Source organism: Medicago sativa, chromosome 5 (genome assembly GCF_051527215.1).
Source record: "Medicago sativa cultivar Bolivia chromosome 5, Bolivia_mono, whole genome shotgun sequence".
Lineage (NCBI taxonomy): Eukaryota > Viridiplantae > Streptophyta > Magnoliopsida > Fabales > Fabaceae > Medicago > Medicago sativa.
Window position 1 is genome coordinate 44,812,900 of NC_140753.1, and position 72,089 is coordinate 44,884,988.

Below are 72,089 nucleotides of genomic sequence, written 5' to 3' on the forward strand. Positions count from 1 at the left end.
GTATGGGAAAGGTGAAAATTATTAGCATGAAAAAAAACATTGAACACCACCAAGAGTTATTGGGACGCAACATACCATGCAAAACCAAAAAGTCGTGATTTGAATTTCAAAGTGGGTATAGAATAGGAGGGAAAATTTGGAGGGTTAAGTTACTAATCACAATTAATGAAGGAATAATAGAGGGAAAAATTAGGTTAACTTGTTGCAAGACCTAATAAGCATTTAGAGTAAGGGATGACACCAACAATATAACAAAAAATATAATCTATTTTTTTTAATAACATCAACAACGATCTTTATTATAGAAAAAATTGTTTAAGGGTATAATTGAGATAATGAAAAAAGTAAGTATAAATACATTCATCTAGTTTATTACACTTTTTAAATGATAAAAGGAAAAAAAAACCAGATATATATACATAAAAATTAACTAGTAGCTACGCTAAAGCTTATCGGCAATTCTTAGACCCTTGTGTAAAACACTACAATTTATCTTAAGAAAATAAATATAGTGCTAACAATTTAAATTAATTATTAAGGCACACACATAGAAATTATCACATCAAAGAAAATGCATATAAAACAAAAAAATTATTCACACAATTATAAAGATATTCATAATTATACATATATAATTGTGGGTGTGGTTATGGTGCATAAGGAAAATCCTTATGCACCATGCATAAGTCCAGCCCATTAACTTGTAGCCCAACAGTAATTGATTCCTACACCCCCCAAACCCGAAAACAAAAGAAAATCTGGCCAAAAAGCAGAAACACAAACGCGTTAACTCCAATCTCCACCACCGTCGAAACTCAATCTCCACCACCGTCACTCAATCTCCACCACCGTCGAAACTCAATCTCCACCACCGTCGTTCACCACCACCGTCGAAACACGTTTTCTCTCCATTTCCAACTTCAACCACCACCGGTAACAAACTTTCACCACCGGAAACCGTCTTTGTGACCGTCGTTCAACTCGTCACCGTTGTTCAACTCAACAACACCGTCGTTCACCACCGCATTCACCACCGTCGTCCAACTCCAATACTACCATTCTCCACTCGTTAGTCGTGTGTTTATCTTCAATTTTCGTTGTTTCGATTCCTCTTTTCTCTCTAACTTTCCAAATCCCAAATTGCAGTGATGATAAGGTTGTTGCTTTTCGGGACATTAATCCATCTGCTTTCAGGTATTTCCAATTCATAATCATAGGTTTCGTATCAATTTCATCATTTTCAATTTTAATTAGTGTTGTAGAAATGAGTTATTCATAAGCGCTTATGCCATAAGCCGCAAAATAATTTGTTTATTCAAAATCGACTTATTGAGGTGATCAATTTGAACTTGGCAAATTTTAGGCATTACTTAGTGGTTCATGTGGAGCACATTTCTACCGTTAAGGATCTTCGAGAGGAGAACTCAAGATTATTCTTTGGGTAAATAATAAGCTTATAGCCGTAACCACTTCACGCTTAATTTTTGTGTAGATTTTCAAATCGATCAGTTCAATTTCATGTTTGCCTTCTTTATACAAGAAGTCATATGTTACGGTGGTGCATTCACCATAACCGCGTTCATGTCGAAACCGCATTCATCACCACTAAAAATCACGTCGGAAACGGTAATAATCACGTCGCAAACTTCCATCACCGCAAATCACGTCGGAAACAAACTTCCATCACCGGAAATCGCATTCACCATAACCGCATTCATCAACTTCATCATCATCGCCGCAAGCATCTTCATCATCTTCAACAAAACAGCAAAATGATGAAAACAAAACAGGTTTGAACTTAACTTGTTCTTTTAATTTCGAATTGGGGAAAATCAAGTAATTACAATGAGTTTTGAAAGTGTTTCGTTAGTTAGAAATGGTTTTTGTTTAATTTGAAAAGTAATTGCATCTCGTGTAACCCTAAATTGACATTTTAATTTCGAATTGGGGAAAATCAAGTCAAATAAATGGTTTTTGAGTGTTTAAATGTGCTTATTATAGTATGTTTTGTTTAAAATTTATGCCAAAACCAATATGTTGTGTAAATGGTTTTTGCAAGTTTTACTCCGAAACCATTTTGCCGTGTAAATGGTTTTACTTTGGTTATTTTCCAAAACATTTGTAGATCTGTTTTATATGCAAATGATAATTGTTATAGTTGAGAATACATAACAAAATTAAGGAATCGATACACAATGCATTTATATACACCAAAATGGTAGCATGATAAATCTTTGGTAAAAATTGTAGCATATTTATATGTTCTCGTTGCAGATAGATACGTATGTCTCAACTTCTTTGCTGCTCGTGCTTGAAACTCTGCCATACTTAGCTTTCAATTTTGTGTTTAAACTCTTGTTATCAAGTCTAAGATTGGTAGAATTTTAGTGTTTATGATATGACGCTTACTATATACCACTTTAAATGCATTCTAACCATTGACCGGTTAAATTTATAGCTCTTTTTACTTCGTCACTCACAAAATACAATATTTGAAAGGATCTAGCTGCAAGTTTCGATCATGTGCTTGTGATTTTGTTTTGGTCAGCACATGAATTTACCGTCTTAGATTTATTGAAAATCCAATGGCACATGATCCAACTCAACAGTTGGATATCATATAAACCGAGATCAAATGTTTTTCTTTCAATGCTTTTGCCGATGCACCGGGATCATATAAACTCGAGATCATATAAACCGAGATCAAATGGCCGATGCAATCGGTTTTCTTTCAATGCTTTTGCCACATTTCAATTATTTGCTCCATCCTTATGAAGCCGACACTAAAATGCTTGGTTTTATTGTATGTGCGTATGAATTATTTGAATATAACAAAAAATTCATTATTGTTATTTTTGTTAGGAAAAATACACAAGAGCCAGTAAATATAAGTGAAAATAAGATGTAATATGGACATAGAGATTTAGAAGCCATACACACAATGCACTTTGTTAAAACTTTGTTAAACTCTAAAAACTATGCTAAAACCATTGTCTTGTGGAAATGGTTTTGATGAGTTGTACTCCAAAACCATTAGATGTATTTAATGGTTTTCTTTGATCATGCAGGTGAAAAAAACTAAAAAGCTAGAGCCATTGCCATCATTCAGTTTTTGGACTAACACAAATGGATGAGGAGGAAAGGAATGACACAACTTCATCATCCGATGGTGGTAAAAAGAAGGAGCAGAAAACAAGAAAGTCCAAGGGTAAAGAAAAGAAGCATCAAATAAAGAAACAACATGTTGCACAAGATTCTCGATGAAGGAAGTTCAGCCGATGAAGAATTGATTCAAAAGCTAGCACGTTAATGTTTTTTTTTATTGAATTTCTGGATTTCTAGATTAGTGTTAAGTTTCTTATTAATGTTTGTATCAAGTTTATGAATTTCTGGATTTGTATAAAGTTTATGGTGAAACAAACTTAGGGGTATGGAATACCGAAACCATAAGTATGGTTTAATGGTTTTGATAGTTAGGTGTGTCTTTTTATAGTATCTATCATATTATACTATTCATCTTATTTAATTTTTGGCCCAATAATGTTCAATTTAATTTAATTTTACTAAAATTAGGGGCATGGAATACCGAAACCATAAGTACGGTTAAATGGTTTTGATAGTGTTCTATGTGAAACCAAAATAACTCGCCTAATGGTTTTAAATGAAATTATTAATTTGTTTTAAACAATTTATCTTATAGAAAAAGAAAACATACTTTTGCTTTATTTTATGTTTGTTTTTCGTGTTAAACCTCTCGAGTTTTTACGAAAAGTGACATAATCGATTGGTTGTGTCTTTTTATAGTTTCTATCATCATAGTATACCGTTCATTTTATTTAATTTTTGGCCCAAGAATGTTCAATTTTATTAAAATTAGTTTTCAATGTAACCACTTAATAGTACACATTTTGATAGTTTTCAATGTGAAACCAAAATAATTGTCTAATGGTTTTGTAATAAAAAAAATTTGATAAACATTAAAATCATTATTAAGTAACCACTTAATAGTACACACTCATAACCTATTAAATAATTGTCAAATGGTAAATAAAATAAAAGAATAGTGAAAATTATTATTGATAAATGTTTTTAAATAAAAACAATTACTGAAACCATAAGTATGGTTCAATGGTTTTGCTAGTGTTCTATGCGAAACCAAACTAATCGTCTAATGGTTTTGTAACAACCTATAATCATGAATACGTAACCACAAAGAATGTGAATGTTATAATTTCCAATAACAAGTGCTCCACAACAAGTATGATTAGTTCGGTCATACTATGGAAATTAATCCATGTTGGGACTCGAAGACATCTATCACAACAGATTTGTTGAACTTCCTATCATTTTAACTTTATCATCATCTATGATTGATCATTTAGTATTGTAACAATTTGCATCTTTGATTTCTTTTTCTCCTTGAGAATAACCTCGCCTAGGCATAACCTCTACCGTAAAGCTTGCTCCATTCCACACTGATGCGTAAAACCTTCAGTATTTGGAAAACCACGGACAATTTATAGGACAAGAATATCGGAACGATCAGCGCCATCGTTGGCACCGTAAACATTCCTTGAAGAAGAATGAACATTAACAAGCGGTTTTGATCCCCGAGCAAGCCACTTAAGCGCCACCACATGTTATTTGCTTTCCGAGCTTTTTTAGACAGTTCCCTAAAAATGTAAGATTAATAAAATGTTTAGCGTCAAAGAATGCTCTACCACTCTAAAACACATATTGTACAAAAACATCTGAAGGAAGGTTTTAAATAATAGTCGAGTGTCCATGAGTTCAGCTCGGTTGTAAGAGCTTGATCTTATAACCTCAAGGGACGACGCTTGCAAAACGATCGCTAGTGCCACTTGAAGCAATGATAAATAATAGTCAAGTACATTGTGACCCTTGATGTTGTAGAGAAAAGCGGCCAACTACAGCTAGTGTGGTTCCAATCATGATTGTGGACCACCTTTTGATACTCTATTGGTCTAAAGCAAACATAATCGGCTAAACCGAATGAGAAGAGATGATTACCTATAAGAAGTCATGACTTCAGATCTCTTAATAAATGTTGCTCGGCGTAAGACATTGACAATGAGGTAGTATAGAACCTGCCACAAGGTGTAAACTACTAAGGGAACCAGACACATCCATGTACATAGATAGGATTTATCTTCGATATAAGGCCATGTAACTCTTGGTGGCAGCTCCCTCTCGGTCGCATAGCTTCTAAGGTCTCGTGATTCCACCATCGAATAGTAAAGAAAACCAATCCGGAGAAAAAAAATCCATTAAGGTATGATGAATATTATAAATGGATGCATAAAGTAACGTAAAGGTGACAATGACATGTCTATCACAAATCCATTCCAATGGTAACATCTATCAAATATTGTCATGCTTAGGTAGAAGTTACGGTTCGTCATATAAACAAATACAAAAATCACTTTTATACTATTTGTACAACATGAAACATGGGAGTTAATACAATATTGTTAAGACCCCTAAATGGTTTTACATCCGACGGATAAGTAGTAATGCAAGGGTGTAGAGATGAAGAAAAGAAAACATCCAAAATCAAGCGGGCGTGTCAACAAACAATAAGATTTGGTTCAACAACTAGTAGTAGGCCAAACCAGATACCAAATATATTGCAACACGTAAATAACTAAACCAGATACTGAATAACATTGATCAAAATTTTCCATTTTAAGGCCAAACCAATGAAAAATTGTAAATTTGCTAGTAAAATCGAGAATTTACCATGTTATCGTAGTTTACTCGAGCTCGTAATTTTGTATCAAAAAGAGAGTTTACATGTGTGTTTACTCATTTTCGTGACCACCGCAAACTCAAGAGTTTGACAATGACAACCATGACTACTACCATGGTTGAAATCAACATCAAAGAAATGAAAACTACCGGTGTATTGGTGGTGTTTTTTGTGGGGCAGCAAAATTGCGGCTCTATTGACCAAAGATAAATAGAAGAAAATAACAGTATAATGTTACACATAAACACACGAAGGTCCTTATAAACTTTTAAGTGCGAATTGTGATCTACACAAATAGAATAAAGCACACATCTACAAAATTTTCCGGCTTCAAAACTTGTGATCAAGAAAGCTTATTTTTGTTATCACCGAACAATTTTCAAAGTTGATCACGTATACGTACTTTTACTACTAAACTTAAGATCTCCTTATCTAGCATGAATCTCTTGAATAGGAATGTTACTTTTGTTTATGTAGAAAAATGTTAGTTGATTAGTAGTTATATGTTAGTTTCCGTGGTTTGGACCCCGGACCTCCTTCTTAAAAATTATTTGGTGTCGCTTAACTCACCAACCAAGCTACCTACGTGGGATAACAAATATCTATATCTATGTGAACAAAAATTAATGGACTAAGCTAAGGCCAATGCTAGATACCACGAAAATCATGATAGTAGAACTTGAACACGGCAAGTAAAATACATTCCATCGTAGATATTATATGCTTTTGTTTCACAGATATGTCCAATATTGAATCAAATGCATATTCTACAAAGACCATAGTAGAAGCCAATGATTTTGCACAAGTTTATTATCTTGTTGAAAAAATGAATATTAAAAATTATAGGTAGAACATACTCGGTAAAAGATGGATAAGAACACTAACGATTTTGTCAAGCGAATCGAACACCAAACCGCAACGCCAAACAATCAATGCCCATGCTAACGGACCCTAAAACCGCACTTAAATAAATCACACATTCGACCAATGAACCATTCTTGTGCTAGGATGTCAAATTACTAAGGATAAAATGCTCACCTCGGCAAATGAAAAGCGAGACAGAAAAAGCTTCTCATTCTTTGGATAAAAAAGAAGGTAAACCAAAAAGATTGTATTTGCATAGTAGCAAAAAATCCCGAAACACATGAACAATAGTTCAATCAACTTATTCTCATTACTTATGTTTGTACAACAATGAACAGGGGGTAACCTTGGCGCAACCGGTAAAGTTGCCGTCATGTGACCGTAAGGTCACGGGTTCAAGCGTAAGCGTGAGCAAGAGAGAAACGTTGGAGCAATTGAGTCGGAGGAACGTCGGAGCGGTTGAGTCATGCCGTGACCTAGCCGGAAAACCACGTCGGAGCAAGTTCTAGCGCGAGCAAGAGAGCAACGTCGGAGGAATCAAGTTGGAGCAGTTGAGTCGCCGTGACCTAGCCGTAAAACTATGTCGGAGCAAGGGTCGTGGCAAGCAAGGTAACGTCGTAGCGGTTGATTGCGAAAATGCGTGCGAGCAAGAATGATTTTCTACAATCAAAGTGTGGGTGTGAGATGTGAGCCGTGAACCGTTAGATTAAGCATGATCCGATGGTTGACAAGTACTTATGCATGATGCATAAGTTATGGCTTATGCACCATAACTTTTGCCATATAACCGTATTATGTGTCTATAGAACTTTTCAAACGTTGAATCACTCTCGACATCAATGGAATTGTGTTTTCATACATATAATAGAAAGGAAACATAATTAAAAACTAATATCACATGTATTCCAAAGATGAAATTCAGAAGATACATGAAACATATAGTCCCGAGATCGAGTCAAGAAGGTTTGACATATGTGTTGTCCTCTGGAAACTTTGCAATTTGACTTCGAATTATTTGCTCGACATGGGGTTGAACAAACATGTGAGTACTATCCAATATATGTATTATGAATTTGTCGGATGCGAGTGTGACGCATTCATATTGATGATGTGTTGAGCCATAGGTATATCACCGCACAACCAACAAAAGGACTACAAAGTTCAAAGAACAAAAAAAATTATAGCATGATGTCTACTACCACTGATTTTTTATGTGGAAAGAAACCGTGACAATTGTTTACATATTCAATTGTCAATATAAAAAATTAAGAAATTCTGAACCAAAAAGGAAGAAACCATTACTCTTGTCTTTCCAATAAAGAATGAAAAGGTTAATCGCTCCTTCAATTATTTGTTTATTTTATAAAACAACTCCAAGATGTTTTGAAATTCACTATTCAACAAAGCACTAGCCATTTATTCCTTTAAAATCATAAAAGAAAAATGGGAATAAGAATGCAACAATAATGGAAGGTATATTGAAGACCAAATTAACCGTAAAAAATAACCGAGCGCATCTTCTCGTTAGTAATTTGATGGACCAAACCGACTAATGAAGGCTATATTTTAGACCAAACTAACCGTAAAAAATAACATTGAAGATCATACCAACTAATGAGAGACAAATAAGAATATTGTTGTAATTTAGGTTAACTAAGTGATAACGGTTTGGACCTTGGGGTGTGCATCTCTCAAGGTCCCGTGTTCGATTCCCCGGTTGCCAATTTCGATGGCTGGTACGTAACACCCATACTAAACGTATCTAGAAAGTTTAGCACGTGCGTTAATTTTAGTACCGGATACATTAAAAATATACAACATAAAAATTTCCGAATGAATAATATTTACAACAAGTTACGTTCGTATAAACATAAATACTATACATCTCGTCCATACATAAAAATACATCATTGATGACCATAACATCCTGCAGCGGTACGAACGAACCCTTGATGTATCATCCATCCGGCTACGAACATGCATAATCATCCCGCTTATCCGAAACAAATAAGGATTGGGATGAGACATAATGTCTCAGTGAGTTCCCCTAAAACCTAGGCTATGGGTAACCTCAAGGGACACCTACGGTCACCACGTGCCCGACGGTTGATTATACGTGTGTGGGGACTTGCATACTAGACGGTCGTGCATACTAGGGCCGTCATCGTCTCATCTTAACTTGTTATAGGCTTCATTCCCTATACATGTCATGGCGGCCGAGGGGGAATCTAGGACCGCATTGCCAAGAATATGCTCTACATATCGAGGCCTAAACATAACATAATCTTTACTTGTCCTATACATGACTTGTACTTGTCTTATAGCATCTCATGCTCTTGTATATAAACATAATCTTACATGATAACATTCTTGAATAATCATAAGCATATTCATAACATGCATGGTCGTACATAAGTTCATTCATTAGGTTAGCATTGAACAAACAATTACTATCTTGATTCATTTTACGGATAGCCTCGGGTGGAGTAACCCCGAGAACAATCCCATACATGACCGATGTACGTACATCGGACTCCCTCGGTGTCGTGCGGGTCCCTTACGGCTTGAATCGTTCCCCTTAGATCGAGAACCTCTCGTATCCCCCTAACGTGGATAACAAGAGACACGAACACCTACGTCTTGTTTACTCATGACATGCGGGTCCCTTGCGGCTTGAACCATTCCCATCTTGAGAACCTCTTGTATCCCCCCGGAGTGGATAACAAGAGACATGCCACCTACATTATATTAGTTATGGTCTTGTCGTTCACATAAGTTAAACATATACATACTTGCTAAGTCATTCTTAATCATATACGAAGAGAATAATCTTCGCGTCTTACTTACATCCGCATTCATACCTATACTTGACATACTTAGGGATTCATGCTATCTTGCTAGTTCTTAACAACTATGTCAAGGTTCTACATTCATTCCCTTTCTTAATTCATTGCTACCCGAGTAATATCGGCTTAAACTCTCTTGAGTCACTCTTGCCATTCTTGTTAAGTATGCCATGATTTTCATTTCAAGAATCGTTTGATGTTATGTGCATTGCCTAGATGTTGTTTTGGGGTTATAGAGTTGTAAAACGTTGAAAGAAAAGCTTCGGAATGCACCACCAACCCTATGTTGTGCCAACAAGCCAAAAGCAAGTTGGCAACTATAGAGAAAGTCGCTATTAGCGACCCCGGGGCGTAGCCCCGTTCGAAGAATTTCGCTATTAGCGATTTTTTTGCTAATAACGAGTTTCTTCGGGTCTGTGGTACCAAATTTGCCATTTTGACCCAAAACTCGTCCAAATCGATCCCGCAATGCACCATAATCATCCAGGAACATATATTGACTTTAAATAACATATTTCATGGCAAACTAACATGTAATCAACAAGAATTGATCAAAGGGACATTAGGGTTTAAAACCCCTCATTAACATAAATCAATACTTTCTAACATGAATTTACACAACCAAAGGAAGGTAAACTATTTATGGAACTCACCTAAACATGTTTCTTGCACTTCTCAAGCATCAACATCAAACCCTAGCTTCCTCTTCATTCTTGATCCTTAACTTTTCCCACCAACCATGTTTTAATCTCTTCCTCCACTTGTTCCTTGCTTGCTAATCCACCCAAAACCATGCTTCGATCACATTGGGAAGAAGTTTGGATGATTTAGAGAGGAGAGAGAGAGCGTGGGTTAGAGAGAAGGAAGAGAACAATTCTTTCTCTCAAACCTAGAGAGAGAAAGTGAAAGGGAAAATGAATATTTTGGGTCCAAACATGATTAAATACTCCTTCCGTGCGAATACCCAAAATACCCTTCGTCTTAATTGCGTCGACTCGGCACCGATATATAAGTCCATACCCGACTGATATCACATAATTATATCTTCCGTCGTACTTAACATTTTCCATCATGCTCGCTTTCCATGAACATTAGTCCTCCGAAACATTGATGATAAAGTTTCCTTTTGCCGACGAGCGGGATATTACATTCTACCGCCCTTAAAAAATTTCGTCCTCGAAATTTAGAGTTCACTTAACATTTACCGAGTTCAAAGCATAACATCTTGAAGTAATCCTCATATTGTGGAAATTAACTCTTTCATAAACTTGGCTTAACTTGAATCATCTTGATCATATCTTATTCTTGCGACATCTTGGTCTAGTTATCTCGCATCCATATCATATCCGCCTAACGTAAACCATTCATATAAGTAACTCATCATTACCGGAACTATCAGATTTTCCTTTTAACTGGGGTCCTACCGGGATCCAGGTTTGCTCTCGCAATGCTCAATAACATCTAAATCATCTCATCACGTATATACATAGTTCATACATAATCTTCCTTATTACACCTTGAGACATGTGTCTCTTCCTTACATTACCTATCTTGACGATTCTACGAATCTCTTGTCTCTTTAGAGTCTTATTAAATCTTTTGATTTCATTACCATTCTTATTGCACCCAAATTCATGGATGACTCGTATAACTTGCCATGGAGAAGCAAAATTTATATGCACCGATACTTCCGACATTCATCAACTAGTCTTACAACTCATAAGCTCTTAAAACTTCCGACTTAGGCCACTTGCATTCGAATACTCCCAGCATAATCTTGTGCACCTCATGAAACCTATCGAAAAACTTTGTTGTTTACTTCAACACATCTTACTTTCTATAGCACTCGCATACCTTCAAGTGTCGCTTCTTGTTAAATAATAACGATACTCATTCTAACATATTGCTTTAAGAAGTTTTCTAAACATGAGTATTCGGATCCTTGGAACGAATAGAGACATAATCTTTTAAAAGAATTTTGTGAAAAATGTCATGTTAAAAATAATTTCGTTTCCAAGTCCCTCAATACCCATTCTAAATTTTAAGAGTTTTTAAATCATAGTTCGGAATCTTCATAACAAGTATCGTGATCATTTAACAAGTTTGACATAAGAGGGTATGCACTTCATCGTAACTTCTTTCTTATTCTTTCTTGACTTACATACATATCTTGGAGACTCACATTATTGCATAACATAAATCATATAGGATCCTTGACCCTCATAACAAAATCTCATTTCCTCATTCTAAGAACAATAAACTTGAATCTTCAAAACATCATATCCGGTTACAATCACATATTGTTACCTTCTCCTGCATGACACTTCTTCTTTTAATACCAGTTCCACACTTGATAATTCAATCATTACTTTGAGTCACAAAAGGGAACCTTTCGACTCTTACATGTATTTCTCTTATCATAGCACATACTCTTCATTTGTTGTGACTCTAACATTTCCTATCTTACTTTGGTTCCGACGCATCCATTATACCTATACCATATGCTTCACCGTCCGTATTAATCTCTTCGCTTACTTAACATTTTGTGATCTTCTTGCTTGTCCCATATTGTTTCTCAAGAAGACTCTTACTATCAAGTTTCCCGTTCCATGGTTATTGTCGAAAACTTTATCTATTAACATTCCATTGCGCCACTCGATTCCCACCGCCTGACTTTAACCAATATTCTAATCCGTTGAGACGACCGAAACTTCACATTCTTTTTCCCATATAATCATCGTCTTCTTGAACCTTTCTCAAAACATTTCATGTGGCAACTATTTCCATAAACATGCACCTCACAATACCTTGCAAGATTGAATCTCACAAGAGACTTATCGCATTACCATATTATTTTACTTGGGGATGGACCTCACATTCCCACCTTTGGTTGGGTTTACCTCATGACATATACTTATCATACTTAAACTTGTTTCCGAGCAAAACTCGAATTCTCATGGTAGATTCATCATAAATTATACATGCCTTTCCTTGATCTTGCTTCATTGCATCCTTGTATTCTCGCATACTATGTTTTGCGTAATCAACTAACGCTTACTCGTTAATTTCCTTCTTTAAGAAAACATTATGATATAACACACGGATTATTGACGTTGATGATTTTCCACTATAAATAAACATATACCGAACATAGGTCCCAAATGTTACTCTAAAATCACAGTAACGAATTGATAACACATACGTGCCATCAAATCTTGGTTCTAGTGAGTTTAGCCCACTCTACGCGAATCGTAACAAACCGTACGTATAAAATTTTTCATTTGAATTTCAAAAATATCAATTTCAATCACCCATATGCATATATCTTTCTAAACTCGATTAAACTTTATGATTCATCATCATAACGAGCTTTAGCAATTCAATTAAGCAAAACATAGGTCCGGGGAATACTCATAACTTCATTAAATCTGAAAATCTTGTGACTTCACTTAACTCTTTACCAATTTATCTTCCATCTCATGACTTTGCATCCACTTTATCCATTCATATACCGGAACCTTAAAAATCTTGATCCAAGTTCTTTGTCACTCTTGCCACGTTATCTTCTAATGTTACCTTAATCCGGATTGATTCCGTTAATACTTGTCCATGCATTTTCTTCCTTAGAAATCATAGGGTGTGATGTGCATTCGATACTTGATGTTATAAAGAGTGTTTGTTGCATAAAAGATTGTGAAAACAACCCCCAATAGCTACTAAGGCCCAAGAGACGAAATGACGGTTTCGAAAACCGAAAATTTCGCCCCAGTTCGCTATCGCCGAAATCCTCTCGGAGTAATTTCGCTAATGGCAAAAATATCGCTATTGGCGAGTTTCTTGAGATCAGTTTCCCAGTAAATCATATTTTACATAAAAATCTTACTTCCTCAAGTAATCTAGTGCACATCATTCATTCCCGTCATCATAAAAAAATAATTTTATAACCGTTGCATGGCAAGCATTAACATCATTCGATTTAATTCACGGCACATTAGAAACTAATATCTTGTTCATCATGTCACTTGACATAAAACTTCCACATAAAACCTTAATTTCGTCCGCTAAGAACGGCTTAACTTATTTCTCTGTCAACTTGTAACACCCATACTAGACGTATCTAGAAAGTCCAAGAAGAGCGTTAATTTAGTATTGGATACATTAAAAATTTACAACAAATAAAACTTCGAATGAATATTATACATCAATACACGTTCGTATAAAATGATACAACAATTTTAGACTAAAACAATAAATGTATCCTTGCAATCCATATCCATTCCTCGCCGTGTACGAACGAGCACTTGAAGAGATATCCATCCGGAAACTAACTTGACATCCGATCCGTTAATCCTGAAACAAAAATAGGATTGGGATGAGACATAATGTCTCGGTGAGTTCCACCTAATCCTAGGCTATAGGCAACCACGGGGGAAAACCTACGGTCACCACGTGTCTATTTTACAACCCGACGGTTGATTATACGTGTGTGTGGACTTGCATTCTTAGAAGGTTGTGCATACTAGGGCCGTCATAATTCATCTTACTTGTTATAGGCTTACTATCATACGTGTCATGGCGGTCGAGTGGAACCTAAGACCACTATGCCAAGATACGGTAAACGCATCGAGGACTTCATATAACATATTCATGACACCATCCTAAGCCGGACGATTAGGGAAACCTAAGGTCGTCATCGCATCACATTCTTTACTTAACTTGTACTTGTACCTAACATAATCGTACATGAATTCATTCTTGATCATATTCATAGTCATATCATACATATACTCGCATCTACGTTCATTATTCATTATGTTAGCCTTGAACAAACATTATTATCTTGGTTCATTTTACGGAGAGTCCCGGGTGGAGTAACCCCGAGTACAATCCCATACATGACCGATGTACGTACATCGTACTCCCTCGGTGTCGTGCGGGTCCCTTGCGGCTTGAACCGTTCCCCTTAGGTCGAGAACCTCCCCGTATCCCCCCGACGTGGATAACAAGAGACACGAACACCGTCATGTGGTTATAATCTTAGTCTTAACATCGTGAAAGATTAAACCTATTCATGCTTGCTTACTAACATGCTTACTAACTTATTCTTGTTTCATGTGTGAAGATAATATACTTCGCGTCTTAACATTCTAGGGATAATTGCTAAACATACTAGTTCTCGACTAACTATGTCGAGGCTCTAGCTCTTGCCCTTGCTTATAAATAACATGCTACCCGATGCAACTCATATTATAAATCTCATAAGCCATGTTCGTCTACATGTTGCAAATACTTGTTAAATGCTCAAGAAACATTTATAAAAAACCCATGCCTTGGAGTCATGTATTGAGGGGTTTGTTACCGTAGAAGATTGCTTGAAGAAACTGGACCGAAGCATGTTAAAAAGGGGCTGAAACGAGCAAACCGGGTGACATGACCCTTAGCTCGCCATTGCGAGCTCCATCACTCGCCGTTGCGAGTTCACTTACTCGCCGTGGCGAGTATGGTGGCGAGTAACACTCCGTGGAGGGTGTTTTGCTCGCCTAGACAAGCTGTTTGCTCGCCGTGGCGAGTTATGACAGATCCGTACCTGCATAATTGGTGTTTTTGACCCAAAAACCTCAATACAAAACATCCCAAGACATATCATGGCACTAGAAATCATATGGAACTTGTAAAACAGCCATTGAACAAATATTCACAAGTATAAAGGTTGCATGGCATACAAAGGGGTAATTTTCTACACATAAACCCTAGCAAAATTATATGGTTTTCTTGCAAGCTTAAACACATAATCCCAAGGGTGGGAACTATCTAAGGAACTCACCTATCAATTTCTTGAAGCATCAACAAGTCCCCAAGCTCCAACAAGTCCAAATCCTAGCTTTTGTCCCACTTGCTTCCTTTACTCCATCCATTTCTATCTTCATAATTCTTCTTTGATCAAGATGAAACCATACCCTATTCAAACTCTAGCTTCCACTTTACCATTAACAAACCCTAGTTCTTGATCTTTCCTTCAAGTTCACTTCAAAGCTTCAATACAAACCCAAGGCCTTAACTTCTTGATTCACAACCCCATGATACATGCTTCAACATAAGCTTCCATGTTCAAGCACTAAAACCCTAGCCTCTTAATCAACCACCAAACCTAGCTTCCATATCACATATCTTAAGAACCAAAGATAAAAGAGAGTTTAATCCAAACCCTAGTACAAACAACTCCTTTCAAAAGTATCCAATCTTTGTAGAGATTGGAGCTACTCCATTCTTAAAGAAACTTCATGCATAAACCTTCAATAATAACCACTACCAATCAAAAACCCTAATCCTTGTTTCTTTTCTTGAGAGAAGATGTAGTGAAACCAACAAAATCCCACTTCTAAAAATAGAAGAGATCAAAAGGAAACAAGATGAATTCTTATGCCAAGAAAAGAAGAAGATTTGGAAGATTTTGGTGGAGAGAAAGAGAGAAGGGCGTGGGAAAGGAGAGAGAAGGGAGAGAAGTTCCCAACTTCAAACCCTAGAGAGAGAAAGAGAAAACATTATGAAGATATTTGGCCCCAAAAACATTTAAATACTCCCTTGACGTGAATTTACCAAAATACCCTTTGCATTAAGCGTGTTAAATACGACTGCGAGACTTAGCTCGTATTTAACTGTCATCACTTAAAATATTCTCCATAAACTTACTTTCCTTTTTTATTAATCTTATGGCGCGATCGACGGTAATATTCCGACACCGACAAAGCGGGATATTACATTCTACCCCTTAGAAAAATTTCGTCCTCGAAATTTAGAGATCACTTAACATGTAACGAGTTCAACCATAACATCTTAAAATAATCCTTGTATCGTCGGAAACATTCTTCTCATAGTCTTAACTTAACTTGAAATATCATGAGCCAAAACTCATTCTTACGGCATATTGTACCGTATATCTCGGATCCATATCTCATCTACTTAGGGTAAATCATGTATCTTGACATGGAGAAGCAATTTTAAATTTTACCATTAAACTTGTCGTCTATAAACCAATCTTTGGTTCACATGCTCTTAAATTTTCCTACTTAATATGCTTGCACTTGAACATTCTTATCATAAACTTGTATGCCTCATATAATCTTTTGAAGAACACGGTTGTCCGCTTCGTCAAACTTTACCTTCCATGGTCTTCTACATACTCTCAGGTGTCACATAATGTTAGATAATAATGATACTTGTTTTATCTCTTTATTTTAAGAAACCTTATAAAGATTGGTATACGGATCCTTGGAATGAATATATGTATATCCTTTTTAAAGAAAACATTTTTAAATCACACCGCTAACGGTATCGCCAAACCACAGACGAGTTTCTTTATTTTGAAAAGGATTTGAATCTCGCCCAAACTCGTCACCGACGAGTTGATTCGGATGTCCGCACGTCTTAAGTGAACTTACTCACTTACGACGTGTGTCATTGGTTTCAAAAATGAAAATATCATGTTGTTTAGAATAATTCATTTCCAAGTCCCTTAATACCCGTCTTAACTTTTAAAAGTTATGAAATCTTGGTTTAACATTGTTCTAGCAAGTATCGTTATCATTTAACCTTTATGGCATCGGTGAGTATGAATCTCATCTTGCTTAGCTCATAATTCATTTCTCCTTATCTTATCCATCACCGACGGTATAAGTCTTATTACTTAACATTTCGAGAACTTTTCGCTTGTCTCATAATACCTCTCATGAAGCTTCTTTACTGTTAACAACTTAATCAATTTACTTTTGTTGCGCTACTTCCGATTCCCACCGGTTGTCTTTAACCAATACTCAAAATCATAGAGACGAGTGAAACTTCTCATTCCTTCCTTACGCATTATCATCTTACCGAACTCTTCTAATGACCATTCATGTGACATCCATGCTGCAACTTGCTCTTCATAAGGCCTTGTTAGATAAAATCTCATGATAAACCTACCGTATTTTCAATTCCCATAGCACGTTCATATTGCACATCGTGCATACTTTTCTTGAACATCCTACTTGGCATCTTCGTTTCTCGCATGCTATGCTTTGTTTAATCTTACCAATGATAGCTCGTTAATTTTCATATTGAAGAAAACTTCATAATTTTGCACACGGATCATTGGTGTTGATGTTTCTTTATTATATTTATAAAATATTGAATTTTGGGTCTCGATCGTTACCATAAAATTCGTGGAACGAGTTGATAACACATAGTGTCATCAAATCTTGCTCCAAATGTTCAAATTATTTTTCATGTATTGTAACCGACCGATACCTACGGAATTCCATTTAAAATTTATGAATACCAATTCCAATCATCCATATGCGTATATCTTTTCTAAAATCTTATCAACTTTGCAAGAATTTAAATTCGTCCTAGTAACGAGCCTTAGTAAGTTAATTAAGCAAATCATAGATTCGAGGGGTAATTAATACTCCACAAAACCCGAGAATCCCGTGATCAAACATAACTCTTAACCACCTTAACTTCTTATTTCATGTCTTCACGTCCAATCATATACCGGAACCTCTATATTCTTTGATCCGAACTCTTCTTTGACCCTTGACATATTAACTTCCAAAGTTGCCTTAACCGTATTGATTTTCGTTAATAGTTGCTCATGCCTTTTCCTTTGAAAATCTTAGGATGTAATATGCATTCATTACTTGATGTCATAAAAAGGTTTTTGTTGCATAATAAGATTGTGAAGACAACTCCCCATTAGCCACTATAAATCCTAGGAACGAATTGACAATTTTTGAAAAACTCAAATTTCGCTCCAGGTTCACTATTGGCGAGTTCCTTCACTCAATTTTCCTAAAACGTTCTTCACATAAAAATTCTTATTTCTCAAGTAATCCAATGCATATCATTCATTCCTATCATCGTAAAATATTCTACAAAATATACACGGCAACCATCAACCTATTTCAATACCATTCTCGACTCGTCGAAAAATCAACGCCTTAATCCGGACGGCATAAGCTTTCACTTAAACCTTTAACTTCTTCTACTATGAGTAACTTGCCTCGCTACATTAGAACTTATCGCACTTTCAAACACTGTAACCTTGTCCACTCGAGCTTACAAATCCATAACCTCATTCACATAACTCTACTTCGAGAGTCTACTAACTCCGTCCACATATGTCGACTTCTCCCTATCTTGTAGCCTTGTACTTACATTCAAGAAATATATTTCCTTTCTATAACACAGTCTTGTTCCAACAACGACTCTTACCGAAACTTCCGGCCATACTCGATATTTCCAAAGTCTTCACTTACGTTATACGAAGTATCTTTAACAACTTATTCAACATCGTTGAAACATTCCATCTTATTATTACTCGCATTCCCGAAGGATTCAAACTTGAATAACTTAGCTCACCGGCCACCATTTGGCACGATTATATTCTTACTTTACTTACTCGAGTTCTATCTCCGCAGATCATCTTCTTCATATACTTCGTTCCTCCCGGGTCCTATTCAGGCTCTCAAGCATCCGTTCTAACCGTCAAATGTTAAATTGAGTTGATCAGGCTCAACTAACATCAACAATTGAAACATTTACCTGGAACCCAATGGTCCCACTTCCTTAGTTGTAACTTAATGACTCCAAGGCACGGTACGAATCGACTGCTTCCGATACCAAATGTAACACCCATACTAGACATATCTAGAAAGTCCAAGTAAGAGCGTTAATTTAGTATTGGATACATTAAAAATTTACAACAAATAAAACTTCGAATGAATATTATACATCAATACACGTTCGTATAAAATGATACAACACTTTTAGACTAAAACAATAAATGTATCCTTGCAATCCATATCCATTCCTCGGCGTGTACGAACGAGCACTTGAAGAGATATCCATCCGGAAACTAACTTGACATCCGATCCGTTAATCCGAAACAAAAATAGGATTGGGATGAGACATAATGTCTCAGTGAGTTCCACCTAATCCTAGGCTATAGGCAACCACGGGGGAAAACCTACGGTCACCACGTGTCTATTTTACAACCCGACGGTTGATTATACGTGTGTGTGGACTTGCATTCTTAGACGGTTGTGCATACTAGGGCCGTCATAATTCATCTTACTTGTTATAGGCTTACTATCATACATGTCATGGCGGTCGAGGGAACCTAAGACCACTATGCCAAGATACGGTAAACGCATCGAGGACTTCATATAACATATTCATGACACCATCCTAAGCCGGACGATTAGGGAAACCTAAGGTCGTCATCGGCATCACATTCTTTACTTAACTTGTACTTGTACCTAACATAATCGTACATGAATTCATTCTCGATCATAGTCATAGTCATATCATACATATACTCGCATCTACGTTCATTATTCATTATGTTAGCGTTGAACATAAATTATTATCTTGGTTCATTTTACGGAGAGTCCCGGTGGAGTGACCCCGAGTACAATCCCATACATGACCGATGTACGTACATCGGACTCCCTCGGTGTCGTGCTGGTCCCTTGCGCCTTGAACCGTTCCCCTTAGGTCGAGAACCTCCCATATCCCCCCGACGTGGATAACAAGAGACACGAACACCGTCATGTTGTTATAATCTTAGTCTTAACATCGTGAAAGATTAAACCTATTCATGCTTGCTTACTACTTCGGACCCTTGAGTCGATCCGAGTAGCGGTAATCTTATACTTGTTCATCATAAACATGGTGGAGAGATATCTAATCAAACCACAACTAACATGCTTACTAACTTATTCTTGTTTCATGTGCGAAGATAATATACTTCGCGTCTTAACATTCTAGGGATAATTGCTAAACATACTAGTTCTCGACTAACTATGTCGAGGCTCTAGCTCTTGCCCTTGCTTATAAATAACATGCTACCCGATGCAACTCATATTATAAATCTCATAAGCCATGTTCGTCTACATGTTGCAAATACTTGTTAAATGCTCAAGAAACATTTATAAAAAAACCCATGCCTTGGAGTCATGTATTGAGGGGTTTGTTACTGTAGAAGATTGCTTGAAGAAACCGGACCGAAGCATGTTAAAAAGGGGCTGAAACGAGCAAACCGGGTGACATGACCCTTAGCTCGCCATTGCGAGCTCCATCACTCGCCGTTGCGAGTTCACTTACTCACCGTGGCGAGTATGGTGGCGAGTAACACTCCAGGAGGGTGTTTTGCTCGCCTAGACAAGCCGTTTGCTCGCCGTGGCGAGTTATGACAGTCCGAGACCTGCATAATTGGTGTTTTTGACCCAAAAACCTCAATACAAAACATCCCAAGACATATCATAGCACTAGAAATCATATGGAACTTGTAAAACAGTACCATTGAACAAGTATTCACAAGTATAAAGGTTGCATGGCATACAAAGGGGTAATTTTCTACACATAAACCCTAGCAAAATTATATGGTTTTCTTGCAAGCTTAAACACATAATCCCAAGGGTGGGAACTATCTAAGGAACTCACCTATCAATTTCTTGAAGCATCAACAAGTCCCCAAGCTCCAACAAGTCCAAATCCTAGCTTTTGTCCCACTTGCTTCCTTTACTCCATCCATTTCTATCTTCATAATTCTTCTTTGATCAAGATGAAACCATACCCTATTCAAACTCTAGCTTCCACTTTACCATTAACAAACCCTAGTTCTTGATCTTGCCTTCAAGTTCACTTCAAAGCTTCAATACAAACCCAAGGCCTTAACTTCTTGATTCACAACCCCATGATACATGCTTCAACATAAGCTTCCATGTTCAAGCACTAAAACCTTAGCCTCTTAATCAACAACCAAACCTAGCTTCCATATCACACACTACAAAAAACACGCTGGATTGCGGAGGTTTTTTTGCGGGTTTTTTGCGGAGGTTTTCAAAACCCCCGCAAATTAGTTGAAATAGTGACGCGCCCCCTTTCTGCTGTAACAAATGCTTTTCAATCTTGGACGGTTTCAAACCCCCACAAATTAAGGCAATTTTTCTAATTTTTAACCTATCCCGCTACCCTTTCACGTGTGGCGCACTTTTATTTTCGTTTCCCTCTCCTTTGATTCACTTCATTGAAAACAAATCAAAATCTCTTTCTCTCATTATCTCTTTCTCCATCTCCAGAACCTTCTCACTCTCTCTCCCTCACAGCTCCAGGAACCTCTCTTTCTCACTCTCACGGCCGTCTCACTCGCCGCCGTCACTCTCCAGAACTTCTGTTCCAACACTCACTCTCTCCCTCTGTCACTCTCTTCGTTGTCAAACCCTCTGTTACTGTAGCCGTTGCAAACCGCTCCACTCTCACTCTCTCCCTCCGTCACTCTCATCGTTCCATTCCATCACTGTCTCCCTCATAGAGGTATTTTTATTCTATTTTTCATAAATCAATTTTTTATTTGGGAATTAAGGTTTGATGAAATTGTTTTGTCTTTGAATTGTTTCAATGAAATTGATAGTTATAGGGTTTGATGCTTTTGATTTTGATGAAAAATCAATATTTAGGGTTCACCAATATTTTCTGCAATATTACAATTTAAGACAATTTAAGGTTCACCAATAGCTATCACCAGCCATAAACAAACTTCATATACATAGTTTCAACTCTTGAAATTCTTTGTAATGAACTTTGTTGTCTTAGGGTTCACCAATAATCATGAATGTTTTGATGGTTGAAATATAACTTTTGGAGTCTAGATGTAAGTAATTGAATCTGATGATGACAGTGGAATGAATGTCAATATACCATCCTTTATTGTGTTGGATTATTTTTCGCTTCTATGTTGGAAAGCTATGTTTGAACCAATATTATCATGTCTATTGTTCTAATTAAACTGTTTGGCATTTTTGCAATTGTGTTAGAAATTTTCTAGATAATGGTTCTATTTTTCTAGAAAATGCATTATATTATATATATTATAGATAATGCTACTATTGTTGCTAATAATAGTTTAATTCTTGGTTTAGGCAGATGGATAAGTTTATTCACTATGTCAATTAGGAGCCCTGGTTTGAAGTTTGTTGTCTAAAATATTTTTCTAGAGAACTTGTTTCGCATCTTTAACGTTTTGAGTAGAAATTCGTACTCACTGTTCATGCCATACTGGTATTCTCTCAGGATGGTCCAGTCAATGCATTGTATCAACACCATATACCAGGGGAGTTAGTTATTTTTACAATGACGAAGTGACTCCTCGCATCTCTCACTTCCTATTCCTGTCCCTTCCCTTCACTTCAAAGCTGCCACACATAATTTAGAGAGCTCAAATTTGAATTTTAAGACACAATTTGTCAGGTATGTTGCTCATCCAAATGCATATTGGACTGGTTATTTTACAAGTAGGCCAAGCTTTATAGGGTTACATGAGAATAAAGAGTGGTTGCTATCAGATATAATGTTTCTGAGCTCTCATATATCATTCTTACTTGGATGTGCATTATTCATTCCTTTCTTCTTGATATTTAGGCAGCAAGGCAATTGGAATTTTTTAAAGGGAGGAATGAATCAGGACCAAATAATGTTACTGCTGATTATGAAAATCAGATTTCAATAGGCTATGATGAGGTGCACGTTAATAATTTTATTTTTAGCTAATGATTTCATAATTGTAAACTGAAGTGATCCACGATTTCTTAATTTGCAGGCAGAAGGCTTGGTTGCATCTCCACTTGCTTTATTGGTAAACCAAATATCAAGTTCGCATGTGATAAACACAGTAACAGGCTTCCAACAGGTGCACTCTAGTCATAGAATTCATTTATCTCCTTTTTTGTTTTTCTTTTTGCAAGAAATCCATTAATGACTTGTTTTTACTACATTAACCTTTTTCATCCTATATGATTTCTTATTTTTTTTTATCAATAATAAGTTATATAATTTGATAGATATTATTGGAACTTACTGACCATGTTAACTTATATGCTTTGTTCTTCCTTCTTATCTCATAAATGGATGCACTAATGGACCCTTCCTCCAATGAGTGCGCTAATGGAGACAAAACACATACACATTAGTTATGGTATTCAAACACATTTATTTGGTTAAGTTTTGAAGTCTTTAGACATTGATTTATACTTTTACATGACTGACTTCAGAACATACTTGCCACAGGTTTCCACTGCAAAGGTTTTTGTCTAGAACTCTTCTGGGATGGAAATTGAGTCTCAGCTTCTGCCTATATCTAATATTACTTTGAGCATACGAAAAAATATGTCAAAACATATATAGGATTCCTGGTGAAGTGGCTAACTTCTTTGGTTCATCAAATGTAAGTTCTTTTATGATCCCATATATCTTTGTTCCTTTCTTTGACGAAATAATACATCAGGTGACTTATTGGATTGTATATGTCAGTAGCTTTAGATTTAAGTTTTTTTCTGTCAAGCCTGATGAAGTTTGTTATTTTATTTTTTAATTTAGGATGATTCTAGAGAAGAGAGTTAAGCACCCGTCCAAAATGATAGATGAAAATTGCATTTCAAGTTTAAATGAATATGTTTTGCTTGTTGTGAACTTCTGATGCAATTGTAGGCCAATAATGACCGTTATGTTAGTTTCACGCTTTTCTTAGTTTGGTTTAGATCACGATCAATCTAGTGTGGTATTTGTTTTACTTTTTCCATAATTTTGTGGAAGCTTCATCAAATATTTTAGCTAATGAAGTGTTTTTTTCTTTATAATTTCAGCAGAAATATGTTGCAAATGAGCCTAATTCGCCTTTGAACGGAAGAGGATCATGTGGTGGAAGAAACATCTGATGTTTTTTAGATTAAATATAAAGGTTTTATATCAAATATCAAACAACACTTGGTTGGTTGTAGAACTATCTGAGTTTTCATTTGGAATAGAAGGTTGAAAAGAGATATTGACTATATGTTTTGTTATGATATCTCTTTTAGGGGAAGACATATTTTATGCTATTATTATGAATTTGTGTTATGTATTGTCACATTTAAATTAGATTATATATGATATTATATATGGATATTTTGGACACGTTATTAAGTTTAAATATTTATTTTGGAATTGAGTGTATTGATAAATTTAAATTTTACAATACCAATAAATTGCTATTAAAAACAAGAATGGATTAAATAAAGAAAAAAATTATGTAACAAAAATCAATTATATCATTTTTGTATTAAAGGAGGTTAAAAACTCCCACAAAACAAACAAAAAAGGAATTTAAAAAAAATATATCCATGTATCTATGGAGGTTAAAAACTCCCGCAAATTAAACACTCTTATTGCGGAGGTTTTGGATCTGAATACCGGCGGTTACAAAAAACCCCCGCAAATTAAACACTCTTATGTCACTTTTGTAGTGACATATCTTAAGAACCAAAGATAAAAGAGAGTTTAATCCAAACCTTAGTACAAACAACTCCTTTCAAAAGTATCCAATATTTGTAGAGATTGGAGCTACTCCATTCTTAAAGAAACTTCATGCATAAACCTTCAATAATAACCACTACCAATCAAAAACCCTAATCCTTGTTTCTTTTCTTGAGAGAAGATGTAGTGAAACCAACAAAATACCACTTCTAAAAATAGAAGAGATCAAAAGGAAACAAGATGAATTCTTATGCCAAGAAAGGAAGAAGATTTGGAAGATTTTGGTGGAGAGAAAGAGAGAAGGGCGTGGGAAAGGAGAGAGAAGGGAGAGAAGTTCCCAACTTCAAACCCTAGAGAGAGAAAGAGAAAACATTATGAAGATATTTGGCCCCAAAAAACATTTAAATACTACCTTGACGTGAATTTACCAAAATACCCTTTGCATTAAGCATGTTAAATATGACTACGAGACTTAGCTCGTATTTAACCGTCATCACTTAAAATATTCTCCATAAACTTACTTTCCTTTTTTATTAATCTTATGGCGCGATCGACGGTAATATTTCGACACCGACGAGGCGGGATATTACACAACTCATTCATCATTCATTGTTAGAACCTTATTCACACCGAACATATAGATCTTTATTTTCGTTCTCATATCTCAATCCCCGAGAGCTTACTAATTCCATCAACACATGTCGACTTCTCCTATTCTTGTAGCCTTGCACTCCCGGGAGAACTCACACTTATACTTGCTTAGTTCACCGGCCACCCATTGGCACATTCAAACTCTTACTATAACTTGCTCCGAGTTCTTACTTCTCGGTACCTCTTCATCACATACTTCGTTCCTCCTGGGTCCTATTCAGCTCTCGTGCATCCGTTCTAACTGTCGAATGCTAAATTGAGTTGATCGAGGCTCAACTAACAATGACAATTAAAACATTTACCCGGAACCTAATGGTCCCACTACTTTAGTTGTAATTTAATGACTCATGGCACGATCTGAATCGACTGCTCGATACCAAATGTAACACCCATACTAAACGTATCTAGAAAGTTTAGCACGTGCGTTAATTTTAGTACCGGATACATTAAAAATATACGGCATAAAAATTTCCGAATGAATAATATTTACAACAAGTTACGTTCGTATAAACATAAATACTATACATCTCGTCCATACATAAAAATACATCCTTGATGACCATAACATCATGCGGCGCTACTAACGAACCCTTGATGTATCATCCACCCGGCTATGAACATGCATAATCATCCCGCTTATCCGAAACAAATAAGGATTGGGATGAGACATAATGTCTCAGTGAGTTCCCCTAAAACTTAGGCTATAGGTAACCCTCGGGGAAACCTACGGTCACCACGTGTCTATAATACAACCCGACGGTTGATTATACGTGTGTGGGGACTTGCATACTAGACGGTCGTGCATACTAGGGCCGTCATCGTCTCATCTTAACTTGTTATAGGCTTCATTCCCTATACGTGTCATGGCGGCCGAGGGGGAATCTAGGACCGCATTACCAAGAATACGCTCTACGTATCGAGGCCTAAACATAACATAATCATGACACGAACCTAAATCGGACGATTAGGGGGAACCTAAGATCGTCATCGGTTTCATAATCTTTACTTGTCCTATACATGACTTGTACTTGTCTTATAACATCTCATGCTCTTGTACATAAACATAATCTTACATTTTAACATTCTTGAATAATCATAAGCATATTCATAACATGCATGGTCGTACATAAGTTCATTCATTAGGTTAGTGTTGAACAAACAATTACTATCTTGATTCATTTTACGGATAACCTCGGTGGAGTAACCCCGAGAACAATCCCATACATGACCGATGTACGTACATCGGACTCCCTCGGTGTCGTGCGGGTCCCTTGCGGCTTGAACCATTCCCATCATGAGAACCCCTTTGTATCCCTCTCGGAGTGGATAGCAAGAGACATGCCACCTACATTATATTAGTTATGGTCTTGTCATTCACATAAGTTAAACATATACATACTTGCTAAGTCATTCTTAATCATATGCGAAGAGAATAATCTTCGCGTCTTACTTACATATGCATTCATACTTATACTTGACATACTTAGGGATCCTTGCTATCTTGCTTGTTCTCAACAACTATGTCGAGGTTCTACATTCATTCCCTTTATTAATTCATTGCTACCCGAGTAATATCGGCTTAAACTCTCTTGAGTCACTCTTGCCTTTCTTGTTAAGTTTGCCATGATTTTCGTTTCAAGAATCGTTTGATGTTATGTGCATTTCCTAGATGTTGTTTTGGGGTTATAGAGTTGTAAAACGTTGAAAGAAAAGCTTCGGAGTGCACCACCGACCCTATGTTGTGCCAACAAGCCAAAAGCAAGTTGGCAACTACAGAGAAAGTCGCTATTAGCGACCTTGGGGCGTAGCCCTGTTCGAAGAATTTCGCTATTAGCGAAATTTTTGCGAATAGCGAGTTTCTTCGGGTACGTGGTACCAAATTTGCCATTTTGACCCAAAACTCGTCCAAATCGATCCCGCAATGCACCATAATCATCCAACAACATATATTGACTTTAAATAACATATTTCATGGCAAACTAACATGTAATCAACAAGAATTGATCAAAGGGACATTAGGGATTAAAACCCCTCATTAACATAAATCAATACTTTCTAACATAAATTTACACAACCAAAGGAAGGTAAACTATCTATGGAACTCACCTAAACATGTTTCTTGCACTTCTCAAGCATCAACATCAAACCCTAGCTTCCTTTTCATTCTTGATCCTTAACTTTTCCCACCAACCATGTTTTAATCTCTTCCTTCACTTGTTCCTTGCTTGCTAATCCACCCAAAACCATGCTTGATCACATTGGGAAGAAGTTTGGATGATTTAGAGAGGAGAGAGAGGGCGTGGGTTAGAGAGAAGGAAGAGAACAATTCTTTCTCTCAAACCTAGAGAGAGAAAGTGAAAGGGAAAATGAATATTTTGGGTCCAAACATGCTTAAATACTCCTTGCATGCGAATACCCAAAATACCCTTCGTCTTAATTGCGTCGACTCGGCACCGATACATATGTCCATACCCGATCGATATCACATAATTATATCTTCCATCGTACTTAACATTTTCCATCATGCTCGCTTTCCATGAACATTAGTCCTCTCGATACATTGACAGATAAAGTTTCCTTTAGCCGACGAGCGGGATATTACATGGTCCATAGCTCTAACTTTAAATGGGCACCGCAAGTGGACGTAAGGAGATTGGACCCCTCGGATTAGTAGGTCCTTAGTATTTGATGAGTCATTATTTAGTCTATTTTTATGCATTATTTAGTTTCGTTTTAATTAGATTTAGTTTTATTTTATTTAAATATTATTTCCTTTTTGAACTATTTTACTTCAATTGCATATTTTATATTTCAGGAACGAATATATGATGGAAGGTGTCTTGGAGCAAAAGAAATGAGTCTGGAGCTGATTTGGAGCAAAAATACGAAAGATTCGGAGACAAAAATACTCTCCCCCAAGTCGAAGCTTGGCTCGGCCGTGCCACCTCCCAGATCTGCTTTTGCTTGAAGGCCAAGTTACCCCGTTTTAGTTTTACCGGAATGCCCTTATAGTTGCTTAAATTTTAAGTCAATTGTAAAGTTATAAATAGAGTAGCTCTCCATCACAAATATTCATCTTTTGTTCTTGGAAATAATATGTGACAATTGTTTCTTTGAATAAAAGTTCATCTTTATTTTCTTGTTATTTATTTTATGTTCTTCTTCCTCTTCTTCTCCATATCTACAATGAACGTTAGTGAGTAGATTTCTTTGTCTTGGGATTGTTGGATAAGTCTAATGACGTAATCCGGATCAAGCCAAGGCTTAAACCTTAATTTTATGTAACCCTAATTTCTAATCTAAATTCACCGCCTTAACATGAATAAACCATTATCAAACTGTGGAAGCGAATGATAAGTACCCAAAAGTACTATAATTCATGTGTTAAAATAAGCATTTTAGTAACTTGTTATGCAAGTTATCTATGGAAAACCTTCATTTATGTGCACTAATGCCATTTATGCTTTAAATGCTTTACTTTACCCTTTGATCCAGGAAATTATAAGCAAGGAAAAAGAATTGCCAAAAAGATCACAAGAACGGCGCTATTAGCCTAAATTAGGCTAATAGCGAAATTATGAAGAACGTGGCTATTAGCCTAAATTAGGCTATTAGCGAAATCATGAAAAAGCACAACAATGTGAAGAACATCGCTATTAGCGTATATTACGCTAATAGCATATTAGTTAGGCCAAGACATTGACATCCACTCCGGGAAATCTCGGCACTAGAAGACATTGATTGTGACGGGCACGTAACCTAATAATTTCGCTAATAGCGAAAATTAGTCTATTAGCGAAATTTCCTGCCCTATAAAAGCAAGGCTCTCCTCTCTTCCAATTCATCCCATACCATATGCATACCATCTTCACTCTATTCTGTAATTTATATTTTCTTAGATAGTTTATGTTTTGTAAGAGAGGAGTTAGTTCCATAGAGAAACACAAAGCAAGGTAGTTAGGAGTAGATTCAATAATGGATTCATTGAGACATCGTGGATCTTTTCATGGAATCTTCATCTTTCTTTTATCCTTTGTAAAAGCTATCATAGACATATGTAGCTGCATCTAACTTGTGGTTTTGAGGTATTCAACCTAGCTATTATGTAATTTTTTTATCTTTTTAATTATGGTTCTAGCTTATTTATTCAATATTGTTGTTATTCTCGTTCTTAATACTTTCATCGAGATTCAAGATGATTTGGACATGAACTCTTGAATCTAGGAACTAGAATAACAATCTATCTTAAATTATCACTCTTGACGCGTTTGACTAATCTTTGATAATCACTTTTAATCAAGAACTTAATGCTTTCGTACATTTAATCGGTTGGGAAATCGTCGGTTAAGTTATCCGATCGACTTTGTTATCTTTTAAATGATTTAGTCACGAATGTTTAAAAGATACGTTAGAAATAACTATATCGTTTTATGACACGATCAATTATGTTATCTTTTAAATGTTTTGGGGCACGAATGTTTAAACGATAACTTGGAAATAACAATATCACTTTTGGACACGAAGGATGTTGTAGAAATAATTGTGATAATATTGTTGAATATGCTAGAACTGTTAATTGATCGAGAGAATTGCAGTTGTTACGCTTGGTTGATGTCTGGACCTCAAGCGGAATTACTCTATATCTTCTCATTTTATTTTTATGTCAAGTAGTTAAAATAGTTTTGTAAAAATAAACAAATTATATTCAGATCCTTAACGTGACAAATATTGTGGAAATATTTAAAGATATACACCATCCCCGTGGAGACGATATAAACGAAAATACTTACTTTTGATCGTATGAAAATACTACCTTCAAATGGCGCCGGTGCCGGGGATGGCGTAATTATCTTAAGTATCAAAACAATTTTGTCATTTTAAGCAATTTTGCACAAAATTCTTTCTTGTATATATTTTTGTTTAACTTGTTGTTATAAAGCTTGGACATCGTACCGATGCAATGAAAAGATATTAACTTGGTGCTCAATGGTAAGAAATATCACTTCAAGGTTACCAAAGATTTTGTCTTTGGTCATAAAACTTCTTCAAAGGTATCAAGGTAAACCAAGCTAAGATAGATGTTATAGAGAAATTTCCACACCTTTTAAGGAGTGAGGAGTTTCTTGTGGGTATACCGGTTTCGATCGGCGTTTTATACAATTTTTGAAAAATATTCAAGCCCCTTTATAACATCTTGATCAAAGAAAATAAGTTTTAATTTTAATTCAGAATATTTAAATACTTTTTCTTTGATTAAAGTTGGTAACTACACAAATAATCCTTGTACCTAATTAAAATCCATCTTTTGAACTTATATGAGATGCAAGTGATTATCTTGTTTGTGCAATCCTTAACCAACACAAAAACAAATTTTTCCAATGCAAAATTTTGCATTAGAAAAATTTTGTTCTTAATCTAATAAGGTTCCAAAGTTATTGTTTCTATAGATCATCATATATGAAATATGTCTTGACGAAAGGAAATTTAAAGCCTCGAGCTGTTGAGGTGGATCTTTTTGTTGCAAGAATTTGATCTCAAAGATTCATGACTTGAAAAGAGAAGGTTAAACGTTATTATGGTAAGCAAGATTGCGAAACAAAAATTTAAGTTTAATTCCGGATGAACTTAAGTTGAGGTGGACCAGTCCGTTTATGATTAAAGAAGAACCTTTTGAACCTTAATTTGATGGTGAAGTTGTTCGACATACATCGACAAATTCATTAAGTGATCCATGATTTCTTCAAGAAAAAGGCGTCGAGTTTATGACGTGAAACAAACGCTTGCTGGGAGGCAACCCAGTTTTGTAAGTCAATTATTTTCTGTTAATTGCATGTAGGACCAAGTCATAAGCATAAAAACATCAAAATAAAAAATTTTGTTCAGAAAATTTCGCTAATAGCGAAATTCGAGCTATTAGCGAAATGCCGGCGAAAAAAAAATTTCATTGACTTGGCTCATTCTATTTTTAGTTATGCTGCATTTTTGCTTTTATTTTCATTTTACTTTATGTATTTTATGACTTTATGCATTTTATGATTATTAGTTTTTATTTTGGATTTGGTTAAATTTTATTGTTTTTTTTTAGTATTTTAGTAGTATGGTTTTGATTTCTTAGTTTGTTAATTTAATTTCTTAGTACGTTAATTTAATTACTTTTGCTAATATTTATTTTTGTTTAAATAAATTAGCTTGTTGTGAATAAAAATCTTGCTTGTGTTTCCAAGAAGAAAATGGCTCATAAATGTTTTTGATCAAGTGCTCAAAAGAACCAAAGAAATGAGCAACAATTACGGGTAGTGATAAGTTTTGAGAAAGCGCAAAGCCAAGGTATTAGTTCCTAGTTTTCCAAAGCATGTAAAAATTTTCGAACAAGTACTTTGCACAAATTTTTCTCTTTTAGTTCTTCTCATAAACATATTTACTCTTGAACCACTTAGAACTTAGCTTAAATGTGAGGTAGCCTCAATCTATATACTATATCTTGGAGACCAATATTCATTGACTAACTTGTTTTTGTTATGTTAAATCTAATAATTATTTTAAATTGTATGAAAGCATGGAAAGGATCAAGGCATTTTTTTTCAAACTTGAGTTGAAACACTTGACAATAAAAAGCTTTCCCGCGAGACGAGTGAGTATCCTGATATCCCAATACGATACGAGCCAAATTAAGTCCTCAAACATGAACTAGCAATACTCATAAGCACAATGCTTATTATCCAAAATTTTGAAAAATTCAGTTCATGTTTGAATCACTTTAGGACTTTGATGTTTTACATTGTTGAACCCTAAAAACCTTCTTGTATTACATCCCTTATCTAAGGATAGGGAAACTTTCAAACAGGGTGATATTGGTTTAAGTTTGCAGGGAGAAAGGGAGGTAATCTTTGGCAAGTATCATGGTGATTTTTAGAGTTAACTTGACAACATTGAAGTACATATATATTAGTAGTAGCAACATTTATTTGAAAACAAAATAAAAAGAAGAAAAAAAAATCAAAAATAGAATAAGTTGTCAAGGTTATAGTTTAGATTGTAATCACCAAAGGTTGAAAAAGTTTGTAGGGAAGATTATCGGTTTCAATTGTTATTACAAAGAATTTGTCAAACTTTTTGATTTCAATTTTCCCACATATGACATTTCTTTTGTAGCCCAACCAAGTTATAACCTTATAAAGACCTTTTGATCCATGCTTTGTACTTTTTGAGATGATATTTGGATAGACACATAACTTAATCGGAATGTTAGCTTGATTATTGGATGTGTGTACACTAACCCTTTTTCATTTTTTTACTTTCAAAGTGTGTTAGGTGTGGTTCATAGATAATTATGTTTGTGACTTGAACTTTATTAGAAGATTTTGTGCTTAGAACTTGTTTAACACTCAATATTTATGCTTGGATTAATTAGAGAACTTCATGCTTGCCGGTGCAATCACAGATGAATCACCACCTGATAATTTTATTTTTGAACTATTTGGCACCATACTAAAAATATTTCCAAAGCCTTGTAAATTTCCTTTTTAAATGGTTTGTTTGAGGACAAACAAACATTCAAGTTGGGGAGAGTTTGATAAGTACCCAAAAGTACTATAAGCATTTTAGTAACTTGTTATGCAAGTTATCTATGGAAAAGCTTCATTTATGTGCACTAATGCCATTTATGCTTTAAATGCTTTACTTTACCCTTTGATGCAGGAAATTATAAGCAAGGAAAAAGAATTGCCAAAAAGATCACAAGAACGGCGCTATTAGCCTAAATTAGGCTAATAGCAAAATTATGAAGAACGTGGCTATTAGCCTAAATTAGGCTATTAGCGAAATCATGAAAAAGCACAACAATGTGAAGAACATCGCTATTAGCGTATATTACGCTAATAGCGTATTAGTTAGGCCAAGACATTGACATCCACTCCGGGAAATCTGGCACTAGAAGACATTGATTGTGACAGGCACGTAACCTAATAATTTCGCTAATAGCGAAAATTAGGCTATTAGCAAAATTTCTGCCCTATAAAAGCAAGGCTCTCCTCTCTTCCAATTCATCCCATACCATATGTATACCATCTTCACTCTATTCTGTAATATATATTTTCTTAGATAGTTTATGTTTTGTAAGAGAGGAGTTAGTTCCATAAAGAAACACAAAGCAAGGTAGTTAGGAGTAGATTCAATAATGGATTCATTGAGACATCGTGGATCTTTTCATGGAATCTTCATCTTTCTTTTATCCTTTGCAAAGCTATCATAGACATATGTAGCTGCATCTAACTTGTGGTTTTGAGGTATTCAACCTAGCTATTATGTAATTTATTTATCTTTTAATTATGGTTCTAGCTTATTTATTCAATATTGTTGTTATTCTCGTTCTTAATACTTTTCATCGAGATTCAAGATTATTTGGACAAGAACTCTTGAATCTAGAAATAGAATAACAATCTATCTTAAATTATCACTCTTGACGCGTTTGACTAATCTTTGATAATCACTTTTAATCAAGAACTTAATGCTTTCGGACATTTAATCGGTTGGGAAATCGTCGGTTAAGTTATCCGATCGACTTTGTTATCTTTTAAATGATTTAGTCACGAATGTTTAAAAGATACGTTAGAAATAACTATATCGTTTTATGACACGATCGATTATGTTATCTTTTAAATGTTTTGGGCACGAATGTTTAAACGATAACTTGGAAATAACAATATCACTTTGGACACGAAGGATGTTGTAGAAATGATTGTGATAATATTGTTGAATATGCTAGAACCTGTTAATTGATCGAGAGAATTGCGGTTGTTACGCTTGGTTGATGTCTCTGACCTCAAGCGGAATTACTCTATATCTTCTCATTTTATTTTTATGTCAAGTAGTTAAAATAGTTTTGTAAAAATAAACAAATTATATTCAGATCCTTAACGTGACAAATATTGTGGAAATATTTAAAGATATACACCATCCCTGTGGAGACGATATAAACGAAAATACTTACTTTTGATCGTATGAAAGTACTACCTTCAGCGAACACAGAGGGTTTGATAATTGTTAATTCATTATCTCAAATATCAATTCATAAAGCGAACGCGGAGCTTTGATATTCGAACAAGTGAATTTAGACAAGGATTGCGAAACATGAGAATAGTCTAGCAAACCTTGAGACATATAAAGTTTCAATTTTCAAGGGTCCCAAAGGCAATCACCCATGAGAATAGGTGTGGTTGTTGGAGGGATACACTCACCGACTTCGAGAGAAGCTTTGATACGCTTAAGAGAAACTTGTCTTTAGAAATTGGGACTAACGTAAAGTTATAAGTTTAAGGGTTTTCTTGCGAAGGACTTGTCATTAGGATGAACCAATAATCCCAAGGCTCCTTTTATTTTATTATTGTTATTTTCTCTTATTTAAAAAACCCCTATTTTATAATCTTTTCTTCTCTTCTAATCATTTTCTAAAAAGTTAATTGAATTCATAACTCCCTAGCGGAACGATACTCTTTTTACTACTACTTCGATAGACCGTGCACTTGCGGTTTGGCCTATCAAGTTTTTGGCGCCGTTGCCGGGGAGTTATTGCAATTTGATTAATTTTTTTTAACGATTAGACCAAAAAAAATATTATATATATATATAATATATTATTTCCTTTTCTTTTCCTTTTTATTATTATTATTATTATTATTATTTATTTAACTAAAAAAAAATCTTTTTATTTTATTTTTTTCTTTTCTTTTCTTCTTTTTCTCTTTCTTTCTTTTTTTTTCTATTTCTTCTTTTGCCTTTAACTTCTTGGGAAGCATAAAATAATAAAGATATGGCTGAGGAACACACTCTCAAAAAGTATACAATCCCATCTCCAAATGAGTCATACGATGCTATTGTGTACCCAACGGTTGAGGACAATTTTGAAATAGAACTGCACTTATTCGGTTAGTGCAGCAAAGAAATCAATTTTTGGATCGCCCACCGAGGATCCGAATTTTCATATTTTAACTTTTTTAAGACTCGGTGGAACCGTGAATGCAAACCAAGAGGTCGTAAGGCTACACTACTTTCCTTTTTCCTTAGGGGGTAGAGCTAGTTCTTGGTTTCATTCATTGGAATTTGGTTCTATCACTTCATGGCATCAAATGAAGCAAGCTTTTCTTGCCCGATTCTTTTCCTCATTCTAAAACTTGTTCACTTAAGGAAACAAATCATACAATTCACTCAAAAAGATGGAGAATCTCTTTACAATGCATGGGAGCGTTTCAAAGAAATGCTTAGACTTTGTCCCCATCATGGTTTAGAGAATTGACTTATTATTCACATTTTTTATAATGGCCTTTTGTGTACCACAAAAATTTATGTTGATGTAGCTGCAGGTGGAGCTCTAATGAACAAGAACTATACGGAGGCATACGCCTTGATTGAAGACATGGCTCAAAATCATTACAAGTGGACCGACGAGAGAGCCATCACTAGTTCTTCATCCCCCAAAAGGAGGGCGGTATGTACGAAGTCTCTAACTATGATCACCTTGTTGCTAAGCTTGATGCACTAACCCAAAAATTTGAAAAACTAAATGTTAGTGCCATCACTTCTACTTTCGCATCTCCTTCTTGTGAAATCTCGTGGTATATGGTCATATTGGTGTTGATTGCCAACTAGGTAGTGCTATTAATTGTGTTGAGCAAATGAACTATGCTCAATACAACCAAGGGATGAGGCAAAACCAAAACTTTTATACAAATCCCTATGGACAAGTAGCACCACTTGGCTATGCAATCAATCGCAGGAGTCACTCGTAAATCAAATTTGGAAATTTTAATAGAGAATACTATTGCAAATCAATCTAAACGGCTTCAAGAACTCAAAAACCAAACTGGATTTCGAGTGAATCTCTTTCCAAACTCAATACTAAAGTTGATTCTATTGCTACTCATTCTAAAATGCTTGAAACCCAAATCTCCCAAGTGGCCCAACAAGTAGCAACCCTTTCTCAAACACCGGGAGTCTTTCCATGTCAAACCTCAAAACCAACCCCAAAGGCCAATTAAGTACTCTTAGGGATGATAAACAATTAGAAGACTCCGTTATCCAACACTAAGAACAATGAAGGAGAGATAGGGAATGATGAGCTTCAAGGTGAGAAAGCCATATGAGAGAATGATAAGTCACTTGTTTCACCATCTCATGAGCCTGAAATTCCTTTAACACAAGGTTTTGTTAATTCCAAAGTTAGATGAACAATTTAGGAATTTTATTGAAATACCTCCAAACAAATTGCCACCTAAACTTAAGAATCTAGGAGTTTTTCCATACCTTGTGTCATAGGATCTAAAACATTTGGGAAAGCCATGTGTGATTTGGGAGAGAATGTTAGTTTGATGCCATTATCCCTTTACGAAAGATTGGGTATAGGATAGTTAAACCACTCTCTAACCGTCAAGCTAATGACTCTAAACAAGCGCTTCATGGGAGGCAACCCATGCATTTATTTGCTTCATTTTGTTTGTTTTCTGTGTTTTAAGTGTTTTGTAGGTAATTGTCCGAGTATGATTCGAGAAAAGTTGAAAATTTTGAAGCCCCCTAGACCGGAAAGGTTGGTACGGCCCGTGCTAAGGCTGGCACGGCCGTGCCGCATTTTTAAAGCCAAACACCAACAAAATTCCGGAATGTTGGCACGGCCGTGCCCGATCCCTTATTGCCTATAACCATAATTTTTCTCTTCTCTCTTCATTCATTCTCACACACAAACATCTCTCTCGCCTTCACTCACTTCTCTCTAAAAACTCAATTAACCCCCAACCTTCAAACCTCCATAACTCCACTAAATCCAACAAATTCTTAACCAAATCATCCTCATTCATCATTCCAAACATAAGCCACCAATCAAAACCAACCTTCACCCATCCAAACACCAAAATCATATTCCATTAAACCCTAACCCAATTTCTTCACCAATCTTCATCATTAAACTCAAAAACCTTCCTTAAACCCCAACCACATCACTATGTTAATTTATAGGTATAATTCTCTAATCTCTAGAACTTTCTCTGCTTGCAGGTACCTTTATGTTAATGGATAGACTAGAAATAGAGGAACATTTGATTAGGCGGTTGAATAACACAACCATGTGCTTAGGTACCTTTAGAGGGTTATGGCTTGCACCATTTGGGGTAGAACCGAGTTAGGGAACACTAGGACATATGAGCTCTTCATGCTATGGGCTATGCTATATAACCACCCTTTATGAATATTTGTTTCTACTTGCTTGATTATCTTTCCTATGTAGGTAATAGGTACGACGGTAAGGGAGAGATAGTAGTAGGTGGTATCATTACATACACGGCTAGGCAATTTGGAGTGGGTGAATATGAGGGAATAAAACCAATTGAGGGAAACAATAGGCTTAACATAGACACCCTCATTGCTATGAACTTCATAAAACAGCAACCGCCTATGCAATATTCACTCAAGCTTAATGTGCCTATTTTGATACTACTTCCTAACCCATCTCGGACTAACACCGAGGTGGAAGAAAATTTGTTGTATGCTGATGATGTCCAGGTACATGAGGAGAAAAATCTAGATGTGGGAGAAGGTGCTAACTTGCACCATGAGGGAGAGCACCATGACCAAGAAACCGGTGAGCTAAATGACAATGAAAGATGGGCATGGATGTAAGCTGAAATTGAGAGGATAAGCACCGAGCAACAAAGGCAAGGTGTTGAATTATCGGGGCTAAAAAACGATGTCCAAAGGAGCAACCGCATAAATGAAAAAAACGATGAAATGCTCGACGAATGATGCAACACCTTCATCTCGAAGGTCCTCCTTATGGACCTCAATGAACAATTGTGAACTTTCCTCTTCCTCTCTTCCCTTCTCTCTTCTCTCTTTCTCCTACCTTCTCTACTTCTTTCTTTTACTCCTTCTTCTTCTCTTTTAATTTTGTTTTTCTTTGAATCATTGAGGACAATGCTTCTCTTAAGTGTGGGGGATCCTAATAAAGTGTCTTGAGTCGTAGTGTTTCCAAACTCCCTTGAACTTTATTCTTTTGTTTTGTTTTCATTGCGAAAGGCATGATTAAGTAGCTTCTTTTTAATGGAAATTATGGCATAAATTTTTTGTTGTCTTCTCTTGAAAAAGGTTGTTTCTTGTGCATGAAAGTAATTTCTTGTGTTTTTAGTGTTCTTGCTATACCCACATCATGTTTTATTGTGAAAAAAAATTCTCCAACGAGAAAAGCACCCGGTTGCAATCCTTGAGCAAATGTATAAGTAGGTATTTTAAGGAACTCGTTCTATCTTTAGTGGTAACTCAGACCCTTAAAAGTCCTTAGAGTAAAAGTAGTATAAGTTTGTGTGCGAAATAATTAATTGTGTTTTATTGTTATATTCTCTTAATTGTTAAAGTTAAAATGGGGTGGGAGAATGGCACCAACATGTGGGGGAAAGGACAATCCCTAACTTCCTAATTGTGGTGGTGACTCCCTAATTGAACTTAAGTTCTGAATCCCTCAAATGAGGAAAATAAAATTCATCAAAGCTAGGGGGAAAGGACAACTCATCCAAAAAGACTTCCTACGCGGAGATGAATAAAAATTTTGCAGCACTTGCTTAGGGTGATTTTGAATCTAGGGGGAAAGGACAACTCATCCATAAAGACTTCCTACGAGGATAGATAGCCCCTAAGCATCTGCAAACCCTTGTGCTTAATTTGTTAATCTAAATTTTAACTAAATTCCCATCACTCTTATACGATATGAAGAAAGGACTTTCTCTCTGTTACTTTAGTATTAGGGATTTGTTCCTCATAATATATGTCTTATACAAGAGCAAGAAAAGGGTTGGACTGCACACACACACTCACTTAAGACTTGTTGTTGGGTTGAATAGGTTCACAAGGAATACTTGAAGTCATGAATAGTGTACTTGAAACAAAACCTCAGGAGAGGCTTGAGTTTTGCAATTGTTTTGCCATGTTTAATCTTTCTTGTTGTTTCTATGTCTATTGCCTTTTGCTTGAGGACAAGCAAAGATTCAAGTGTGGGGGAGTTTGATGAGACTTTATTTAGTCTATTTTTATGCATTATTTAGTTTCGTTTTAATTAGATTTAGATTTATTTTATTTAAAGCAAAAATACTCTCCCAAAGTCGAAGCTTGGCACGGCCCGTGCCACCTCCCAGATCGCTTTTGCTGCTTTTGCTTGAAGGTCGAAGTAACCTGTTTTAGTTTTATCGGAATGCCCTTATAGTTTCTTACATTTTAATTCAATTGTAAAGCTATAAATAGAGTAGCTCTCCATCACAAATATTCATCTTTTGTTCTTGGAAATAATATGTGACAATTGTTTCTTTGAATAAAAGTTCATCTTTATTTTCTTGTTATTTATTTTATGTTCTTCTTCCTCTTCTTCTCCATATCTACAATGAACGTTAGTGAGTAGATTTCTTTGTCTTGGGATTGTTGGATAAGTCTAATGACGTAATCCGGATCAAGCCAAGCCTTAAACCTTAATTTTATGTAACCCTAATTTCTAATCTAAATTCACCGCTTTAACATGAATTAACCATTATCAAACTCGTGGAAGCGAACACGAAGGGTTTGATAATTGTTCATCCATTATCTCAAATATCAATTCATAAAGCGAACGCGGAGCTTTGATATTCGAACAAGTGAATTTAGACAAGGATTGCGAAACATGAGAATAGTCAAGCAAACCTTGAGACATATAAAGTTTCGATCTTCAAGGGTCCCAAAGGCAATCAACCATGAGAATAGGTGTGGTTGTTGGAGGGATACACTCAACGACTTCGAGAGAAGCTTTGATACGCTTAAGCGAAACTTGTCTTTAGAAATTGGGACTAACGTAAAGTTATAAGTTTAAGGGTTTGCTTGCGAAGGACTTGTCATTAGGATGAACCAATAATCCCAAGGCTCCTATTATTTTATTATTGTTATTTTCACTTATTTAAAAAACCCCTATTTTATAATATTTCTTCTCTTTTAATCATTTTCTAAAAGTTAATTGAATTCATAACTCCCTAGCGGAACGATACTCTTTTTACTACTACTTCGATAGACCGTGCACTTGCGGTTTGGCCTATCAGTATTGTCCTTTACACATTTGAGGAATTTTTTTTATTTTAATTGAAAACTTAGTACCCGATCCAAGGATTGGAGACCAATCCAGTTCATGTATGAACCGACCAAACACAAGAATGGTTAACACCAAGAGTATTTGAACATAAGACTTATAGAGGAGCACATTCCGAGGTGACAAGCCTACACCACATTCATGGTTATTTGAGGACTAAAATTACTAATTAATTTTTGAAATGAATTGGACTAAAAATGCATATGAAGAAATGAAAGGAAAAGAGAGAGTGTTTACGATTACGAACCGGGAAATGAAGACGCCTTTAGTTGCATTGACCATGATGAATGATGTGTGGAAAGAAAGACAAGTTTGTGGATGGAGTCGGTGAGAAGCTCTGCTGCGACACAATTCCTTTTGAAGCGGCGGTTATCGCGATTATTCCGACTAGTTAGAGATCAGATCGGTGCCACTCTTACTTGTTTCGAATCACAATCTTCGGAATATTATTCTTTGGAACATAATAATTATCAGGAGTTTTATTTTTAAAAGCAATGATTATCTAGACAATTGATATTGATGTGGCTCTATGAAGCATGGATATGACACGGACACTAACACTAACATGCCGACACGGCTAATAATTTAAGAAAATCACATAATTCGGTGTAATTATAGGTGTTGATGACGTATCGGACATGACATGTGTCCGTGTCCGACACATGGACACGCCTAATCCGAGGAGTGTCCGGTGCTTCATCTGTGGCTAAAATTTCAAATAAACTATGAACGAAATTATATATTTACAATGAAAACCATTAACCATGTTGCTGATTAAAAATTCACTATGCCAAAAGTTCAAGCTTTAATTGAACATGAAATCCGACAATAGTTGAAAGGGGGACCTTGCAACGTAGCTATATCCAATTATTACATAAAATTGTCAAACTTCGGTTTCTAAAATACCCGAATTCCATTTCTAATTACCGGTTTTGAAACCTTAAAACAAACTTACCTTAGAGTGAGTGACAGCGTGAGAGAGAGTTGAGTCGATTTCAACTGTGAGAGAGAGACTTGAGACGTGAGAGAACCGGTGAGAGATTGAAATGGAGCGGAGGGCGAGGAAGAGGGAGACGTGTACGTTGTCTCGTTTCATTAAAAGGGCAATAATCTGGTGTGACTATAGCACACAATGCCCTACGGTAGGCCCGCCACCGCTAATCCTACACTACTTTCGACGAAAATTTTCATTGAGTAATAAAGTTTTCAATCATCATTTTTTGTCATTGCTTTTAAACCAACTTATGATTAACTTTTTATTCATGCTTTTAAATCAACTTATGTGTAACTTTCATATTTTTGAATGAAGATGTTTAAGAATTTTTTCTCAAAAGAGCGGCTCACTAATAGACAATTTAATTTTTTAAACCAATTTAATTTTTTTTTCAAAAAAATTTCGTTTTTTGTTGGCCTATTAGGGGGTAAATAAAAAAAAATATATTTTACAGGGGGTAAATAAAAAAAAATTACAGGGTGTAAAACCGGAAATGACCTATATTACGGGGGGTAAAGACTTATTAACCCTATAATCTTAATAGCTGAAAATAACGGCACGCATAACAAAAGTGAGTGTGTGTGTGAATATACAAGCTAAGTACAATGAAATGGCCAATCAAATAGAGGAATCCTATATCAACTAATTCACAATATTTTTAAGACATCTACTTAATCAAAGGGTCAACAATCGGGCCTAATTACTATTCTCATTATAATTAAATGACATGCAAGCTTGCTTTAATCTTTGGTGTAGATAATTAAAATAGGAAAGACAAAATGTATGTGAAATTTTTCTATAAAGTGAGTTATATCAATAGAAGATACAAATCAGATTTAATATAGACTTTTTTATCGGGCGATACTACACATTCTTTTCTTATTCTATCCATCTTTTGGTTTCATGTGAAGGAATCTATTTTTCTTATTCTATCCGGCTTTTGGTTTCATGTGAAGGATGTTAGAATGGTAAACTTCTCATTGTTATTTCACTAAGAGTTCAGCCTATATATATAGGCAAGGGTATAAGACTTGTGTTGCAAGTAACTACACATAACAAACACTCCCCTAATACCGAACTTCTACAAACATATTCAGATTAAAAACAACAAACAAAAACACATAGAAATAAAAGAAACGAAGTCAACTAGAAATCTATCATCTTCATCTCACGAGACTCCAAGTCGACTCTCAATCTGCAAAAACTTTCCGGCATCGAGAGGCTTAGTGAATATGTCGGCAATTTGATCCTACGAGTTGCGGTGTATCGGTTCAATTGTTCCATCTTTTGTGAGATCCCTCAAGAAATGATATCTAACATCTATATGTTTGCATCTTGCATGCATAATAGGATTCTTTGACAACTTGATAGATGATACATTTGTCACAATAAATCTTGGTGCGGCTTCTCTGTGTTTGACACGGATGATTACGTATTCTTCTCAGCCATATCCCTTGGCAAGCACATGATGAGGCAGCTACAAACTCTGCTTCGGTAGTTGATAGTGTGACAATAGCTTGTTTTTTAGATGACCAAGAGATTGCTCGAGAACCCATCTTGTACACATATCCAGATGTGCTCTTCTGTCATCCGGATCTCACATAATCGAATCGAGACCAACCCTCTAATTCACAGTTCAATTCACCTTTCTTATACAATATTCCATATTGTAATGAACCTTTGAGGTATCTCGGAATACATTTTGCTGCAGTAAAGTGAAGCTCTGTTGGTTTCTCCATGTATCTGCTACGAGACGGACAACATAAGTCGGATCGGAGTCTTGTAGGAAGTCGATACATTAAGCATCCTACCATTTGCTTGAAATTAGTAGCATCAACCTTTTTACCATTTTCATCTCTAGTCAACTTTTTTACCTAGGACAATAGGGTTGCATACCATGTTACATTGCTCCATGCCAAATACTGCTCAATATTTCTCTTGCATACTTCGCCGAGTGATAAAGATTCCTTTATCATTTTGAGTTACTTCCACACCAAGGAAGTACCTCATCTTTCCCAAATCAGTCATAGCAAAGTTTTCCTTCATTGAATGCTTGAAGCTTTCAAACATTGTCTTACAATTTCCGGTATATATGAGATCATCAACATATAAACCGACAATTAGGAACTTATTTTCAACATGCTTCACAAAAAGAGTGTGTTCATGAGGGCACTTTTCAAATCCTTCTCTGAAGTAAGATTCTATCTTACTATACCAGGCTCTTGGTGCCCGTTTCAAACCATACAATGCCTTCTTCGGTTTATAGACATTACTACTATCTCCCTTTTGATATCCCATAGGTTGCTCAACATATACATCCTCTGCTAATTCTCCATGCAAGAAAGCACTCTTTACATCTAGCGATAAACGGTCCAGTCATTACATGCTGCAAGAGATAATATAGTTCTTATGGTGTCCCACCTTGCAACTGGTGCAAAGACTTCATTATAGTCAATACCATACTGCTGAGTGTATCCTTTAGCTACCGGTCTAACTTTATACTTCTCTATCTCTCCTTTTTCATTGAGTTTGGTTTTATAAATCCACTTAACACCTATCTTCTTAGCATCTGAAGGTGAAGTGGTAAGCTCCCAGTGTTGTTCTTCTCAATAGCATCAATCTCTAGGCCCGTAGCATTTCTCCATTCTTCATGCTTGACGGCTTCCTCATAAGTATTTGGATCACTAATGGAACCGAATCTTGCTAAACTACGTAACTCGGCTTCTTCTTCGATTCACGACCGGCTACATAGTCATTCAAGTAGGTTTGGTTTCCTCCTTAATCTTGCGAGAAGATGCGGGAGGTGTCTCAACATTATCATCCGCACTCATCATCAATTTCCTTATCATTGTGTTCACTATCCGAAGATTCACTAGTGCTATTTTCGGCTACTTCGTGTGTTGCTTCATTGTCTCCACTATTTTCCTCATCACCTTCAATAGCCACAACTTCGTATTGGATTTTTCATTCCACATCCAACCTTTGGATTCTTCAAAGACAACATCTTTGCTCACAATGATTTTTCTTATTAACGGGATCATAGAGCTTATAAGCTTTAGATTCCTCACTTATACCCGGATGCACACACTTGATGCTTTTATTATCCGGCTTTTTCCTCTGAACATACGGAATATGAACATAAGCTATGCATCCAAACACTCTAAAGTGTTTTACTGAAGGCTTCTTATCAATTCATGCTTCCTCGGGAGTGACATCTTTAGCGACGGGGTGGGACTTCTATTCAACACATAAGTTGCCCATTTGGTTGCCTCGGTCCAAAACAGGTTTGGGTACACCCCTTCCTACAAGTAAACATCTAACCATATTCATAATGGTTCTATTCTTCCTCTCGACACACCATTTTGTTGAGGTGTGTATGCGGTTGTTAGTTGCCTCTTTATCCCTTCAATACTGCAGTATTCATTGAATGAATTTGATGTAAATTCTCCTCCCCTATCGGTTCTCAAACACTGAATTTTACATCTGACTCTCTTTCCACTTGCAAATGGGCTTTGAATCTTTTGAAAGTTTCAAACACACTTGCCTTGTCCTGCAAGATACCCAGGTCTTCTGCTAAAATCATCTTGTGAAAGTTATGAAGTACATGTTGCCACCATTGGATTGTGGATTTATTGGGCCACACACATCACTATGAATCGAGTTCAAGCTTCATAGTGGCCCTCCATTTTGCAACCTTTGAGATAGGTTCCCTGTGTTGCTTTCCCTCCATACACTTTGAGCATATATCAGGATACTTCCTTCAATTCAGGCATACCTTTCACATTTCTTTCTTTACCAGAGTATTTAAACCTTTGTAACTCAAATTTCCATATCTATCATGCCATAGTTGAGTTTCACTTTCACTGAGGCTTTCGGACGGTTTGGAATGATAACGGGTGCATAGATAATGTACATTCTATTAGCGGACATTTGTGTTGACATGATTAACCCTCTTTCTTCATGAAACACTTTACACATATCTTTACGAAACATAATTGTGAGATTTTTACGTTGAAACGGCCCTATACTCAACAAATTATTACCAAGTCCGGGCAAATAATGAACATCGGTAATAACTTGTGTAATTCCTCCAATGAACAACCTTAGATTCCCTTTTCCCATAACTTGCATCTTTGAATCATTTCCTAATTTCTTGATGATCAAAAACTATCATCAAAGTCAAACAACCATTCTTTTGTTCCTACGATATGATTGGTACGGCCCGAGAATCAAGGAACCATACCTCATCAATGACTTGATTTGTGAATTCTTGCTTTGCCATTAGCAACATCTCTTCACTATCATCAAACTCGGCATAGTTAGCATCAGGTTTCCTCCCAAGTGGGACACTCACTACGATAGTGCCCAAGTTTGTGGCATTTGAAGCATTCAATGAGATCTTTATTCACTCTTCCTCTACCACGCCCTCCACGTCCTCTACGACCAATTCTTCCTCCTTTGCCTGCCATAGCCTCTTGCGGATTGAGAAATCTTCAAAGCTTGTTCCTCTTCTTTTGCTGTTGTCCTTGCATTCTTTGTTCATGAACAAGAAGACTGCTTTGCAATTCATCTACACTCGAAGTAGTTACATCATTGGATTCCTCAATTGAGCATACTACGTAGTTGAATTTTGGCGTCATAGAACGCGAGAACCTTTTCCACAATAACAATCTGTTCCAATCTTTCACCATGTGAAGTCATGCGGTTTGCAATTGCAAGAGTTCTTCCAATGTAATCATTCACGAGATTCACCTTCTTTCATGGAAAGAACTTCAAATTCACGACGAAGCGTTTGCAACCGAGCTCCACTTCACCTTTGTAGAGCCTTGATATTTTCTACGCATAGAATCCCAAATATCTTTAGCGATTATCACGAACAAGAATCATTTCCATGATTGAACGATCAATGGATTGAAACGAGATAATTCTTTGCCTTCAAATCACGAAGTTTGCTTTAATGCAAGTCTTCTCTATTACGGTGTTGCATTTGGAGGAGCAACGGTAACACCGTGTTCGATCGAATTCCAATACTCTTTCGAACGAAGAAGATTCTCCATCAACATGGACCAATGGTCGTAGAAACCATCAAACTTGGGAATTGCGAGGTTGAAGAAACGAGGATGATTCCGTCATTGTTGAAGCTAGGGGAAGAAACTGCATGAAAAATGAGGAAGAAGATGATCGAGCCGCCGTAACTAAGCGAAAAACCACCGTAACTAACTATCACCACCGTAACAAACTTTCTCTCTCTTGTTTCTATCTTTCTCTCTCTCTCTCTCTCTCTCTCTCTCTCTCTCTCTCTCTCTCTCTCTCTCTCCAAATGAAACTGCGTTTCTTAATGAATTTGGAGGAGAATACGAGACCCGGTTTAGGCTCTGATACCACTTGCTAGAATGGTAAACTTCTCATTGTTATTTCACTAAGAGTTCAGCCTATATATATAGGCAAGGGTACAAGACTTGTGTTGCAAGAAACTACACATAACAAAGGAATCTATTTTTCTTATTCTATCCGGCTTTTGGTTTCATGTGAAGGAATCTATAGATAGGAACTAACTCTTGCCGACAATTTGTTAAGGGGTGTTGTCAACTTTCTAGACATGAACAACGACACGGTACGCCACATTGACATGCTAATAATTTGAAGGAAAAAAATCATATAATTTAGTGTAATTATATATGTGGTTGTCGTGTCGGTGTCCGAACCTTTGGGAAACCTAATTAGAGGAGCGTCTTCTACGAATGAATACTATAGTTTACAATCAAGTCGAGTACGAAACATTAATCATAATTATGGCTTGCAAAAATTGGCAAAATGGCGAATCACTCTCAACGTAAAAGGAAGAGTGTTTTCATACATATAATAGAACGAAACATAATTAAAAACTAATAAAACATATAGTACCGAGATAGTCGGCAAGAAGGTTTTTTGACACATGTCTTGTCCTCTGGAAACTTTGCAATTTGACTTCGAATCATTTGCTCGACATGTGGTTGAACAAACATGTGAGTACTATCCAATATATGTATTATGAATTTGTCGGATGTAGGGAGTGAAGCATTCATTTTAATGATAAATTGAGCCATTGGTATGTCAACGCACAATCAACAAAAAGAATACAAAACTCAATGAATGAATGGAATTAAAAAAGTATTGTAGAGAATCGATTCCAACAATTGAAGGTTCAAATTGAAAAGAAAAGAAACGAACAAACCGGGAAATAAAGACGCCTTTGGTTGCATTCACCATGATGAATCGCGATTTGGAATAGAGATCTGCAATGCTTGTATATATATAACAACCGCTGATTATTTATTTATAGAATTAACAAAGTAAAAGACGTGTCTTGTTTTTTATTTTAAGCAAAAATAAAAAACCGTTATTTATGGATTGCACTCGTGTGGGTCGATGTGATGACCATGACTAATTCAACTCAACTTTGTGATACAACTAAAAAGAATATTTAAACACAAAAAGATGCGGAAGAGAGAATAAAAATAGTAATTTTTTTAAGGTTAAAAAAAAATAGTTGAATTGACATATATGTCACACTTGTATCGATCAATGTGACATTCATGCCTTTAGGGTACACAAATGGAGTCTCTTAGTTATAGAGTAAACTAGACTCTCGACCCGTGCTATCGCACGGGTTTGTTAGAGTTGAAGACTTAAATATTTTTTCAACAATTGAATTTTAATATGATATTAACATTCTTATATGATATGTACATTTAAATTGGGAACAAATTATTGAGCTCCAAAAAGTTACATTGAGCCTAGTATTTTCAATCCTCAGGTTGTACAACAAATGAACAAAGTATTGATTAGGAACCATACAAAATAGTGCAGCTGAAATATCATTATTGTTCTGCTATATTTTTGTTTCAACCGATCATAAAATGAGGTTTTAAAAAACTGTAGTTAATCGATATCCATTATTGCACCTATCATTTTCATTTACGATGCACAACACCTAACAAAACAAAAGTTTTTCTTCTTTTTCCTTGTTGGGTTGGATAGTTTGTTCCTCCATTGTTGTACCTTTCTCTTTTATCTCATTTAATTCTTTTTATTTGATTTAATATATACAAAGATAATAGTAATAGTACATTTATCATGGGTAAATATTGTCTCATTGTTTTAGTGATCTTCGAGTGTAACAGAGAATACCACTCATCAACCAATATGTCGGAAAAAAAATTATCAAAATGCATCCCCATGCCAAAATGCCATAAAAAAAAAGTAGCATACTTTGCACAACACGTAATCAAAATAAAATGCATCCCCATCCCAAAATGCCATAAAAAAACACAGTCATCTCTCCTAAATAAAATATTGTTCAGTCTGCAAAAGAGGTTTGCATGCTCCATTGCCAATATGTGTGACTAATCCAGGTCGAAGCTCCAAACTGTGGAACGATCCTCTCATGTATGGTGTTGCTATTGGATGCTTCGGTTACTCCAAGTTTGATAGACAATTCTTTAAAGAACCTTCAATAAGGCACTATATCATGAAGAGGGAAAAATTAAAATTACATCTAAATGGAATTAGAATCACTTTTGTTGTTCAAAAAGTGAAATGCAAATTAAAATGCAAGGCAAAGAAACATGTGAGATATATAAAAGCAAGAAAAAACAACCAACCTTTTAAACTCAACAAAGCAGCTGCAACTTCTTCTTTGTTGTATACTAGTATAAATTAAATGTTTGAGTTTTAAATGTTGTAGAGATGGAATGTTTGAGTTTTAAAGGTTGTATACCAGTATAAATTAAATGTTTGAGTTTTAAAGATTGTAGAGATGGAAACGTGAAAAATTCTCACACTCACACCATATTTATATACATGAGCGTTCATGTTAGAATAAGTTAGTGGAGGCAGTTATAGTATTAATTAATGGAGGTAGTGATAAGGTTTCAGCTGTCACCATGCAGCCTTAGAAATACACTTCTTGAGTCACAAAAAAAAAAAAAACTACCAACAGGAGGTTATGGGAAAAAGAAACCACTTGCATTAAAAGCATGTAATTTACAAAGCATGTCATTAATTGATTAGTTAGGAAGGCTAACCGTGTTTTTCAGTAAGTCATTAGCGCCAAAGATAATAGGATTAGGGTTTTGTAATCTTGCTTGCATTGAACCTTAGGATTAGATATAAAGTAGATAAACAAATACCTTTGAAATTCGAAAAAAAAAGGCAAACAATCTTTCTTGAAATCATTAAATGTTAAGCAACTTGTCTTCTCTAAGTTTTATGTATGTTTTTTTCCATACGTACGTGACAGTTGATTGTCTACGTGACCTTTGCTACGTGATATGACATGTCATATAAGTTACATGGGGATTTTGCTTAGTTTATCATTTTATTTTTAAATTTGAATTTTTTAAAGTTTACGAGCAAATTCCCTCTTGAAATTGTATACTTGTATGCAAAATGACCCTTGACATTAATCAAGTAAATTTGCCCATGTAACAAACAATTTTCTCATTTTAAAGAGAGTGCTAGCAACACTCTCTTTTTCAACACTCTCTCAAACACTCATTTTCTCATTGGTTTAAACCAAGGTGGGTCTCACACATTGGAAATGGGTTTCACTTAAAGTGGTGGGACATACATTAATTTCACCCAATAAGAGAGTGAGTGTTAGAGAGAGTGTTTAAAAGAGAATGTCCCTAGCATTCCTCTTTTATTATATATACTAGCGAAAAGTCTTTCTGCTCTTTTTTATTGCGTTAACCTTTGGAAATTATTAACGGTTTTTTTTATTTTTATGAAATTTTTATTTTGATTTAAACTAAAAATATAAATGTTTGTTGTTTTCAATTTATAACAAACCAAACTAATACGATTATATATTTCAATAACACCAACAATATAAAAAATATATATAATCTATTTTTTTTAATAACATCAACAACGATCTTTATTATAGAAAAAATTGGTTAAGGGTATAATTGAAATAATGAAAAAAGTAAGTATAAATATAATCATCTAGTTTGTTACACTTTTTAAATGATAAAGCAAAAAAAAAAACCATATATATATATATATATATATATATATATATATATATATATATATATATATATATATATATATATATATATACACACACACACACACACACACACACACACTAACTTACACCCACCTAAAAACACTAAGGTGCAAGTTAGCAAGCTACACCCACTTATATTTTACTAAAATACCATTTTGTTTATATTCTAATTAATTTTAAATAGAAGCGGACTTTTGTAACTAGCTTAAGGAAATATATATTCTCCTATTTTTACGGCAGATTTTCAGGGACTTTTGATTACTTGTTTTTAAGGATTCCGATTACTTTTTTTTTAGTAGACATTTGCATGCATAAACAAACCATCAGTGCATTAACTAGAGAAAAAAAAAAGTAGTTTATGATTAATGTCCAAAACAAAAACTCTAGTTGATAATTATTAAGTAACATTTTTGTTTTGGAACATTTTGTTAATTAAGACACAAGTGAAAAACCTTACCCACTAGTTTGAAAGAAAAGAACCTTCAGTAATTAATGGATAACGTTGAAAAAGAGAAAAAAACTTCAGTAATAAGTGGGTAACTTTTTTGTTTTTGTTTATAGTCATATGGCTTTAGAACATATACAAAACATCCTTAAAAAAAATGTACTGTGAGGTAGCAATATTTTGTTTGTTTAAGAAATAAAATAAAAGCAAATTTACAAGTTTGTCCTTTACTTAAAATATATTTTAAAAGGATAGTAGTGGGTTTTTGGTAAAGAACTAGTGGGTGTAGCTTGCTAACTTGCACCTTAGTGTTTTTAGGTGGGTGTAAGTTAGCAGCCCCCATATATATATATATATATATATATATATATATATATATATATATATATATATATATATATATATATATATATATATATATATATGGGTTAATACCCCTTTTAGTCCCACTGCAATATGAGCGAAATCCGGTTTTAGTCCCTGTAAAAAAAAAAGTTTAGATTGTCCCTATTATTTGAGATTCTTCCACTTTTGGTCCCTCATTAAAACATGTCGGCAGAACTTGCCGAGTTGGCAAGCCGGCGGGAAATTATTTTTGTTTTCATTTTTTTTAATTAAACACGAGATGCCACTTGGATTATTATTATTTCAAAATTACAACAATAATTATTATTTCAAAATTAAATTAAAAATTGAAATTATAAATTGGATGTCAAAACCACTAGATTCATTTTTAGTCCCTCCAAATTCCATCTTCTTCTCATTCTTTCTTGTTCTTCCCGAAACGTGAATCAAACAAGAAACGGCAATCACTAATCACTTCGAAAGGGAACGATTGAAGAAAGAAAACAAAGTTTCATACTTTCGGACTTTGGAAATCAACGGTCAAGATTTGTTTCGATCCTTAAATCGACGGTCACGAATAACTTCAAAAGGGAAAACGAGCGGTGAAGATTGAAGGTACGTTTCTTCCCAAGCTTTTGATTTTTGAAAAAACGGTCATGATTCATGCATCTTTCTTAGTTTGTTAGCTTTTATTACGGTTTTTTTAGGGTTTTTGAACAAACATTAATACACACATATACTCGTCTCATTTACGGGTATGGGACTATTCATTGTTGTTTTTCACCATGGTGGTGAGTTTGTAAAAGAAGACACAATGTTTTACGGGGGTGGGATGGAAAGCTGTGATTCTTGGGCAAGACTCGGACACATGGTCGTATTTTGAAGCTTTGTGGATTTGGTGAAGGAATGGAAGTATGATAAATCGACCTTTAGGTTGTGGAGGAAGATAGAGGGAGTTGATGAGGGTTTCAAGCATGTCTTACTTGATGGTGATATTAAAGCTGTTGGGATACAAGCAATGATCACGGGAATGGATGGACACATGTATGTTGAGCACAATGTGAGTAGTAGCTGTGAGTAAGTATACGAACCTAAGTGCATTGAGTTGATGAGGTACGAAGATGATGGTGATGATAACGGCGGTGAGGATGAAGCAAGAAGGGTAAGGTTGGATGACGGTGAAGAGGAAAGAGCATTGGGGTTGGATGATGGTTTTGGTGTTTTTAAAGTAGAGCAACCTGCAAATGGGAGCAATAGGGTGGTGATAGGAGGCCAATCTTTTAGGTTAAAGATTGTTGCTAACAAGTCTCCAGGGCAAGAAAGGTGGTGCTTGATAACTTGAAAGGGAAGTTTGAAAGTGAAAGTTCCGATTTCTATGGCACGTGGTTCTACAAGTGTGCTTGATCCGAGAAGATGAATATGTGTACGATGAATTGGGCAGCTACGACCACGATGCTTGAGAAGATGGAAAGGGTCCAAAGTATGTGAAATATAGGAAGGAGCGATTGAGCAAGAGTTATGAGTTCGGGTTGGGTATGGAGTTTAGTTTTACGGATGATTTTAAGGATGCCATTAGGGAATGGAATGTATTGAATGGGCACCACATCAAGTTTCTTAAAAATGATAACATAAGGGTGAGGGCGGTATGTAGGGAAGAATGTGGGTATTTGGCTTTTGCGGTAAAATGGGTGCCACCCACACATACCAAATTAAAACATACAACAAAGACCACACGTGTGCAAGAGTAACTAAAAACAAGTTTGCCTCATCCAAATGGGTTGCCAAAGATGTCATTAAAAAACTACGATCGATAAAGAGATAAGCATCCCTACCATTATGAAAGATATGAGGAGAGATCATGCAATGGGCATAACTAAAGGCGGGGCATGGAAGGCAAAGAAAATTACAAAAGCGAGTGGTTGAAGGTGATGCATCAAGACAATACTCTATGTTGTGGAGGTATGCTTTGCGAGTTGAAAAGAGTTTGTGCGGGAAACAATTGCAAAATTAACATGGAGAGGCCAGCCCCTACAACTGCAACCAAGGTTTAGTCGTTTCTACTGCTTTGATGGGTGTAAACAGGGGATTCACTACTTGCATGTAGACCATTTATTGGTGTTGATGGGTGTCATACGAAGATAAAATATGGAGGTCAGCTGTTGGTGGCTGTAGGGAGAGATCCAAATGATCAATACTTTCCTTTAGCCTTTGGTGTTGTTGAGATAGAAACAAAGGATTCATGGAGTTGGTTTCTTCGATTCTTGCTAGAGGATGTAGGACAAGACAAAAGATATGTCTTTATCTCGGACCAACAAAAGGTATTAATTTCTATAGCTTTCATTATAGTTCTATGCTTCAATAGGGTATATCTGTGAGTATGCTTCTATTCTAGTATGCTTTATGTAGTAATAGAGTAGATCTGTGAGTATAGTAGATCTTTTCTTGTAGATCTGTGATATAGTATATACGTGTATTACGGGGACTCATTCAAGTGCTTGAAGAAAAAGCTCGGACATTGACCATAGGTTGTGCTTAAGGCATTTGTATGCCAATTTTAAGAAGAAGTTTGGAGGAGGAGCATTGATTAGAGACTTGATGATGGGTGCTGCCAAGGCTACATATTACCAAGGCTGGGAACGAGAAAATGAATGAGCTTAAGAAGGTAGACAAAGATGCACAGGAATGGTTGATGCAACATCTAACTAAAGGTTGGTGTAAACATGCTTTCGGTTTTTATCCAAAATGTGATGTGATAATGAATAACATTAGTGAGTCTTTTAATAGCACAATCCTAGTTGCTAGGGACCAACTGTTCGACTATGTGTGAATGGATAAGAAACTATCTAATGAATAGGATGGTAATTGCTTGTAGTAAACTTGATAGGTGGCAACATAATGTAATGCCAAATCCTAGAAGAAGGCTAGATAAGGAAATAGAATTTAGTGCTCATTGGGTACCAACCTGGAGTATAGATGAGAAATATCAAGTCAATCATACCTTTAATGGTCAAGGTTTCATTGTTGATGTTGCTAAGAGACAATGTTCATGTAACTTTTGGGAGCTAGTAGGAATTCCTTGCGGGCATGTTGTGGCTGCACTTGGGTATAAACAATTGAATCCTATAAACTATGTTGATAACTATTACACAAGAAAGACATATGCACTCTGCTATAGTTTTAATGTTTCTCCTATCAATGGGGAAGAAATGTGGCCACATGTGGAAGTTGAAGACATGCTCCCTCACGAGTTTAAAAGGGTCCAGGGTAGACCTAAAAAACTAAGGTTCGGGGAACTTGGTGAAGGTGGTGGGAGATTTAGGAGACCAGGAGTAGCTTATAGATGCACTACTTGTGACAAATTTGGGCACAATGCTAGGAAATGTAAAGAAAACCGAACCCGGCTGCGGCGAAAAGAAAGGTATATGCATATGTTTAGAATTTCACTTAAATTGACTATATACATGTTCGATTTGGTCGATTTTGTATTCATGATTTGTATTCATGATTTGTTCGAGAAAACCTGCTAAAAGGGGCAGAAAGTGAAATTTGATGTTTACGAAGCGAAGTAGCTGGTGTTGTAGAAGAAAATGTCATTGGTGCTACGGATGCTACGGATACTACATTTGATGTTGATGATGAAGCATTTTTTGATCAAGTTATTATCAACAATCTTGATCAACTAGATGTTGTCAACAATGTTGTGTCCCGGGCAAGTAATGCTTCTCGGTCAAGCGAGTGTGTCTCGGCCAAGCAATGTTTATCGGTCAAGCAATGTGTCAAACCGGACAAAGCGACCAAAGAAAAAGCAAACCAAGCGGCCAAAGGCTATGTCGGCTCCAAAGGTGCCAAGCCTCTTGCTATGTTAAAAAGTATGTCACTTCCTAACCTCGAAGCCAAAGCCTACTACCACAGTGAATTCTCCCACCTTGAAGAAAAGATGTAGTGAGAGATTGAAGAAAGTGAAGAGGCTTAAGAATATTGATGGACTGGATGTTCGCTGATCAACCTATGACAATTGATAATGATGAAGAAGGCTGGTGTTATGACCCAAGAGAGTGTTCTTCTTGTTCTTTGCTAAAGTACTTGTTGTTGCCGGACTTGGTGCTGCCTTAACTATATGAAGCCTTGGGGAGAACTATCTACAAGATCTACAAGATCTACAAGATCTACAAGATGCTACATGATGTAACTTTTTGGTACGACTTATGCGGTAGATGTGCTACTATGTAGTTGTTTTTGGTTGTCATATACACTTGTTGTGCACTATGTTTTGGAACTAGTTGCTTTCATTTTAATTTATGTTTTATGCTACATTACATGCACTTGATGTGCTTTAATTTGTAATGAGACATATGCACATAATGTGCTTTATTATGTTATAACTATCTTTGTTATGTTTATTTGAAACAAGTTTGAATTAGCAATGACATTTTTCTTCCAATTCATATATAAAGCACCATACAAATGAAGAAATTTAAGGCATTATGTAGACAAAATACATAATCAATTCATTCATAATCAGTGAAGCATCATACAAAGTTAAGGCATTACATAGACATCTAATTTGTTCCAACAATTGAACCAAAATACAACCTACGAACAATAAAACACTAGAACCAACATATGCTTATTAAGCTAGGTTGAAAGCAAGCAAAGAAAACCCGAGACATTAACAATGCCATGAACAACCAGTTGTTCTTCTTCTTCTCGGCCTCGTATTTCTTCTTCAACTTCGTTACCTTCTTCGACTCAAGCACCTGCCCTATTTCTTGTACGCATTCTTTGCCAAAATCCTTCCCAAATTTCTTCAAAAATTCTGTCGTCATCTCACACCCATTGCAGCCACTTTCAATCTTCTTCGGGGAACCATTGTCAATCTTCTTACGGGGATATCCGTTTCGGCAAAAAACATTTCCAATTCATCATCCCATATTAAAAGTTCACAACTTTGCACATTCGTCCTCGAATACGAGCATTTCAATTTTCTCTTAGGGTTCTCATCGGTGTTTGATAACCACAACTTCATGCTTGCATTACACCCACAAGCCGGAAGTGGAAGATTTCCTCCACTTGAGTTGCCAACGCTCGAGATCTCGCTCCCACCCATTTGAATCGATGCTAACCCTACCAAATACGAAATAGTAATTAGATACCAAGTTTGTGCAAACGAAATCGATTGAAATGGTGAAGGAAAGGCAAATCGAGTTTGTGTTTGAAGGATACAGGTTGAAGGTGGATGAAGAACAACAATGTTGATGGGGAGAAGAAGAAGAAGGATGAGAAGAGGATGGAACTTGAATTCCATTATTCATTTATAAATAATTAAGTTTTAATTTAATTTTGAAATAATAATTATTTTTGTAATCTTGAAATAATAATAATCCAAGTGGCATCTGTGTTTAATTAAAAAAAATGAAAACAAAAATAAATTCCCGGTCAGGCTTGCCAACTCGGCAAATTCGCCGACATGTTTTAATGAGGGACCAAAAGTGGAAGAATCTCAAATGATAGGGACAGAATCTAAACTTTTTTTACGGGGACTGAAATCGGAATTTGCTCAATAATGCGAGGGACTAAAAGGGGTCTTAACCCTATATATATATATATATATATATATATATATATATATATATATATATATATATATATATATATATATATGAGTTTTGCTAGAAGCCACCAATGAAGGTGTCTTTTAGCAATCCACACCTCAAGGTGTGATTTCCACTTTTTAGTTATAATTTTGCTAAAAGACACCTTCATAAAAATTTGTTGGTGTCTTTTAGCAAATGCTCAATAGAATAACTTGCTTGTAAAACCCTATATATATATATATATATATATATATATATATATATATATATATATATATATATATATATATATATATATATATATATATATATCATATCATGTTTGTTACATTTGTTTTAATATTTAAATTTATTCTTATCTATTTCTTACATGTGTTATTTGTATTGAAAATTGAGGGTATTTTTAGAAAGGGAAAAAACCAACCCAAAAGTGCTAAAAGAGGTTGTTTTCTTTATATACTAGTTTAGAGCCCCGACGTTGCACAGGGTTAGATATTTTTTGAAAGATTTGCCGGATTAGACATTAAATAAGATTGTGTGCACAATTACACGTGTAAGTATAGTAAATTAAATTTATTTAAATTTACAATTATAATAATATCTTAAAAAGAAATATAAATGGTGTGATAAATGTCCAATGCAAGAAAAAAATATAACAAAATTAATAATGAATTAGTCTAAGTGGTAAGAGTTTTGGGTCCCTTTAAACATGTGGTCATGTGTTTGTTTAGTGGCTCATGCGTATGAGAGAAAAAAATAGATTGAAAGGGAATAACCCACCATTTGTGCCCCATGTAATGACGATTTTCGCTAGTTTTATTTTATTATTTATTTATGTGTGTTATATGTGCTCTTATGTGATTATTTGCCTCTGTGTGTATTTTTGGTTGGGAATTGTAGAATTTGGTGTAGAAGGGTATTTTAGTCATTTTGGGCTTAGGGGCATTTTGGTCATTTTGAGGGTAGGGGTAATTTTGTAATTTTTGTTGAGGATTATTTTTAGTGCTTAGTGAGAGTATTTATTTTACTAAGTGTTAAGGAGTTGTAGTAATTATTTTATTTACCGGTAAGTGACCGTTAGTGTTGTGTTTTACCGTTAATTGAGTAATAACATTTTTGGAGGTTAGAATAGAAATGGAGTTAGGCCCATTAAGGTTTGTGAGATAAGCCCAACTAAGTGGAGCCTATATAAACTAATGTTAGTGGAGAGATAGGGTTACAAACATTTTCATTTCATTTTCCAATTGAGAAGAGAAGAGATAGAGGCTAGAGAGAAGAACAAGAGCAAGGGTTAGAGCTAGAAGAGGGGATTCATCATCTAGGAGCTAAATTGAAGCTTGGGTTAGAGAATCTTGGTGCTAGAGGTAAGAGGGTTAGATTTCAACCATAATTCATAACTTTTTCTCTTTACCCATTTTTGTAAAATTGATGAATTGAATCTAATTGTGGTAAATTAGTGCATGATTGTTGTTGTTATGTTTGAGAACATGATTTATATGATAATTGCATGTTAGTATGTGAATTAACATGGTTAAATGCATAGTTGTTGGTGCTTTGTGTTCTTGAGCAAGTTTGATGAGAATTGATGTTGTGGTGTTGACTTAAGCATGAATTTGTGTTCATTAGTTGTTGTTATTGATTTGGAACATGTTGTTGTTGAATTGGTGCTTTGGGTATTAAGATTGATGAATTGATGAAGAGATTTTGTATTATTGTTGAAAGTTGAAGAAGTGATGATAATTTGGTGAATTTTGTTATGTTGATGATTTAATTCCAAAACTTGTATGTGTTTAAGTGTATTGAACCTATTTTAACCTATAAACACTTTACGGAACTTGTTTTGGTGAATTGGGGGATTGAAAATTGGATTTTGGGGTGAAAATGGGTTAGAACCCGTAAGCGGGATTCTGGGAATTTGGTGTAGGACGCTTAAGCGTGCTTAGGACGCTTAAGCATCCCACCGGCATCCCGAAGCGTGCCATTAGCGTGCTGTTCTAGAGTTCTTGGAACTAGGACGCTTAAGCGTGCGAGAGGACGCTTAAGCGTGCGAAGGACGCTTAAGCTGCTAGCCCTGAGTTCGGCAACTTTTAATTTTTGTTTTCGAGCACTTTGGGACCAATCCGATACTTCTAAAATGTTTCTTTGGACTTAATTAACCTCTGTTTATACCTTTAATCCTCTTGGAACATGATTTGAATTGGTTTGGACTTGAAATTGTGAAAATCGTCTAACTTTTATAAAAACGGTCCAAACGTTGATATTTCCGAAAACTTGTTTTTCTCACGGAGTTTGAGGTGGGATTAATGTTGTATATTGTTTATATGATTTCTAAAAATGGTTGTGATTGGTTTTACCGAGGTTTGAACTTGTTTTGCTTTGAAAATGAGAATTTTTGTGAAAAGTGATAAAGTGAGACGAATTTTGAGTTTTTCATGAATTCGTCGTATTTGGCGATGAAATGCTTATGTAACCTCTACTGCATATATATGTGACTTGTGGGAGTACATGTCATAGGCAATTGAGCTTGTTTACTTGGTTTTGACTTAAATGCTCAATTACTTGTAATATTTTGACTATGAGAGACGAACTTGATTAAAGATGATTTTTGAGAGCCTATTGCTTATCAACCTTTTATGAATAGATTAATATGACTATGAAATGGTGTATGAATGGTTGTTGAGTGATGAACATGATGTTTGTGATCATATGTTGTAGTTGTTCCTTATTTTGGATTGTAAAGAATTATGTGGAATTGTGGCAACTATATGTTGATTTATGTGGAGATGATTGATGATGCATATGTGTGTTACAACTATATGTTGCTTGTATTGTGAATGTTGTTGGTGATTGTATATATGTTATGTGGTGGTGAATTGTTGATGATTGCATATATACAAATATTGGTGATGTTGAGGTGAATTGTTTTTGTGGACATATGCATTGTAGTTGAGTCATATGTTCATGCATACATGACTGATGGTGGTGGATTTTATATCCAATTGAGGTGATTACGATGTTTTTGTTGCATCGAAGGTGATGACCTATGAGGTGTTTTGGTACCACATGCATCTAGATGAGTCTAGAACCATTGCATAAATTGTTGGTGAACTTGAGATTGCATTGAGATGTGTTTGGTAATTGATTTGCTAATTGTAATTGTGGATTGAATTGTTAATTGTTAATTGTTGATTGACAAGGTGAAGTTGTGATATGTGTATGATACACTTGTTGAGATGAATTTGGAATGATGGTAATGAATGATATGAATGTTGTGAATACTTGTGAATACATGTATGAATTGTTATTCTTGAATATATTCTTTCATCTCCAATGTTCTTATTTAAATCTTATATTTATTATGATGATGTAATGCTAACCCTCGGTGGTTTACCACCCACCTTTCTGTATGGACGGGTAGATGGAGTGCGGGATGCTTAGTTTGTTTGCTTGATGATGCCGAGGAGTGGAGTTCCTCTTTTATATGCAAGTGTCTAGATTAGGGCTACGATCTAGGGTAGTACTTGCATGTTGGTTTTATTTTTGGACTATGTATTTTGGAGTTGATATGTTATTTGTTATTTGAGATTTGGAGGATACAATTGTATTTTGTTGAGATCTGGAGATGTTTTATGATTTATAAGTATGTTCCGTTTGCTATGTTATGTAACATGATCTTTATGCATGTATTTTTGTGGTTTGATTCGAAGACGTAGCATCTATTTCTAGAATATGTTTGTATATTCGCGCGTTTTACCGCTTATTAGAAATAGGTTGTTACAAGTTGGTATCGAGCACGGTAAGTCTTGTCCCGAGACTAGTAGACTAGTGTTTGTTGATTTACCCTGTTAGTATGCGAATGGTAATGAGCTACCTTCGATACTTGTCGGTTGTTACATTTGTTCTTATCTTGTTGGTGGTTTTTCCCGTTGTATGCGACATGTAGGGAAGTACTGTCGGTACTTACTTCGGTGTTGTTCCTTTAGGCGGGTACGAGTTGAGTGGGGGAGAAGCCGCATACTCCGAGTGTTGCGAGATCAGGGTCGGGTAGAGTTGGTTGTGGTTGCGGCAAAGTTTGAAGAGCTTTCGAGGTTTTGTCCGTACATCAATGCGGAGGATTCTATGGTTTCCAAGTGTGTGAAGTTTGAAAGCGGTTTGAGGCCCGACATTTATCGGTACATGTGTATTCGGGAGATCGTGATTTTGATACTTTGGTGCATAAGTGTCGCATGTTTGATGATGCTAGAAGGGCTAAGGTTAATCACTACAAGGCTCAGAATGAGAAGAAAGGAAAGGGTCATGGATTTTGGGAAGCCGTACAACAAGGATAAAGGAAAGAAGCAAGAATGCGGTGGAGGCTCTAAGGTGAATGTTCTGAGGTGAGGTGCTACAAGTGTGGCATATTGGGTCATTTTGCTAATGATTGCAAGAGTGGTGAGAAATTCTACATGTGTGGGGAAGCGAGGTCACAAGGCTTTTGAGTGCAAGAAGGAGATCACTTGCTACAATTGTGGTGAGAAAGGGCACATCGGCACTAAGTGTACCAAGCCGAAGAAGGCGGCGGGGAAGGTGTTTGCATTGAATGTGGAAGAGGTGGAGCATCCGGATAATCTCATCCGAGCTATGTGTTTTATCAATAGTACTCCTTTGATTGCAATTATTGATACTGGTGCTACTCATTCTTTTATTGCGGTTAGTTGTGTTGAGTGTTTGGGTTTGGTTGTGACTCCGTTGTCTCGAGGGATGGTTATCGACACCCGGTTAGTGGTTCGGTGACTACTTTGTTAGTGTGTGCTAAGTGTCCTGTTAGTTTTGGCAATGTAGATTTTGAGTTGGATCTTGTGTGTCTTCCGTTGAAGCATATGGACGTGATTTTCGGTATGGATTGGATGTTGACTTTTGGTGTTAACATTAATTGTTTGACCAAGAGTGTAACGTTTTCTAAGCCCGATGGGCGAGAAAGGTGGTAAGTTCTTGACCGCGGAGCAAGTGAAGAAGTCTTTGGACGGTGATGCTAGTGTGTTCATGATGTTTGCTTCCTTGAAGGAAAGTAGTGAGAAAGGTGTTGGTGATTTGCCGGTAGTGCAAGAGTTTCCGAAGTTTTCGGACGACATTACCAAGTTACCGCCGGAGAGGGAAGTTGAGTTTACAATTGATTTGGTGCTAGGAACGAGTCCTATTTCGATTGCGCCGTATCGGATGTTTGCATCAGAGTTGGGTGAATTGAAGAAGCGAGTTGGAAGAGTTGCTCGAGAAGCGGTTTATCGGGCCGAATGTTTCTCCGCGGGGTGCTCCGGTGTTGTTAGTTAAGAAGAAGGATGGAAGCATGAGGTTGTGTGCGGATTATCGGCGGTTGAACAAGGTGACAATCAAGAATCGCTATCCGCTTCCGAGGGATTGATGATTTGATGGATCGGTTGGTTGGTGCGGAAGTGTTCGGCAAGATTGATTTGAGATCGGGATATCATCGAGATTAGAGTAAAGGCGAGAAGATATATCTAAAGCTGCGTTCGAACAAGGTATAGACACTATGAGTATTTTTGTGATGCCATTTGGAGTGTCTAATGCGCCGAGGTGTTTTCATGGAATATATGAATAGAATATTTCATCCTTTTACGGATCGTTTTGTGGTGGTGTTCATAGATGATATTTTGGTGTATTCAAAGTACGAGGAGGAACATGCCGAACATTTGAGGATTGTGTTGGGAGTGTTGAAGGATAAGAGGTTGTTTGCTAAGTTGTCGAAGTGTGAGTTACGGTTGCGGGAAGTGAGTTTCCTTGGTCATGTGATTTCTAAAGGTGGTATTGCCGTGGATCGAAGTCGAAGGTTGATGCCGTGTTGCGGTGTGAATCACCTAAGTACGTTTTTGAAGTTAGAAGCTTTCTTGGTTTGGCGAGGTTATTATCGGAGGTTCATTGAGGGATTCTCTAAGTTGGCGTTGCCATCGACGCGATTGACTCGGAAAGGACAAGCTTATGTTTGGGATGCTAAGTGTGAGAAGAGTTTCCAAAAGTTGAAGAAGAGGTTGACTTCAGCTCCGGTGTTGATTTTACCGAATCCGAATGAATCTTTTGTTGTGTATTGTGATGCTTCTATGATGGGTCTTGGTGGTGTGCTTATGCGAAATTGTCGGGTTGTGGCTTATGCTTCGAGGCGAGTTGAAAGTGCATGAGAAGAATTATCCGACTCATGACTTGGAATTAGCGGTCGTTGTGTATGTGTTGAAGATTTGGAGGCATTATACGTATGGTTCTAAGTTTGAAATGTTCGGTGATCACAAGAGTTTGAAGTATTTGTTTGACCGAAGGAGTTGAATATGAGGCGAGAGAAGATGGTTGGAGTATCTTAAGGATTTTGACTTTCGGTTGAGTTATCACCACAGGAAGGCTAACGTTGTTCTTGATGCCTTGAGTAGGAAGTCGTTGCATATGTACGCTTTGATGGTGAAAGGGTTGGAGTTGATCGAACGGTTTTGAGACCCGAGTTTGGTTAGCGAGTTGACACCGGCGGGTGTGAGATTGGGAATGTTGAAGGCGACGAGTAATATCTTGGAGGAGATTAAGAATGGTCGAGAAGGAAGATTTGGAACTTGTTGATCGTGTGGTGTTGGTCGAAGCAAGGTAAGGGTGGAGACTTCATATTGGGTGAGAACGGTGTTTTGATGTTTCGTGATCGTGTTTGTGTACCAAGTGTTCTTGAGCTTAAGAGAATGATTTTGGAAGAAGGTCATAAGAGTAGTACGAGTATTCATCCGGGAGCGACTAAGATGTATCGGGATTTGAAGAGGTTGTTTTGGTGGCTGGAATGAAGAAAGAGATTGCGAGTTTGTGTATGCATGTTTGGTTTGTCGAAGTCTAAGATTGAACATCGAAGCCTTCGGGTTTGATGCAACCATTGTTTGTGCCGAGAGGGAAGTGGGATAGTATATCAATGGACTTTGTTGGAGCTTTCTTGAAGGCTTGTTAAGGGTTTTGATTCGATTTGGGTGATTGTTGATCGGTTGACAAAGTCGGCACATTTTGTTCCTATTAAGACCGGTATGTACGTGGCAAAGTTCGCGGAGATCTACATTGATCGGATTGTTAGATTGCATGGTGTTCCTTCTAGTATTGCGTCGGATCGGGATGCGAGGTTTACTTCTAAGTTTTGGGAAAGTTTGCAAGTTGCTTTGGGAACTAAGTCGAGGTTGAGTTACTGCTTATCATCCTTAGGTGATGGTCAAACGGAGAGGACTATTCGAGTTTGGAAGATTTGTTGAGAGCTTGTGTGTTGGAGCAAGGTGTCGGTTGGGTTGAATGTTTACGCGATTGATTGAGTTTACGTACAACAACAGTTTTCATTCTAGTATCTGGATGGCACCGTTTGAAGCTTTGTATGGTCGGAGGTGTAGAACTCCTTTGTGTTGGTATGAGTCGGGTGAAAGTGCTTTGTTAGGACCGGAAGTTGTGCGGGAGACAACCGAAAAGGTTAAGATGATTCAAGAGAAGATGATAGCGTCTCGAGTAGGCGGAGAAGAGTTATCATGATAAGAGAAGGAAGGACATTGAGTTTACGAGTGATCATGTGTTTTTGAGGAGTGAATCCTGTAATTGGTGTTGGTCGTGCTTTGAAGTGTCGAAAGTAGACTCCTCGTTTTGTTGGACCGTTTGAGATTGTTGAGAAGGTTGGGGTTGTAGCGTATCGGATTGTGTTATCGCCATCTTTGTCACATCTACATGACGTGTTTCATGTGTCTCGGTTGCGGAAGTATGTGTATGATGCTTCTCATGTGATTCGGGTGGATGATTTGGAGGTAAGGGATAATTTGACCAGTTGAGACTTGGCAGTTAGGATTGAAGATCGGGAGATGAAGCGTTTGCGTGGCAAGGAGATCGTTTTGGTTGAAGTGATTTGGGTTGGACCGGCGGTGAGAGTGCCACTTGGAAATCGGGGAGTAGGATGAGGGTTGCGTATCCGAGTTGTTTCCTTTAGGTAATTTTCGAGGGCGAAAATTCTTTTTAGTGGGGGAGAGTTGTAACAACCCGATTTTTGCTAGTTTTATTTTATTATTTATTTATGTGTGTTATATGTGCTCTTATGTGATTACTTGCCTCTGTGTGTATTTTTGGTTGGGAATTGTAGAATTCGGTGTAGAAGGGTATTTTAGTCATTTTGGGCTTAGGGGCATTTTGGTCATTTTGAGGGTAGGGGTAATTTTGTAATTTTTGTTGAGGATTATTGTTAGTGCTTAGTGAGAGTATTTATTTTACTAAGTGTTAAGGAGTTGTAGTAATTATTTTATTTATCGGTAAGTGACCGTTAGTGTTGTGTTTTACGTTAATTGAGTAATAACATTTTTGGAGGTTAGAATAGAAATGGGTTAGGCCCATTAAGGTTTATGAGATAAGCCCAACTAAGTGAAGCCTATATAAACTAATGTTAGTGGAGAGATAGGGTTACAAACATTTTCATTTCATTTTCCAATTGAGAAGAGAAGAGATAGAGGCTAGGGAGAAGAACAAGAACAAGGGTTAGAGCTAGAAGAGGGGATTCATCATCTAGGAGCTAAATTGAAGCTTGGGTTAGAGAATCTTGGTGCTAGAGGTAAGAGGGTTAGATTTCAACCATAATTCATAACTTTTTCTCTTTACCCATTTTTGTGAAATTGATGAATCGAATCTAATTGTGGTAAATTCGTGCATGATTGTTGTTGTTATGTTTGAGAACATGATTTATATGATAATTGCATGTTAGTATGTGAATTAACATGATTAAATGCATAGTTGTTGGTGCTTTGTGTTCTTGAGCAAGTTTGATGAGAATTGATGTTGTGGTGTTGAATTATGCATGAATTTGTGTTCATTAGTTGTTGTTATTGATTTGGAACATGTTGTTGTTGAATTGGTGCTTTGGGTATTAAGATTGATGAATTGATGAAGAGATTTTGTATTGTTGTTGAAAGTTGAAGAAGTGATGATAATTTGATGAATTTTGTTATGTTGATGATTTAATTCCAAAACTTGAATGTGTTTAAGTGTATTGAACCTATTTTGACCTATAAACATTTTGGAACTTGTTTTGGTGAATTGGGGGATTGAAAATTGGATTTTAGGGTGAAAATGGGTTAGAACCCGTAGCGAGTTGCAGGAATTTGGTGTAGGACGCTTAAGCGTGCTTAGGACAGCAAGCATCCCACCGGCGTCCCGAAGCGTGCCATTAGCGTGTTGTTCCGGAGTTGCGGAACTAGGACTTTTAAGCGTGCGAGAGGACGCTTAAACGTGCTAGCCCCGATTCGACAACTTTCGATTTTTGTTTTCGAGCACTTGGGGACCAATCCGATACTTCTAAAATGTTTCTTTGGACTTAATTAACCTCCGTTTATACCTTCAATCTGCTGGAACATGATTTGAATTGGTTTGGATTTGAAATTGTGAAAATCGTCTAACTTTTATAAAAACGGTCCAAACGTTGATCTTTCCGAAAACTTGTTTTTCTCGGAGTTTGAGGTGGGATTAATGTTGTATATTGTTTATATGATTTCTAAAAATGGTTGTGATTGGTTTTACCAAGTTTGAACTTGTTTTGCTTTGAAAATGAGAATTTTTGTTAAAAGTGATAAAGTGAGACGAATTTTGAGTTTTTCATGAATTCGTCGTATTTGGCCGATGAAATGCTTATGTAACCTCTACTGCATATATATGTGACTTGTGGGAGTACATGGCATAGGCAATTGAGCTTGTTTACTTGGTTTTGACTTAAATGCTCAATTACTTGTAACATTTTGACTTTGAGAGACGAACTTGATTAAAAGATGATTTTTGAGAGCCTATTGCTTATCAACCTTTTATGAATAGATTAATATGACTATGAAATGGTTGTTGAGTGACTAACATGATGTTTGTGATCATATGTTGTAGTTGTTCCTTATTTTGGATTGTAAAGAATTATGTGGAATTGTGGCAACTATATGTTGATTTATGTGGAGATGATTGATGATGCATATGTGTGTGACAACTATATGTTGCTTGTATTGTGAATGTTGTTGGTGATTGTATATATGTTATGTGGTGGTGAATTGTTGATGATTGCATATATACAAATATTGGTGATGTTGAGGTGAATTGTTTGTGTGGACATATGCATTGTAGTTGAGTCATATGTTCATGCATACATATTGATGGTGGTGGATTTTATATCCAATTGAGGTGATTACGATGGTTTTTGCATCGAAGGTGACGACCTTTAGGTGTTTTGGTACCACATGCATCTAGATGAGTCTAGAGCCATTGCATAAATTGTTGGTGAATTGAATTGCATTGAGATGTGTTTGGTGATTGATTTACTAATTGTAATTGTGGATTGAATTGTTAATTGTTAATTGTTGATTGACAAGGTGAAGTTGTGATATGTGTATGATACACTTGTTGAGATGAATTTGGAATGATGGTAATGAATGATATGAATGTTGTGAATACTTGTAAATACATGTATGAATGGTTATTCTTGAATATATTCTTTCATCTCCAATGTTCTTATTTAAATCTTATATGGATTATGATGATGTAATGCTAACCCTCGGTGGTTTACCACCTACCTTTCTGTATGGACAGGTAGATGGAGTGCGAGGATGCTTAGTTTGTTTGCTTAATGATGCCGAGGAGTGGAGTTCCTCTTTTATATGCAAGTGTCTAGATTAGGGCTACGATCTAGGGTAGTACTTGCATGTTGGTTTTATTTTTGGACTATGTATTTTGGAGTTGAGATGTTATTTGTTATTTGAGATTTGGAGGATACAATTGTATTTTGTTGAGATACGGAGATGTTTTATGATTTATAAGTATGTTCCGCTGCTATGTTATGTAACATGATCTTTATGCATGTATTTTTGTGGTTTGATTCGAAGACGTAGCATTTATTTCTAGAATATGTTTGTATATTCGCTCGTTTTACCGCTTATTAGAAATAGGTTGTTACACCACCGATTCTGACGGAGATTAGTCATCTCTAAAAATGGTGAAATTTGTGAACCTATATCACGGTTATCCAAAAAAAGTATAACGAATAAATACACAAAAGACAAATAAATTAACTCCTTAAAAAAAAAATTATACGGCTTCACAAAGGTTATAGTTTTATAAAATATTCTATATTCATAGAAAGTTTGTTTAAATTTATGGTTGTTATTAGAAATTAAGATACTTTTTTTATCTCATAACATATTACATCAATCAACATAGATTGCAATTTTTTTATTTTTTATAATAGCATAGATTGATATTTTGTAACATTGCCGCTTCACACAATGCATTGAATTTTTAATCCTAGAACATTTCCAACAACAAAATTAAATAAAAATTAGCATGTAAAAATAATTAAGTTAATGTGAAATCATGTTAGTAAAAGTTCACGAAGAAATTTTTTTGATGCATGCTCTATCATCCATAAAAATCATATCGATTAAATATATGTGATCTCATTAAAATTCGGCATTCTTCACATTCTAATGATCCTAATCTTGAGTCTCCAAATTTTATATTTAGAGTGTGAATAATGTTAATAAAGTTTCTGCAAAAAAGAAAAATCAATAGTATATGAAAAAGTGCATGAAAAAAATTATAGAAGTGATATTTGACTATTTGTCAAACTGAAGAATGAGAAAGGTTGATTTCAAAGGTGTAATTCTACTTGTGCTAAAATTACATGAGTAGTTGTTTAACAAAAATTCCTTAATATATGCAAGAGAGAGATATGTGTCCCGTGAACTTAGCTCAATTGGTAGGGATAATGCATAATATATGCAAGGTATGAGGTTCGAATCCCAAATACCACAAAAAAAAAACCAAGAATTTGTTGATATATCTATGCAAAATTAAATCTTCATGTAAAAATAGAAGATTAATAAAAATTTAGAGAATAAACGTGGAGTCGAAACATGACATAAAATACCTTACTTTATTTACATACTATTGATTGATGGACCTCATCAATGTAGTTAAATTTTGTAGCCATAATTTTTGGAAAAGAAAAATAAAAAACAGAATGATGAAATTTATGATTTAGTTAGTTGAGAATCAAAAATTGAATCAAGGTATTGTAAGTGTGTGTTAAAACACCGAGTAATTAAGATGTTTGAAAAGATGTCTTCAAAAATATGAAAACATGTTATACTAAAAATAGCATTAGAAAGTGGTTGAAATATATATATATATATATATATATATATATATATATATATATATATATATATATATATATATATATATATATATAAGAAATAATAGAATTGATGTTTGGTAAACCTGAAGAAGGAAAAATGTTAGATAACAAGAGGGTTTGAGGTTTCCGTTTGTGCTTTGAATATGTGATCAACAAAAATTCATTTATTTATAGTTAACATTTGCATTAGAATATCTTTGCTAAAAGATAACATAATAATTAATCGAAGCCTTTTTTTCTCAAAAAGAAAAACTAATTGAATGATACGGTGCTAAAATTTGATTTTGATTAAAACTAAAAATATAAACGTTTGTTGGTTTCAAGTTATAACAAATTAAATTAACCATGATTATCTATTTCAATGACATCAACAATATAACAAAAAAAATTATTCTAAAATCTTTTTTTTAATGACACCAACAACAATGTTTATTATATATATTTTTTAAGCAAACAAGGAAGCCTAGCAGATAGCTAGGGCAACCCAACATATAATAAAAAAGGGAAATGGTGGAACAACAACCAAAAAGAGGAGGAGGACCAAACCAAAACCTCCTCAGGGATAAGAAAACCTATAAGTAGGCATCCCTAACCTATTTTTAACAAAATAATTTCTTATACACACAGGTAAATCCGTCCAAATAGTAAGATGATCAATAGAGAGCCCTAAATTTGCTAAAGTATCAGCACAACTATTACCTTCCATATAGACATGAGTGACTAAAAATTGCATGCTCTTGCATAACTCTAAGCAATTCTCCCATCTGTTTTTAACCTTCCAAGGAACACGAGTATTATTTTTAAAAGCATTCACTACCAAGGCATAATCGCATTCTAACCAAAGGTTGGACCATTGATGTTGAGCAGCTAATTCAATGGCCCGCATAGCACCTAAAAGTTCCGCAAAAAAGCATTACCAATTCCAGTATTCTCTGAGAAACAAAGCAAAAACTGAGCATTATTGTTTCTAAAGATTCCCCCACAGGCTGATGTGGAGTTGGTGGTTGAGCCATTTGTATTGCATTTTACCCAGTTAAGGATAGGAGGATGTCAGAGAACCTCTATAATCTTGGGAGCATTAGGCGGATGAACGGTGACATTGAACTTCTTCAAAATAGTAAAATCTTACATTGAAGAAGAAGCCTTCTTGCTGGTGAGGTTACCTGCCATGTTGGAATTAGAATAAGTGACAGAAATAGAGGTTCTCCAATTCACAATTTTATCATCGAACCTAGCTTGATTTCTTGCAAAACCAAACTGCATTGAAGATGTTGATTAGCGCTGATGTGATGACAACTTTGCACTGCTGATTGCTGGCTTTCTTGCTGACAGACCAAATATCATATTTACTTTGAAATTGCAGCGTGCAGTTCAAAGTGTGAGCAAACCAATTCCAGATTTGAATAACATAAGGGCAAAGGAAGAATAGATGGAAAGAATTTTCTTCATTGTTCTGGCATAAAGAGCACATAGAGGGCATGTAACAACCTCTAGCGCTTAAATTTTCATCAGTAGGCAGCTTTCAAGCATCATTCTCCATACCATAAGTGATTTGGAAGGAGGGAAATCAGCAGCCCATATTTCTTTATCCCAAGGGACTTTGGGGAAATGATGTCTTTTAAACTCGAAAGCATCTTTAAGAGAGAGATTACCTGTGGAAGTGTGTTTCCAAATCAAAGTATCATGCTTATATGTATGGGGGAGTGTGACAAGCGCAGGAATCTTACGAAGAGCAGGGAAGGAGCGAAGAATGTCTTTAGGGATACACCAGTTGTGATTAGAAATATATGAACTGAGGTAGATTGGAAGATGCTGGATGGTAGGGGCGTGAATGTTGAGAGCTTGAACTAAGGGGTCTCCCCACCAAGAATCTTGCCAGAACTGAATTGATTTGCCATTTCCTATCAGCCAAGATGAATTATTCTTGATAATGTTGAACTCAGATTTTATTCCACTCCATATGGAGGAGAAAATATGATGATTGATACAAGATGATCCTCTAAGAACTCTGCTTTTGAGAATGATGGCCCATTGTTCTTCACTGTGCAAGAGATCCCAACACATCTTTAGGTTAGTTGCTTCATTTAGGGTGATTAGAGATCTTATTGCAAGCCCACCTTCTTCATAGCTAGCACAAATTTTTTTCCAAGCAACAGTTACAATTTTCCTCTTATTGACATCTCCACTCCATATAATTTTTTATCCATTTCTCCACCTCCCTAAGTAAACTTATAGGCCAAGAATAAACAGACATTGAATATAAGAACATAGAGTTAATTACTGATTTGATCATTTGAACCCGTCCAGCAATTGAGAATAAAGAAGCTTTCCAACTAGCAAGTTTGATCTTCACCTTGTCCATAATTTATTGAAAATAATTGGGTTTAGGTTTACCTTTAAAGATGGGGACTCCAAAATAGGTAAAGGGAAGCTCGCCTATAGAAAATCCAAGCATCTCCACAAAGTCTTGTAATCTATCTTGACTGACACCGCCAGCATGAATGGAAGACTTTCTCACATTAATCACTTGTTCTGAACATTCAGCATATCTTGTAAATAACTCTTTTCCCTTTACAATAAACCATCAAATCATCTGCATAGAAGCGAGTGTGAAGGAATGGTGGCATGCCTAGAAGCAGATATCAATTCAACCTTTCCTTCCTCAACTAATTTGCTGATGCCCCTACTTAACACTTCCTCTGCAAGACAAAAGAGAAGTGGTGATAAGGGATCCCCTGCTGACCCCTCTTTTGCAAGTATCCTTGTTGAGAACCATTTATGCAAATAGAAGCTGTTGCTGAGTTTAAAATGACTTTGATCCAATTACAAAAAAATTGATTAAAACCAAGTGATTGTAAAACTTTGA

At 35.8% G+C, this 72,089-nt stretch overlaps 1 protein-coding gene, 1 long non-coding RNA gene, 1 other non-coding gene and 3 pseudogenes across 4 annotated transcripts; 2 read left to right on the top strand and 4 right to left on the bottom strand.

Moving 5' to 3' along the window:
- Window positions 1-4,215: 4,215 nt before the first annotated feature.
- LOC146922361 (glycerophosphocholine acyltransferase 1-like) lies at window positions 4,216-7,009 on the bottom strand (annotated as a pseudogene).
- Window positions 7,010-7,492: 483 nt separating this feature from the next.
- Window positions 7,493-16,143, bottom strand: LOC146922362 (general transcription and DNA repair factor IIH subunit TFB5 pseudogene; annotated as a pseudogene).
- A 5,403-nt stretch (window positions 16,144-21,546) lies between these two features.
- LOC146922363 (uncharacterized) lies at window positions 21,547-24,468 on the top strand. 2 transcript variants are annotated; one of them, XR_015012423.1, is made up of 6 exons: window positions 21,547-21,834; window positions 22,440-22,767; window positions 22,939-23,037; window positions 23,117-23,491; window positions 23,584-23,740; window positions 24,159-24,468. It is a non-coding gene; the product is annotated as an uncharacterized LOC146922363 (long non-coding RNA). The 2 variants fall into 2 exon arrangements; XR_015012422.1 differs by having other exon boundaries at window positions 22,591-22,767.
- An 11,163-nt stretch (window positions 24,469-35,631) lies between these two features.
- Window positions 35,632-35,739, bottom strand: LOC146922364 (small nucleolar RNA R71). The gene has a single exon (XR_015012991.1). It is a non-coding gene; the product is annotated as a small nucleolar RNA R71 (small nucleolar RNA).
- Window positions 35,740-47,371: 11,632 nt separating this feature from the next.
- On the bottom strand, window positions 47,372-47,692 carry LOC146922365 (general transcription and DNA repair factor IIH subunit TFB5 pseudogene; annotated as a pseudogene).
- A 6,563-nt stretch (window positions 47,693-54,255) lies between these two features.
- Window positions 54,256-55,379, top strand: LOC146922366 (uncharacterized). The gene is made up of 2 exons (XM_085711521.1): window positions 54,256-54,854; window positions 54,998-55,379. Exons 1-2 carry the CDS (start codon window positions 54,256-54,258, stop codon window positions 55,377-55,379), a joined length of 981 nt encoding a protein of 326 aa, XP_085567647.1.
- The last annotated feature ends 16,710 nt before the right edge of the window (window positions 55,380-72,089 follow it).

Bases quoted from the DNA above. Each gene is read 5' to 3' on its own strand.
- LOC146922366 (XM_085711521.1), top strand. From the start codon at position 54,256: ATGTGTGAATGGATAAGAAACTATCTAATGAATAGGATGGTAATTGCT. The intron at 54,855-54,997 runs GTATATGCATAT...ATGTTTACGAAG, and splicing joins CGGCTGCGGCGAAAAGAAAG to CGAAGTAGCTGGTGTTGTAG.